The sequence below is a fragment of the Camellia sinensis genome, chromosome 7, assembly GCF_055761805.1.
Source record: "Camellia sinensis isolate YWXY chromosome 7, ASM5576180v1, whole genome shotgun sequence".
NCBI lineage: Eukaryota > Viridiplantae > Streptophyta > Magnoliopsida > Ericales > Theaceae > Camellia > Camellia sinensis.
Genome location: NC_138967.1, coordinates 101,014,381 through 101,086,469, shown reverse-complemented (window position 1 = coordinate 101,086,469; position 72,089 = coordinate 101,014,381). Strand labels below are relative to the sequence as shown.

At 37.1% G+C, this 72,089-nt stretch overlaps 3 protein-coding genes and 1 pseudogene across 5 annotated transcripts in view; all 4 read right to left on the bottom strand.

The window, feature by feature from the left end:
• Positions 1-1,066: 1,066 nt before the first annotated feature.
• LOC145795988 (uncharacterized) lies at positions 1,067-3,868 on the bottom strand. Its single transcript, XM_082880947.1, has 7 exons — positions 3,594-3,868; positions 3,179-3,354; positions 2,473-3,025; positions 2,090-2,386; positions 1,917-2,004; positions 1,550-1,807; positions 1,067-1,363 (listed from the first exon to the last, which is right to left on the bottom strand). Exons 1-7 carry the CDS (start codon positions 3,866-3,868, stop codon positions 1,067-1,069), a joined length of 1,944 nt encoding a protein of 647 aa, XP_082737073.1.
• Positions 3,869-29,820: 25,952 nt separating this feature from the next.
• On the bottom strand, positions 29,821-58,538 carry LOC145795225 (26S proteasome non-ATPase regulatory subunit 2 homolog A-like; annotated as a pseudogene). The gene is made up of 19 exons (XR_014335793.1): positions 58,265-58,538; positions 58,073-58,173; positions 48,106-48,220; positions 47,843-47,917; positions 42,844-43,002; positions 42,589-42,696; positions 42,395-42,499; positions 42,209-42,316; positions 41,265-41,293; positions 41,080-41,184; positions 40,413-40,634; positions 39,950-40,063; positions 39,650-39,865; positions 34,138-34,196; positions 33,926-34,039; positions 33,736-33,821; positions 30,521-30,629; positions 30,308-30,414; positions 29,821-30,215 (listed from the first exon to the last, which is right to left on the bottom strand). The product of XR_014335793.1 is annotated as a 26S proteasome non-ATPase regulatory subunit 2 homolog A-like (transcript).
• On the bottom strand, positions 53,114-56,460 carry LOC114277358 (uncharacterized). Its single transcript, XM_082878882.1, has 2 exons — positions 54,025-56,460; positions 53,114-53,929 (listed from the first exon to the last, which is right to left on the bottom strand). The coding sequence occupies exons 1-2, from the start codon at positions 54,864-54,866 to the stop codon at positions 53,311-53,313; spliced, it is 1,461 nt and encodes a 486-aa protein (XP_082735008.1). The 5' UTR covers positions 54,867-56,460; the 3' UTR covers positions 53,114-53,310.
• A 12,992-nt stretch (positions 58,539-71,530) lies between the features above and the next one.
• The window catches only part of LOC114307315 (transcription activator GLK1), an 8,885-nt gene continuing 8,326 nt past the window's right edge, over positions 71,531-72,089 (bottom strand). For both annotated transcript variants that reach the window (XM_082878884.1, XM_082878883.1), the window contains one exon: positions 71,531-71,996. In XM_082878884.1, the coding sequence (XP_082735010.1) occupies positions 71,847-71,996 (150 nt within the window). In that variant the 3' untranslated portion in view covers positions 71,531-71,846. The remainder of the gene's footprint in view (positions 71,997-72,089) is intronic.

Genomic DNA, 72,089 nt, shown 5'->3' with positions numbered 1-72,089 from the left:
TGGATCATCGGCTCCTTTTCAGCATTGTTCACCTTTTTCCACCTACGAACACTTAGGTCTGGTAACTGTGTTCGAACCTCTATACCAATCTTGGAGGCCAACTTAGAGGCTTGCTCTCCTATTGGCACATGAAACTGTTTAGGTATAGGAACCAACATCTTTCCACCCTTATCGACAATGCGCTGGGCCCGTATGCCGCGTATCGGGCCACGACCGCGTGTCTGTGATGTTGCAAGGACATAATATTAATTGAGTTAGTAAGTAAACAAATGGAAGTTAGACCTTAAAAGCAACTTTGCAAACTTACCAATGCTGTTAGATGCAGTCACCTCGTGCTCAAGTTGCACATTATGAGGTAGTAAGGGTTGGGTATCAATGTCCTAACATAAGGGATCCGTCCCTTCCTCTGGAGTGGGATTTAATGGCCTTGAATGAGACTGCAAACGGAGTCCAGGTGGCATCTCTTGATCCTGAAATAACATAATCAAATAGTAAAAAAGATATTTAACACAGTTAAAATATATTTTAAAAAAGATAATGATGTTTAAGATATGTGAAGAAGATATGTAAATAGTAAAAGCCATGTTCACACACAAATATAAAATAATGTATATAATACCTCGCGGTCAAAGAAACCCAATGACTCATCATCATTGTCATCCTCACTCTCTGATGGTTTATACTTATCATCATAATCTACCTCAACCCTAATTCTATTTTCCTTTGCATTTGCACATTTGGGATGAACCGCACTCACCAAAGAATTTGTAATATTCTTCACTCCAAGTTTGTTCATTACCTCACAGTTCTCCTTGATTCGCTTATTTCTTTGTTTCTCATATTCTATTAGCTTCTTAGTTCTCAAATCACTTGGTTTCAACCATTATTTTTTGCTTTTGACCATTTTCTATAACTATATAACATAATTCAACTTTAATTGGAAAATATAGACAATTTAATCATGCACCATTAAATAAAAGAAGAAAAAGAACGTAAGATAAACATATAAAGAAAACATTACATTAATTAATAACATTTGTTCAAAAAGAAAATATAAAATAAAAAGTTACATATCATAATCCATATCAGGATCCATATCAACATCAGGAATATCATGTTCTTCATCTCCTTCGTCATCTCTATTCTCTTCCATTATCTCATCTAATGACCCTACTGTTGAAATAACATTGAATTCAACATAATCCCTACAATATCGAACAATTGGGTCAATGTCAATTGGAACAACATCAGTCATGTTTTCTTGTTGGACCACATCATTATTTTCTGCAGGATCCAACAATTCTCCATCACTAACTTCTGGAACATCAAAGACACCCCTATGTTGCACCCTTTGTACGACATTCTAAGGTTCACCCAATTTGGTGTCATTTAGATAGAAGACTTGTTTAGCTTGACTAGGTAAGATAAACAGGTCTGATTGGTACCACCGACTGTTCACGTCAATGCCTGTGCAATATGTATCAAATCGTATTATTCTGTTTCTACCAGTGTTACCGGTGTTGTACCATTCACACTAGAACAAAACAACCTTTTTATCACACATGTAGTCAAATTCCAAAACCTTGCACAAGTGACCGTAGAAGTCATGCAATTTTCCTTCGTGATCTCCTTCTGTAAGCACACCATTATTTTGACTCTTACGACGATTGTCTAGATCTCGAGTATGGAATCGTCTGCCATTGATTATGCAACCTGAGTACTCTTTCACTAGCAAATTAGGACCATTTGCTAATGACCACAATTCATCGGTTACCTCTAATGACTCTTCAACTCTCAATCTATTTATCTACAATTACATGTAACAAGCAATAAGTAAATAATTTATAAATGACGAAATTTTATAAAACTTTAATTTTGTTTAAATTGTAAATGTCGAAAAATTATAAATGTTTTACTTTCTCTTTGAACCACTTGAGAAATTCTTGTTGTTGTATATGGTTTATGTCATGTCCAGCTCGAGTTTGTAATAGATTTTTGTGTTCCCTACATATAAAAAATGTGATTACTACGTATCACTAATAAAAAAGATAAGCATAACATAATTCCATGAAACACATACTCCAAATACTTCTCTATCTCTGGGCTATTGTACAACACAAACCAACAAGCAATATCACGAATTTCTTGAGACATTTCAGCATCCCATGTGATTAGACCAATTGGACGTGCAGTTTCTGTGAATACTGTCAACCCTTGTTGATGTTCACCATGATCTTCATTCCGTTCTGGTTGATTATGAACGGTTTCAATCCCATCAACATACATTGAACAAAAAGTAATGCACTCTTTCACAATGTAAGCCTCAGCAATTGAACCTTCCGGTCGAGCCTGGTTGGTCACAAACTTTTTTAATGCTCCAAGAAACCTTAAAGAGAGAACCAATTAAGAGTATAGTTACACATGCAAGACAATTACGCACATCTCATTTACAAATATAAGTGTAAGAAATACCTTTCAATTGGGTACATCCATTGATATGGCATGGGTCCTCCAAGAATAGCCTCACGAGGCAAATGAACAGCCAAGTGGATCATCACATCGAAGAAGGCTGGAGGAAAGATCTTTTCAAGCTTACATAAAATGTGTATTATACGTTCCTCTAATTTCTCTAGTTCACTCCGCCTTAGTGTCCTAGAGCATAGGCCTTGGAAGAAATTGCCTAACTCAAAAAGTGTTATGCTAATTTCTTTATCCACGTAACCACGCATTCCAATGGGAAGAATTCTTTGTATAAGTACATGACAGTCGTGGATTTTTAGGCCTGTTAATCTACCATTTCTTGCATTCACTGATTTGGATATGTTTGCAGCATACCCATCTGGATACTTGACAGTTTTTAAGAATTCAAAGAAACCCTCCCTCTCTGCAGGTGTCAATAAAAAGCTTGCTTGAGGCTTGACATATGACCCATTGGATCGTTGTGTTAACCATAGCTCTTTCCTTATACCCATATCTTCCACGTCTAACCGTGCCTTGTCTGTGTCCTTGTTCTTTCCATCAATGCCTAACATAGTTCCAAAAACATTTTCACTAAAAATTTTCTTCACATGTATGACATCAATGTTGTGTTGAAGTTTTCGCTTCTTCCAATAGGGTAGCTTATGCAAGATGCTTACCTTTGTCCAATTAGGTGCTTAACAGGGCCTTTTCCTATTACTTGGATGCTTTCCATGTATGACAGCTGTCATGTTTTCCAATTGCTCTTGTATCTTTTCCACCAGCAACTCCAAAGATCTCTTCCGTTTCTCAATCTTACCATTGTAAGCCTTACTTTTTCGCCTTTCTGGGTGGTCCTCAGGCAAGTAACATTGATGGTTAGTGTACCCAGTCTTACTTCTCAAAGATTCAAAATATGGTTCATCATTGCAAGTGTAACAAGAATAATGACCATTTGTTCTCTACCCAGATATGTCACCAAAAGCAAGTCAATCGTGTATTGTCCATAACAAAGCTGCATGCATTCGAAAGTCTCATTGGTGGAAGCATTATAAGTTAGTGCACCATTTGTCCATAACTCATTCAACTCATCCACCAAAGGTCGCATGTAGACGTCAATATCAATCCCTAGTTACGATTCTCCAAGAATAAGTAATGACATCAAACAAAATGGATCCTTCATAACCAACCAAGGTGGCAAGTTATATGGAATGAGTATGACAGGCCGCAAACTGTAAGAGTTATTCATGTTCCCAAAAGGGTTAAACCCATCAACGGCCAACCCTAACCTCACATTTCGAGGCTCCAAGGCAAACTCGGGATGTTGTGCATCGAATTCCTTCCACTCATCACTATCAGCGGGATGCCTCAATATCTCGTCGTCCACTCGTTTGTCTTTGTACCATCTCATGTCCTCAGCTCTCTTCCTTGACATGTCTTTTCAACCTTGGTGTCAAAAGAAAGTACCGCAATACTTTATGGGGGATCTTCTTACCCCTTCCACGATTGATCTTGCATCTAGATGTCTTACAAGTCGGACATTTATCTAGTGTTGCATTCTCCTTCCAAAATAATAAACAATCATTTATGCAAGCATCAATGAGCTCATATAACAAGCACAAGTCACGTAGTATTTTCTTAGCTTCATAAGTTAACTTTGGAACCAAATTTTCTTTTAGTAAAAGTCTACTTAAAAACTCTAGCATCATGTCAACTGACTTATTGCTCCAATGATTTGTTACCTTCATATTAAGCACTTCAATCACAAACTTCAACAAAGTATAATTTGTACAATTCGGGAACACCTCACGCTTGGCATCGGTCAACAACTTATCAAAAGTTTTCACTTCCCCTCCTTGGGTTGTATCAGTTGATTCCCCTCTTATTTGATCTTCCACTAAGGCATCAATACTACCTAAAATTTCATCATCATCAAGTCGCATCTCATCATCATGACAAGTCTCGTTTGAAACACAGGGTTCCCCATGCTGGTGCCATATAGTGTAAGTTTGCATAATCTCATATTGGAGCAAATGAATTTCCACATTTTGAAGATTTTGTCTACAAACATTCACACACTTTATACACGGGCACAAAATATTATCATTCTGGTCTAAAACCCCCATTGCAAATTGAAGAAATAACTTGACCCCATCATTATATAGTTTACTCATCCTTCCATCAGCCGTCCTACCTAGGGCAATCCAACTTTTATTCATGTCTGATCACAAATGAAAGATTATGAGCAATATAGTATAACATAGACTTGTGTATTTATGAACTATTTAAATTGAAAAATTCAATAAGAGTTTCACCAAATATATGTACAAATCTTTAATAAAGATTCTTATACAAGTTCTAAGGTTATATGCAAGCAAGAAATAAAAACTAACAAAAATGGTCATTAATAATTATAACACATCTTTAAAAAAAAACAAGACAAAGTAGAAACAAAAATATTAGATGAATCAAAATTAAACACCAACTCTCCTATTGATCACTAACCACTTGACCCATCATTACATTTGTTTTATAACATACTGACAAAATCATAGTTTAGGTTCCCTAACAATGGTCAAATTGACAAGGCATAGCAACATTTTGCCACACCTATCTAATGGGCAATTAATTCAAGCTAGTAGGTGAACAAAAACACACTCTGTGATTGATTGAAATAGCATAATAGGTTTAAATATTAGGTCCTATTTAAAGTGTAATAGATTGATTTAAATAGAAAATCCCAATATTTGAATCAATTACAAAGTATGTTTTGTTCACCACCAAAACACTAGATCCCTATACAATTCCATCTCACCCTCTCACCGTTCACTACTAACATGTACATTCAAAGTTGAACATAAACCAATAAATAAGAAAGCATTAAGTAGTTGAGAAAACAAATGAAAAGAAAAAAAAAATTCAAAATTCATTGCATACTTGAACTTTTTTATTTTTATTTCTAGCAAATAAACAAAACCCAATTCAAATGATTTATATGTATATATATATACATATAATACATATGTCCCCAACAAAGAATCCAAAACACAATTCAATTAATTTTCAAATTTGCTTAACAAATAAATACATATAAATTCATGGAACTTATGGTTTTTATCCTAGTAACAACTAAAATTGTGAGTATCACCATTTCCATCAATCACAACATAGCTGGGACATCATATAATTATATCTCAAGACTACCAAATAATTTATCTACAAATATAGGGAAAAAAATGGAAGAAAACAATTTCATAACATGAGAGCAGTCGGCTTTAAATTGACCAACACCAATTCTCACTTTTCAAAGAAAAAAACACATGGGTGGATATAAAAATTAAACAAGAATTGGACACATAAATTAAATATAAAAAATAATAAGAATAAGATTTTATAACATCTTCCCCACTCTAAAAACTCTTACATTTATTTTCTCAATCTAACTATGTTTCTAGACTTATTTAAGAAGGGGGGGGGGAAAGAAGAACAAGAAAGAGATTCACATTTTAATTTTTTTAAATGAAGAAATATTCAAATAGAATAGAGGAAGAAGATAGAATATTATTAAAAAAGATAGTTGAAAAAAAATAAAAATTCATTTTTGACCAAATTAAAATAAATTAAAATAAATAATTATATAGAAGTTGCTGGGTATGGACTGGGAATAATGCAGGATGATAGCTCTGTTGTTAACATGTCTAAGAATTTACAGAGGCTGAAAGTGAAACATGGTTGCGTTCTTGTTTCCTCCATTGCTTGATTTTATTCAGTAGAATCTTTTCATTTGTCATTTGATTTCAAACTTTTCATTTGCATATCTTCTTCTGCTGTGGGCTACCAATTTTATAATGTTATGAAGATGGTCTGCAAATAGCTCCAATTTGTAAATCATGGTTAAAGATCTCATCTCATAGTCATTAATATGATTTGGGTCCCATTCATCTTCCTTAACCAATATTCTTATGCAACCAAATTGGGAAATACAATCTAAAAAAAATGTGCGAGTTTGAGCCCTAACAGAGACTTAACTTACCTTCTTTTTTTTTCTTTTTTCTTTTTTCTTTTTTTCTTTTTTTTTTAACTTCAGGTTCTGAAGAATTTTTGGAAATGTTTTTCCAATCCTAGGAACATGATTTGACCAAAGTATATATATTGACCATTATAGTTTTACCATAACAATTAACAATATTATCATTCAGTTAATTGAAAACATAACAAGTAGATCATCACAATTCCAAAACCCCACCTAAAACTCAACCCATTTCCACAAAATCCATAACCCTCATTGTCTCTCTCTCTTTTTTTTTTCTCTCTCTCTCTCTCTCTCCCTATCGTTTTGAGTTGCTTTCTAGTTTCATACACAACAAAAAAAGGAAGAGAATGAGGAGAGAAAAAGAATAGTAGCAGAAAAGGAAGAGAATGAGGAGAGAAAAAGAATAGTAACAGAGAGAAACAAAACTGAGATAAACAAACAGAGAAGCAGCAAAGAGAGAGAGTTTGAGGAAATACTCACCGGATTTGTGTCCTCCGCCATTCACCACTACAACTGCTGGATAGAGAGAGTTTGAATGATGCCAAAACCGGTGACACCCAAAAGAGAGAGAGAGAGAGAGGAGAGCCGGAAAAAAACCCTCTGTTCGTAGCCCTAAGATTTGTGAATGAGTGTTATTATATTTGGGTGAAGAGAACGGATTTGGTGAGCTCTCTGAATAATTTTGTATATTGAAATATTTGGTGACAAAAAAATTTTCCTCACTAATAATATTTTTAATGGAGACGCAATGTTTTGTCACTAATTTTGCGGCATAATTCCCTCCAAACTTTTTAATGGCGAGAAAAATGTTTGGCGACCAAACATAAAAAAATTTAATGACGAAAAATAATTTCGTGACCTAATTTTTTATTAAGTATGTACATTAGTGACGAAATATTATTTTCTTTAGTAAAAGATAAGTCTTTCGTGACAAAATTTATTTTCGTCATTAGTTTTCGTCTCCAAAGACTCTTTTTGGGGGTCAAGGAAAAAAAGGGTTTCAACCTTTTTCCAAATTTGAATGTGTGTTGTATTTACTACATTTATGCGCTGTATTTTTTTTTAATATTTTAAAATTACATTTTTTTTATTTTTTATTATATATATAATTTTTATTTTTTTATTTTAAATATTTTATTTTATTTTTAAAAATATTTTAATTTTGTAAATATTTTAAATATTTTATAAAATTTTTTTTGATATTTATTTATTTATTAAAAATATTTAAATTTTTTAATTCTTTTTTTAAAATTTTAAATTTTTTTGTATCACCCATATATATCTAAATCATAATAAATTATTTGGCCAATACTTAAAAAATAACAAAATATAAAAAATAAAAAATATTTTCTTCAAAAATAAAATAAAAAATAATATTTTTTCAAAAAATAAAAAAATAAAAAAATTGTAATTAATAAAATAAAAAATATTATTTTTTGAATTTTTTTATTTTAAAAATAGAGTTTTGAAAAGAGTTTGATTATGAGTTTTAAAAAGAATTTTAAATTGAGTTTTGAGTTGTATATTTGGTTATGAGTTTTGAATTTTTTTAAAAAAAGTTTTGATCCAAATCATGATTTGAGTTTTAAATCAAACGTTAACACTTTTTTTTTTTTTTTTTTTTTTTGGATCGGCAAATGTTGGTTGTTAGTTGTTAGATTAGCACCTATGGGAGAAAATCTCTACATCCTGGACAAAGCACCTAAGTGCTCGTACACCCTTAATTCAATCTCCCTAAGGGGAATTGAACCCATGACCTCCTTGAGATTAAGCCGTAAAGAAGTTATGGTGGTCACACTTTGATCCTCTCCCTTTGTAGGGGAAGAATTTTATTTTATATCTAATAATCATGAAATAAAAATATAAATTTATAATTATTTTAAATTAAATAAAGATTATTATACTTATAGTTTGATTTACAAATATATAATGAAAAGAATCACAATTCAAAAAAGTAATCATGCTCTTGGATAATTATGTGATTATCTCTATAATCAATTATCATGTCCTCATTATTCTATAATCATCAACATAAATTAATATATATATATACTAATTATAATCGATTTGTGACACCATGTCTTCATGGCCGTGTCTCTAGGCTGTGAATAACTTCTCAGGAAAGAGAGGGGGTCTAAATTAACGTCAGTAGGGATGGAATAGGATTATCTGTTGTTATAGTAACCAAAAAAAATAAGAGAGAAAATGATATTGTTATTGAATAGTGATAAGAATACAAGTGCAACTCACACAAGGTGCAGCCAATACTGCAGTCCACACGAGTGTAGCTCAGGAAGTTCAAGACAGTTGTACGGTGCATCAACTTAAAACTTAGGTCTCGTTTGGGAACAGGTTAATTTAGTAACTTTTTAGTTATTTGGCTAAAATATGAGCTAAAAAAATTAGTATGTTTGGGATGACTTTTTGGCTTTTTACGAAAAGATGTGCAAAAAGTAGAGAGAAAAATGAATCTTTGACTTTTTGATATAATTTGTTAGTTTTTTTATTTTTTTAGTGACTTTTTGGCTAAAAAAGTCACTTGCCAAACAAAGCCTTAGTTATAACTGACTTATAATAGTTTTACAGTTAAAGTATGTAACCTCCCTTAGTTAGTTTAGCTAGTGTTAACTCAAGAAGAGTTAACAGTTGTAACAAACTTCTCTATAAAGTGTAATAGTTGAGAAATGAATGATAAGTTGAATTGATTAAAAAACTTCTTAATGGTATCAGAGCCAGAATGCTCTACCGAGCTTGAAGGTCCTTTCATTGCTTCCATGGATTCCTCTTTTCAACTTTCTTCAAATCTAAAACTTTTAATCTCAAATCTTAGTGCTTTCATTACTGTGAAGCTTGTTGCTAGGAACTTGATCGTGTGGCAGAAACAACTGTACAACATTCTTTGTGCTACCAGATTACCTGAATATGTCGATAGATCAATTGTTTTGTCCACCTAAATTGATCACAGATAAAGCAAGTTTGAGTGTTTTCAATCCTGAATTCACTCATTGGCAAGTTGTAGATGCTCATCTATTGAGTTGCATCACTGCAACTCTTTCTTCTTCGATCTTTACTATCGTATTCCATTGCAAAACTGGTTCTGAGGTTTGGAATAGTCTTGAGGAGAGATTCACTTCTCTCTCTAGATCACATGTACATCAACTCAAGAATAAGCTTCATAATATTACCAAAACCTCTTCATCTATGGAGGAATATCTTGTTCCGTATTATGCTAATTGATCTTAATTATGATTGTGATAATTACATGATTATATGTGTTTCTGTAATTCTATTTGTTCACCGTAGGAAAATCTGTTTGATTTTCTACTTTAGAATTTAAATTAAAGGCCTTATCGGCCACAAAAACTAAAATTGATTACGCCATGGTGCTTAGCGTAATTTTTAGAGTCTATGGTGAAATTTAATTGAAAATTGATTTGGACCAAAGTAATTAGATTCAGAACGATTAAATTAAACTCCATTATTTGGCCTAATTAAACTTGATTAGGAAAGCCTATATAAATAGCCTTATTACACTCAATTCCTCCTCTTTAATTCATTTTGGCTGAGATTACTCTAGAGAAAGAGAGAGAAAGAGTCGGTTAGAGTGAGGGAGTGAAGGCAATTGGAGATTTGAGCAAGAAACTTTAAGGATTTGAAGATCAACTTAAGATTTAACTACAATTGTGAGGATTAAAGCTCCTAGGTGAGTAATTGAGCAAAGATTTATGAGTATAAGTTGTAATTTTGTGGATTCAAAGTAAGATGGTGATCTAGAACATAAATTGAGTTGATCTTGATGAATTTGAAGTCAATGAATGCATGCATGTAAGAAATTGCCATGAATTTGTATCTTTGAGCATGAAATACATGATCCATGTTGAATTTTGATTAAAGCTCATGCTTTTGAACATCTCTATATCATTTAAGTTGAGAATGAAAGTTATATCCCACATGCAAGTACAATTCATGGAGGTATGAGTTTTGAATGCATGAATTTGATGTGTTGGAGATAGATTTGGTATAATTTGAGTATGCGTGTGATTGATTCATAGGATTTGAGCTTCATAATGTTGTAATTTCGCATTTGTATCATGTTAGAGGATGTGTTTGTGAAGTATGAGTCATAATATGCAAGTTACATTAGTTTGAATGCAAGTTTGAAGCTCAAACAGCTTGTTGGAAAACCCAGAATTCGCCATGTCCGCTCAAGCGAGGCAACGGCTGCTCAAGCGTGAAATGCTAATTCCTAGAAGTTTTGTAGACATTGATGTCTGCTTAAGTGGGGAGATTCACGCTCGAGCTCCAAGCCACATAGTTTGACTTTCAGCTCGAGCGTTCAAAGTCACGCTCGAGCGGTAAAGTGAGGCAACCAGTACTTTTGCAAACCAAAGGGGTCTGCTCGAGCGGCAGAAGCCACGCTCGAGCAGGGAGCCCTATTTCAGAAACTTTGTAAAGATGTTTTGTGTTTCATTTTCCATTCTCTTTCATTTCTAAGTACTCCTAGGCATACATTAAGCATTGTAAACGAGTTAAAAGAATAAGAAAGAAGCCTAAGGGGGATGTATGAATTAAGAACGGATTGAATCATTTATAACCCATTATGTTCATGAAATGTGTAGGGTCAAGCACGAGAGCAAATCCACCGGTAGATCACTGTGAGTAATATCTTAGTAAAGATATTTTGAAGTATGTTATTTGTCCTATTGCTTATTCCTTTATAAGTCTTATAAGCTTGTTAATTTGAATTGTGGGCAAATATTTGTTTTACTATATGATTGGGCCAAAGGCCGTTAGATATGAATGAAATGGGTCAAAGGCTGTTTGACATGAATGATTGGGCCAAAGACCGCCGGATATGAATGATTGGGTCAAAGGCCGTTGGATATGAATGAAATAGGCCAAAGGTCGTTTGACATGAATGATTGGGCCAAAGGCCGTTGGACATGAATGATTGGGACAAAGGCCGTCGGATACAGACGATTGAGCCAAAGGCCGTTGGACATGAATGAATGGGCCAAAGGTTGTCGGACATGAGTGAATTGGGCTCGAGGCCGTTTGATACATCTAGAACTTTTGTCGTTTGATACATTAGATAGAAACATGAATTGGGCCCAAGGCCGTCTGATGTAACTGTTTCAAAGTTCATTCATGTATCTTCTCTACTTGATATTATTCACTGGGCTTTCGCTCACTCTTATTCATGTGTCTGTAGGTGAGCCAAGAGATGCACAAACCCAGCCTCGGTGAAGTTATGTGAGAAGAGTCAAGTTTTGTGGAGTCAGCCCAAACGTCTCACGTACGAGACTTGTTTTCACCTCTTTTGTTCGTTGTTGTACTTTTGCTAATGTTGGCGAAAACTTTGGATCACCTTTGTACATAAGCTTTTTGGTTTGGCTGATTATGAATGGAATGATCCTGTTGTGCAAAGTTCATATGTTAGCTTTCCTTTTGGTGTGGGTTATTGTAGACACCCCATTTTTGCCGTCCTCAAGACTTGGACGTCACCGTTTGAACACTCGGTGATCATCCATGTTTGTGTTCGTTTGGAGTTCCCGGAGGCCTCGGCTACGCGCCTTGCCTCAGGATCTCCGAACTCGACCGTTTAGTGTCTGGTTTTGCACCAAACACTGACATTTTGCCTTTGAGAGGCAGGGTAGGGCTTGTAGACCATCCCCACCCATCACCGGCAGTGGCTAGAGGCCACCGGCTGGTTTTTGCTCCCATCGGCACTTTTTATTGCCGGCCAGCACCTTTTGTTGCCGGTCAGCACTATTTAGTGCCGGCCGGCACTACTTTTGGCCAAGATGGCATTTTTGGCCGGCCGACTATTGTGCATCTGCTTTTGCAGATATTTTAAGACAGCTGTCTTGCTTTTGTGTATGGAGGGATCCCCCTCTTATGAAGCTTGTCTTGTAAGCTTTACAAGACAAGAAGTGCCATATAGAGAGGGTCTCTCTCTTGTTGGAAGGGGGTAGACACTTGAGATATTTTGAGAGCTTAGATAGCCATTGTTAAGCTCTGGTTTTAGGGTTAGGGTTAGATACACATCGTATCTCTCTTTCCCTCTCTTTTATGCTCTAGGTGTTTTGTGTCTTACTATTGCACATAAACACCTAGTGTTTCACCTTTGTCTAGCTTTTGAGGTTCTAAGGGACTGATTTTAGTACTTTGGTGTTGGATTCAAGCCAAGGAAGGCCATTGGAGCATCATTGTTGAAGAAGGCTTCAAGGGTAAGAATCTCACCCCTTTATTCCCCATTTTTGCACCCTATTTCTACCTGTCTTAAATTCGTTTTTGTGCTTATTGTATAACACAAAAAAGTTCTGTTTTTAGGCCCTCTTGATTGTTTATTAAGAGTGTTTTGTGGTTTGAGGGTGTTTGACCCCTCTTAGGCCTTAAAAGGCCTCATTTTGTGCTATTTTGTGCTAGTTTCGGGACTTTGGTGTTTGGGCCTCTTCACCACTAAAATCTTGAGGGATTTCAGTGGTGGAGATGGTGCCTTGAAGTCTCTAAAGGGAGAGGGCCACCCCCTTTCCTTGTTGTCCTTGAAAAGGGCATGTTTTGGCCTCTTGAGAGAGCATCATGTTTGAGTGTGTGTTGAGCATGTATAGACTATTTTTCATGCTTATATTTCCGTAATATAACATGATTTTAAATTGGTTTTGGTACTCCATGCATGCTTAGCATAGTTGCCATGTAATGCCTTGTGATTCCTTAACATGTCTTAGGTCGTGTGCCTTTGTTTCTAGCATGTTTTAGGCTTACATTTGTGAAGATTTTGTGCTTATCTTGACATGTTTTAGGTCTGTCCATAAGTGTTTGGGTTGATTTTAGCATGCTTGGTATAGCCACTTTGCATTCCGGCTTGTTGGCCTTAAGTATGTGCATGTATAGCATGACATCTTTACATTGATTTGGTGATTTGGGGTCACCCTACATGTTATTTCAGTCCCATTTTCATGCTTGCATGAATGCCTTGCATGCCTCTTTAATGCCTCATAAGCTTGTGTAGCAATGCTCCTTGTTTTGGTGATTATGCATGCCTTTGTTTTTGAGTCATTTGGATGCCATCTAAGTGATCCTTAGGCCTTGTATTAATGTCCTAAAACTCTATTTTTGGTCAATGAGTTCATGCCATGTTTGGTCTTGCTAAGTGTAGTTCAATACTCCATTGGTTTGTTTTGAGCACTTAGGCCATTTGTTGCATGCTTGGCTTGATTTATTGCTTGGTTTGACACCATGTTTTAGCATGATTTTAGAGCTCATGTTGCATGCTAATCGTCCATGAAATCTCTTGTCAAGTGTGCTTGAATGTTGCTTGCTTAATGCTTGAGGTTTGGACCATAACATGTGTATGTGTGCATGTGTGTTTAGCCTCCTTTTTTTTGGGCATTTTGGCTACTGTTTTGGGCCTTATTAGAGCTGCCTAATTCATGTATAAGTCCATCTTTACATCCATTTGCATGGTCCCATGTTTGCTTGTATGCTTGCATAAGCTTGTTGCCATGTCATGTTGCATCCTTAGCTTGCATGCCTAGGTTGCATTACATCTTGCATGCATGCCTTATTCCTTGACTTGATGATAGGAATTGGGCCTTAGTTTGTTTGATTGGTTTGCATTTCATTTGACATGAAAATTGCATACTTGATTCCTTGGGCCATCATGCATGGAAATGCGTGATTGGTGGTCTGAGAATCGAGGCACATGCCCCTTTGAGTCATTACCATGATAAGGGACATGGTTGGTGCATATATGCCTTGAATTGTGTTGCCATGCTTTGCCTTGCCCTCTGTTGCTGTCATTTGCAGATTCTGTAGGAACACTCTGCCGACCGGCAGTGTAAAGTGCCGACCGGCAATCATTTCTCTGCCGACAACTTAACTTTGTGCCGGTGGCCACATCCCACTGCCGGTGGCAATTCCATGCAGCCGGTGATGTCTCCCAGCATCCAAGGAAGCATCCCTGAGGTTTTGGCAACCTCCAGAGGAGTGAAGGAAGGAAAACAGAGGCAGCTCACGCATGGCGGCGCATTTCCCGAGGTGATTTACTGTTTTCTTAGTTTAATTAAATTTGCTTAGTTGATTAGGCAATTTGTAATATTTAATTAGCTTGCGTAGTTAATTAACTTGTAATATTTATTTGGTCCCTTTGAGCGAGGGCAAATCTGTAATAAGTGTGGGTGAGTGGCGTGTATGTCTTCCAATCCCCACTTCTTTCTTCCCTTTTATTTACCTGCTTATGATGGTAGATTAGGGCATGTTTAATTTAGCATACCTCATGCTATGCATGCGTGCATCCATATATTTGTCTCGCATGCACCGGGCTCGGTACATCACGCTAACTGCATTTGTACTTCAAATTCAAAGCTGAATATGTGATAGTTGTGCATTTTCACATGCCATGTTTAGGTTAGCCGAGCCTATTCTAGCAACATTTTGTATGCGATGCATTAGGCACTTAACACGGACTTGGATCATGCATGTTTGCTAACGAGTTCTTTGTTTTGGCACGGAGTACTATGTAAGTATTTTAATGCTTTAGCATATCACATGCGTGCGAATGCTATCATGACAGTATGTTTACCATGTGGCTAGATGCTTATGTGATAAACTGTCTGATTGCCTGTGGGTGAAGGTTGGGTTGTTTGAGTTGGGAAAATTCGTTGAAATCCGTGTTTTAGCCTACTTGCAAGTAGCAAAATCTAAAGCACTTTCCAAAACAAACGGATATGCAATGCTTATTTCCAAATCAGGCAATCTAGTCTATACTTGTTTACTGTGCGCATAACGTAGTAATTCTAGGCTAATAAATGGAATAAGAATACATGACGTTTTCAAAATCGGATATCATGGTTAGTAGAGGCCGGTCTTGGGACCGGGCGAAAGGGGTTGCTCATAGCTGACCTTCCCCGATCGTACCTAAGCTCCCGAGCCGAGACAACTCCGGTGATGACGGACATGTGGCCTTCGGCATCGAGTCAGGGTTTCCTAAATTTCCCCATTTTAAAATATTTAGGTGGCGACTCTGTATCTGGCAAAGCAGTCCATGTTTGGCACTACTTTTTCAAAAATCTGTTTCTCAAAACGATTTGCCAAATTTGGACTCTTTGGTTCAAGATTAAGAACCGCGACAACAAAAATCGCGAGTCCGAACTGTAGTAGCGAAGGGCCCCTCGCGGGGCGCGTCTACAGTTATTAACGGACACATATGTGAAATGTCAGCTCTATGGACAAAGTTTTAAATTTTCTTCCGTTTTGGCCCCTTAACTCTGATGATATACATTTATTTGGTTTGAGGCCGTAGGTGATCTCGTGATTACTGGCTGGTTATGACCTTAATCCATAGGGGCGGGTTCGGGTCATGACAATAATGCTTTCAAAACTATGATTAGGGCTAAAACTGATCCAATTTCCATGGATGTTCTGTCTTCACTTCTTTGCTCTGAAGCTATTCATATTGAGAATACTTCTAAGGTCTCTTTTGATTCACACATGGCTTACTCTTCTTCACAGTCTAAAAATTCTAGATGTCATAATGCTTATCATGGTAGCTTTAATCATAGAAGAGATTGCAATGATCATAGAGGTGGATGACCTTACTTTCAACATGGATGCAAAGGTGGAAGATCTAATTCTTCTGTCAGATGCTAGATGCGTAGCAAGGGAAATCATATTTCCCTAAACTGTTGGTATTGTATAGATTCATCATATCAGCCATTTTCTTTACCTAAATCTCTTCATACTTCATCAGATGGTTCAAATAAAGCCTATGTTGCCACTAGATTCATCTAAGAATTGGTTTTTGGATTCTGCGACTACCAGTCACATTACACATGATCTTCAGAACTTACATCTTTATCAGCCCTATAATGGTTATGAACAGGTAATGGTTGATGATGGAGCTACTGTTCCTATTCAGTACAATGGTAATGGTCTTCTCCCTACTCCTTTTTATTCGTTTAAGTTTCATAACCTTCTTCATGTTCCCCATATTTCTGCAAATTTTATAGCAGCTTGGTTTAAGACCTGACCCCTTTTTATACTATTGATTTCGAATCTGTTATCTACTGTTGTTATTTATACCTCATCTAGTCTTGTTATTGAATGAGAGTGGTTGTTTGGAGTGTTTGGTTATGTTTTGAACATGTTGGGATTTAGTATTTCAAGGAAAATTCTATCAATTTATTCTTGGGTTTGCGCGAGTGGTCTTTTTTTTGCTTGAGCAGTCTTTCGTTTCTCCCAGGATAGGTATTTGCAATCTGAACTTCTGGGAGTAGGGTGTTTTTCACTCGAGTGGTCTTTTATTTGCTTGAGCGGTCTTTTGCAGGTATGAACTTCTGAGAGGGGGTTATTCTTAACTCAAGTGGTGATTAGCTCGCTCGAGCGATCTATTCTGTTGGGAAAAATTTTCTGGGAATTTTCTTTCTTCGCTGGAGCCATGTTTTCGTCACTTGAGTGGTGTGTTATGTCTGACGCTCGAACGGTGTTTTGGTTGCTTGAGTGGTCTGTTAGTATAAAGCTGTGGGAAAAGATCTTTTTTTCACTTTTCTGTTTTTCTCTTCCTATGTCCATATTTTCTGAATGAAATCTCTCTCTCTCTCTCTCTCTCTCTCTCTCTAAAATCTTATATAAACTTTCCGATACACCATCTGCTAATCTCACCGCCTCAGTGCTTTGGGATAAAGGGTAGAGTTCATCATGGTGATCATTGTAATCTGAAAAGTTCAAGCTTTGGTCTCCATCAAATCTTGGGGTTTATCCCTTTTCTTCTTCTTCTTCTATTTTCAGGTAGGGATTTCTTTAACATCTCTATATGATTTTTAGCTTCATTATATGTTCTTAAATAGAGTAGTATTTTGGGTTGATTTTGGGGGTATAAAAGAGGGGTTTTGAAATGGATTCATTGAAAATGGTTGTATTGATGAGTAGAATTGAAATATTGAAAATCTCTCTTTTAAATGGATTTTGAAAGAAATAGTTATTTTGTTGGAAAACTGTGGAAATTATTGTTTTTGAATAAGGATGAGAATGGTGGAGTAATATTTGAACCCTTGTTGAATTAGATAGTGGAGTTGAACATGTATTGTTACTACAAATTCGAAATTATGAATTTATATCTATTGCTTGAAATTTATCTTTTGAATAGAAATATCTGTTTTGGACTATCGGTGGAGGATAACTTTGATTGTTGTAAAAATTGCATGAAAACTAGGTCAATTAAAACCACTAACTCATGCATCTCTCATTTGAACACTGTTTCATACTCATACATTGAAATGTATCATTTTTTAGAAAAAATGGTGAATATGTTGGAGAATCTAGTTAGGGGGTATGGTTGTGGTTTTTTTTATGTTGGCCTGTGTGTCTTCGGTGCAAGTCCAGAAACCCGCGTGGTTAGGTGCCGATCCTTCCGGTTAGTAATGTAAAATGGCTTTGGTAATACTTGTATAGCCTATTGGCAGACACGTAGCTAGAGATTCCAAGTGTGTGTATTCACTGCACTATTTTCTGTTTTGAAAGTAATGGTTTATGAATTAAATTATAAACATGGCATTGCATTGTTTGAAAGAGAAAATGCATCGTTTGGTAAATGGCATTCATGTGCATTCACCGTATGGCATTGTTAAACATTATATAGAATATTAAATTAATTTCTACCGGGCGTTAGCTCACCCTATGTGGAAACCAACTTACAAGAATTAATGATATGCCTCAGCTAAGGAGTTAGTTTGGGAAGATATTTTTGAATAAGCCTAGGGTTTTATCTGTATTGGGCATCAACCTACTTTTGTTGTAACTAAGTGCCGTCTTGGAAAAATGTAGCCATTAGGATATGGAGTTGTCTTTATTTCTTTATGATTTTACGTATATTTGTCACATGCTATAGATTCATGGCTTAGGGTTAATGAATGTACCAATGCATGTGACATTTTCTTTTGTAACACATCAAAGGACTTAAGGAATGGATGGCAGTTCTGACAATGCGTCTTATATTGAATGATTGAATCTTATGAGCTTTCGTATATTTGTTAGGTATTATGAGGGTATCCGTTGTATAAATTTCGAGGCGTTACAACTTGGTATCAGAGTGCAATGAGTTTGAATACTTTGGACTAATGGGGCGTGGTTATTACCACAATGGGTTTGTTTCGCTAGGCAGTAATAGTTGTATACTTGGTACGCTATGTAATAACATACTTATGTGATTAAATGACTATGGGATATAGTTTCTAAGATATTGATTGTGTCTACGAATTTTTAGAAGTTTTGTTAGAAGAGCACTCGATCACTGCTAATTCTAATAGGAACTTTGGCAATGTTGCGGAATGTTTGTTATCTAGAAAGGAGATTCATTTGTGAATACGTGATTGGCTTACGTGGAGTGAATTATCGTGTTGTCCATTGTATTAGAACATGTGTGAATTAGTTATGGCACATTTGTGAATGTGCTAAATTTTTGCATTACCTTTATTAGAATGTTAGGATGCAGACATGGTGGTGGTATGCGTAGTAGGCCTAGACGTCAGGAAGTGTCAATTCATGATGAAATTCTGGCACAAGAGGAAGGAGTTGGCCAGGCAAATGTGGCCGAGCCTGTGGGCCAACAAGCCATGGGAGCTTTGGCTTTAGAAAGGGCAAGAGCGTTGCGGGAATCTATGGACATTTTTAGAATTGAGAATCAAGTCCAGGCACATGCTGCTGAGACATGTCAGTCTTTTCTAAAGAGGGAATTCTTTTGGTCAAATTCAGATGAGTTTGTTGTGGATCCGAAAGAGCCACTTGTAACGCCCTGACAATGAACCTCCTTGATCCCATTCATCCGGGCATTCCCAATATACAATCAACAACGAGAACGAGACAAATAGTAATGAAGTAACATCAATAACATTCCTTCCCTTTTGAACTATTTCCAAGCTTTACAACATTGTCTCATTACATTCATAAACAAAATATAATAGTTCAACAAGTAAGGAATGATACAACAAAATTAGTTACAAGTTAGTTCTCCCTCGAAATTTGTCCTTTGTTACACTGAAATACAAGTCAACAGATAGTCACCAAACCTGCCTTAGGCATACACATAACATGACTTCAAACAAAAGCTTTCACATTCCAATGTTTATTCTTCTCAAAACAGTCATTTAGGAAGGACTTCATTTTCTTTTCCTGAAATTTGGTTAGCTTGGGGTGAGCAAAAGCTCAGTAGGTAATGCACTTAACAGGTTATAACATCAATTGAAAAATACACAATCACGCAATGCAACCGCTTGGTAAATTTCATTATGTATACATATATGCCTTTATGCATGAGTATGCAATGAGTAATGTTAAGGTTAATTTACATTTCTTGATTTTAGACGGGGCGGTAAATATACTATGACTTTCCAAGTAAGAGTCAAAATTCAAAATACATACATAGATATAGATTTCGTATACTGAAAATAGTCCCACATTTTTCGACTCCAGAAACGGCGGGGCGATGAGCACCTAAAAACTATTTTCCTTTCCACATTTGCTGACTCCAAAAATGGCGGGGACGTGGACACCCAAAACCATGTTTTTCCACATTTGCTGACTCCAGAAATGGTGGGCTCGTGGACACCCAAAAACATTTTCTCACATTCGTCCGGTGATATGTGCATACAGGGCAATTGGACACCTTGACTCCCCATGCGGGTACCAAATACAATACACAACTCAAATCAACCCGACTCATACTCGGACTCATAGACTATTTACCCCTCTCCAACTTTTCATTGTTCGCACCATGATTGTACCATAAAGAAATTAAATGATGCATATGATACATGAATTTGTAAGTTCTTGTTTCCCCTAGAATGATTCCAATTCACAATAATTCCCTATTTCACTCTTCAATAATAAGGATTACTCAACCAACCATCATCACCAACACAAGGTGTATATCGAAAAACATTTCAACCTCAAAGTTAAGCAAATACCTTCAATTTCATGTTTTTGAAACCAATTAAGCAAAACCCCTTTTTATTGAACAATTTCCAAAACTAGGGTTTTATATAAAATTTAGGGATTTCCTCACTTTCAAGAAATTGAAGCTAATGGTCATTACAAACAACAATAATGATCAATAATAAACACAATCCTTCCATAATCATGAAACATTACTCACTTTTGTCCAATTGCTTCACTAACACAAAATAATCTCCCCATATATATATATATTCATCTAGATATATATATATATATATATATAAATAGATGTATATGATGAGTATCTAATGAAATTACCACATATGAGTTTCAAATTAAAGATATAATAAGTTAAAGACACCCCTACCTCAAGGGTAGAAGCTAGAGATGAGAATCCACGTGAAACTTCGAAAAACCTCTAAACAATCAGTGAAAGTCTTGATCTAGACTTGCTCCTTCATTTTCTTGAAAGATTTAGGGTGGATTTTGGCTAGAAGTTAGAGAGATTTAGTGTTTCTAGGCTAGGGTTTGAGAGAGAGAGAGAGAGAGAGAGAGAGAGAGAGAGGATATGTAAAAGTGGAAAGAAAATGAGTAAGGATCGACTTTTTAAGTCAGCTGCCTCGGCAGACAGCTCGAATGAACTTTTCTTCGCTCGAGCGATACTTCCACCGTTTGAGCGGTAAACGCGAGTGAAAATACTTGGAGCATGAAATCTATGATTAAAGGACAACTTCATTGCTCGAGCGGTCTCATTTGAAAAATGGCAAACTACTGAGAGCTACGAATCTTCGCTCGAGCGACCAAATGATTGCTCGAGCGGTCCACCAAAAACAACTGTCACAACCTACCCTCCTAAAAGAATTTCGTCCCTGAAATTTTTGTAAGTCCTGCCAAACCAATCCCAGCAATTCTCAAGAAAAAGGAATATTACTCTTACAACAATCCCAAAATAGATATTTCTAAACAGATAAATAAATTTATCAAACAAATAATTTATCAAATTTCCATGGGTGAGTGATTTAACAAATCTAGTTACACCATCCATTCACATAGTCTTCCAATTGCATATTTTTCACATTAATTTCATTATTCACACAACTTAATTTATTCAACCCAACCTAGGGCAAATTTTCCCAAATTCCAAAATGTCAACGTAAGTCTAGAATTTCACCATTTCAAAACTAGAGAACTTCATGTACAAGCCCCATAGTTATTTTGTAAACCCACATGAAAACCCCTCTATTATACATAGAAACCAAACCCTAAGTTCATCCAAACCTTCCCAAATCCCACCATTTATGCACAATGACAAACACCTAGGTTAAAACTCATATTAAAGAGTAGAATATCCCTACCTCAAGTGGAGAAGCTCAAAAAGGAAGAAGGAGGAACTTGAAGATGCCCAAAACTCAAACTTTCTTGGATCAAATGGAAGCCCACAAGTTGCTCTATCTTTTTAATCAAAGGGACTAAGGTTGAGAGACCCCCAAATCAAGGTGTATTTAAAGAGAGAGAGAGTATTTTAGAGAGAGAAAGAGTTGGGCTAGGGTTTTGGGTGAAAGAGATAACAAAAGTGATGCAGAAAAGCTCTGCTATGAACTGATATACGCAATCCTCGCTCGAGCGAAGGAGTCCTCGCTCGAGCGACCAGACATAACAGTGACCTCGGTCGAACGCAAGAAGTGTCGCTCAAGCGTAGAATGCAAAGCTTCAGGTCTGTCATAGACGCAGATGCAAGCTCGAGCGCAAGAAGTCTCACTCGAGCGAAGAAACAATTTCACAAGGCTCGCTCGAGCGCAAGAAGCCTCGCTCGAGCGACGCACTTTCACCTTCCCAGAAACACTGCGTTTGGGAGAAAAACCTGAAGACCCTCAATTCTCGCTCGAGCGAAGAAGCAAACACACAAGGCTCGCTCGAGCGCAAAAAGCCTCGCTCGAGCAAAGAGACCGAAATCTGGGCAACAACCATTTGTATCAACTGACAACCAACCTGTTCCAAATTCGCCCAACAAGTCCCAAAACTCAAATTCATAGAGTTAAAGGAAGAAAACGAGACATAGAAATCAACACACAATCACGGAACTGAGTCCGGAACACAATAAAGGTCGGGGTAAAACGGAGATCCCTATAGAGGAGGAGATGACGGTAACTCTGGTGCCAAGTTTGAAGGCAAAAAGAGCGATTGGTAGGTTTGCGGGGTCATAAGCTGGCAAGTCACTACCTCGGTACTTTCTGCTACGAGTCCTCCTGCAAGAGCGTTGGTAGGCCGGCGACGACGTTGACGTTGAGCTAGAGAGATGTGTTGTGATGGAGCGAGGTGGACAACTGATTTACTGGATCAAAAGTGGAGGCTTGATCTGTGCGTGGGGAAGATGTTGTTGGCACTATTGTTGCAGATGGTGGAGTTCTGCTTCTAGATGAAATGTCGAGCAGAGGAGATCTGTATGTCAACATGTAGTTGATTAGAATAAGGGTCTTGCAATCTTTTATTGGTAACAAGGTCATTCCACTTGACATTTGACTTGCAGAAGGACTTGCTTAACTGGGGTAACTTTACAAAAACAAGAGAGTAAATGTGAGAATTCAACTATATATAAGAAGGTTGTTTATGAACGTGTGTGATCTAGGAAAACTAAGTGTTTACCCTCATCTTCCCTAAAGATCCCTCTACGTAAGGGAAAGAGGCATAGTTTATTATCTGATGCAAACTTCCAGTTGCCTGAGACAATGAGATAGTCTTCTCTAGTACCCTTGTTGGAGTTTGGAAGATCGACTATCAACTTATAGGCAGTTGACCGGAGTTTGAGGTAGTAGAAGATATCGTTAGAAGATTTAAGGCTACACATTATATAGCAGTATTGGATATCGAATAGGGTTAGCCTAGCGTTATGTCGGTGACACAACTCGGCTATGTCGTTGATAATCCTAAAGGTGTTAATTGCTATGGGGTTAAGGCGATAGTAGTGCATCATTTCTCTAAAAAGAATGCTAAAGGGGTTTCTAATTCCACCCTTAATGATTGATGCAACAAGGAAGGGCATGTAATTTTCCTAAGGTATGATGGAATCGTTCTCATCGGCTAGTCTAATCTGGACATCGACTGGGATATCAAACTCCTGGCGGAAATACTCTAGTTCGCTAGGGGAGTCTACCCTCTATTTGTGCATAACCATGATCTTGGCTAGGTGGTTTTGGCACTGTTTTCTTCAAAGAGTGTTCTATGTTAGGGTTTTATGAACCCAAGGTCCGATGTGGCACTACTAAGTATTATTTGGTTCAAATATTTTGGGTTGGGGTTCGGGAGATCCTAAAGAAGGTCTAGATTTCAATTCTCCTATGGCATGTTTGATTGGGTGGATTAAAGCATGGGATTGGGATTATTAATCCGTGGGCCCAATTATCCTATGTTTGTTTTAACATTTTGGTTTAGGATTATTAATCTAATAGATAATTAATCCAACAAATTTGTAGGATTATTAGTAATGGGGTAGGGTTAGGATTATTAATCCAATGGATATTAATCCAATTGTATAGTGAATACCACACGAATTTAATAGGATTATTAATACTTTACTATTAGTCTTGTGAATCAAACATGACCCTAGTGTTCTAGCAAATCCCAATCCTAAATCTAGGTTGGGCAAGAACAATGGAAATGTGCAGGAATTGGATAAAGCAATCTGGAGACAATGAATGACAAAAGGGCAGATTCAGAGTATAATCAAGAACACAGGAATGCAAGAACATGTCCGGAGTATCATCCAAAGTAGTGATGAAAATGCACAATCAAATATGAAAAGTGCAAATAAGGGCAAATTGAACCAAAAAAAAATGATATAGATTCGAGTGCGAGTGCAGTGTGTGCGGTGTTTAGGCCATTGAAGGAAACCAAATCGTATGGAGTATATATATTCAAGGTCATGAGGAGATTTTGAAGAACTAAAGTTGAAATTGAAGGATTAGAGAACTTATAGATTGAGATTGAGGGAAAGAAAACTGAGATTGTACTTGCCAAAGTGAGACGCTTTTATTGATCAGAGCAGAACGGTGGTTTGGCTGTCGTAGATGGTGAACTGGAGCAGTTTCAGAAAGCTTGGTCGTTTGGTAATAGCGGTTTAGGAAAAATTGTAGAGAGAGAGAGAGGCTGAGAGAAGAGAAAGAGTTATGAACGGAGAAGTGAAAAGACGGAGAGAGAGGGAAAGAGTTTTGATCAAAACTAAAAGGGCAACAAAGGGCATTATTTGGAATCCTTGGGCGACATTCCTAATTGACGTCAGCTAATGTCAGGCGGCGTGGTTCACAGGTGAAATGATGCGCCTATCACATGATAAGTATGGACCAGTATGGTGATGACACGTGGAAGAAATGGTTGAGGTAGTTATGACATGACAGCTTATAGATCTTAAACTCTTGATGTTATTGAACTAGCGAATCACGATCTCGGCTAGTAATGCAATCTCGGTTGAGATGTTGATCTTGGATGAGAAAGAACATTTTAGTTCTTGGTTCTTGATGAGTGGACCCTTGAGTACTTATTTCCTGATGCCAACGAGTCATGATCTCGAATGGAGAAGTTTCTCTTAGGGATGGCAATTTGAAACTGACCCGATGGGGATCCCCGACCCCGATCCCGATTTGAGCGGTTTTTCTCTGAAAAATACCCCCGACGGGGAGGGGACGGTATTTGAAAATCAATCCCCGATCTGTTTCAGGCCGAGGATGGTGATCAGTGTTCAAGCCCCGGCCCGGCCCCGTCCCCGTCCCCGGCTCCATCCCCGAATTTCCCCAAAATAAAATTACATTTATACCCTTTATATTTATATTATATGCATATATATATAATATATCTGTGTTGTTTTTTTTTTGTTTTTTTTGAGGAGCTGTGTTGTTTTATATCTCTTACTCTCTAACCTGTTTCTGACTCTCATCTCAACTCTCTCTTTTTTTTTTTGATCGGAATCTCAACTCTCTCTTTCACTCTCACTCTCTTTTTGACTCTCATCTCAACTCTCACTCTTAACTCTCTCGTTCCTCATGGCCACCACCGCCGCCGCCGCAGGTCCGAGCCCACTGCCACAGCCGCAAAGGTGTACTCAGATCTAACAGATCTGTTCTCTCTCTCTCTTTCACTCTCTCTCTCTATGATCTGATCATCGTCGCCGCTGCATGATCATCAATCGTCGCCGTTGCATACCCTGTCATCGTCGCCGGCGAAAAAGTATGGGGTTTCAGCTCCGCTGTAAGACGACTCTCTCTCTCTCTCTCTCTATATATATATATATATTCTCTCTCTTCATTTCAGTTCTGAATCTAAAGCGTTTTTATTTGCCATTTCTCAGATCTGAACCAGATGGTGAAAGAAAATGAACCAGATCTGAGGGCTTGTACATTTTTAATGATTGTTGATGATTGATGAATTATTGTTGATGATTGTTGATGATTGAGCCAGAATTTTTTTATTTTTATTTTTTATAAGTTGTTGATGATGAAAAAAATGGGTCAGGGATATTTCGGGGTCGGGGAAACCCGCTCCCCGTTGAGGGCGGGGATGGAGACGACGGTAGGTTCCCCGTCGGGGATCGGGGCCGGGGCCGGGGAGATATTCACAATCGGGGATCGGGGACGGGGAGGGTGATCCCCGGCCCCGCCCCGCCCCGCCCCGTTGCCATTCCTAGTATCTCTTACATGTTGTTTAGCCGACATGTTGAGAAGACAAATGATGTAGGTTCCATCACCTCAGTTTACCGAGGTAACAAAACCTAGGGGGCAGTTGTGGGGACATATTTTTAGGCTACCCACATGGCTGAGGTGATTATTTGAGGTGCCACGTAGATGAGTCATGTTATCAAAGTTGTTATGGTATTACCGAGATATGGTATGGTAATATCAGAATTCGAGATTGTTTGATAGAGGACAAGAGTCCTAGGTAAGTTGAGGCTCTCTATTTGAATAAAAATGAGGCTCTTAAGTAGGATCATTCTTATCTAGCTGAGAGTTCGAGATAAGTGTTATGCTTGAGTTCCATGAAGTGATACTTCTAAGAGATGAGAGCAACGTTGATTATAAAAGTAAGGCACTCCCGTGGATCTAAGGTATTCTTTTACTTGTGAGTTGTTTAATTGTGTTGATATCTTGTGAGATAAGTTACTAACTTGATCGTCGAAGTGTCCTAGAGTAGACGAGCCACCGTGATATTTCTTATTTTCTTATGTACAGGTGTTTCACTTAATTTATTCTGCCGTGTGCTCTCCAACTGAGTTTCCTAAATCTCGACAAGGAGATCTGTTTAGTTGTGAGATCAAAAATCAACACCCACAAATAGTAAAATTAGACAAGATACGAAAATCGAATAGCTTCATAATTAACACTCAATTATGTGCTCAATGAGTAATACATATTTTGTTATTAATTAGCATTTTTTTTTTTTTTGGGTGGTATTTCTCAATAAGAGTTGAGAATTTTATTAAAAGCTACTTACTACATTGACCCCTAATTGTACCCATAAATTATTTTCAAGACCTTAAAAAGAAACAATATGGAATTTTGGCCTAATTTTAAGGAATAAGTCTATGAACTCCACTTTTGCTATTCCTAATTTATCCCAAGTGAGAATATGCGGTTAAGACTGAATTTATGTAATAGAGTCTATATGTAAAACAAATTTGAACCATAAAATAATAATTCCAAATACTTTTTAAATAATGAAATTTAAATTTATAATACTATTGAATTTTAAGTTGCGACCTTCTAAAGAATAGAGGTTGGTTAAAGTTCAAATCACAAATAGTGGCTATATATGATTTTGCCTATTAAAGATTGGATCATACTCCTATTTGCATCAACATCTTCCCACCTAAATATTTTTTGGGGTTCAATGGTAAAGGGTGTCCGAACTAGTTTACGCGTACCTTGACTGATCTCCTTTCCAGTCAGATCAAAGGAAGGTCATCCACACCGGTACATTAAATTTTAAGAATCAAATTAGTTACTACAATCATATCCCTTGTAATATTAAGGTACCTAATATTTTAAATTTTTCAATAAGAACTCCTATGTGATGTTTTAAAAAAAATAGTAATGTTATATAAACAAAATGTTTGTACAAAAATTCAATACAAAATAAGGTGGCATCTAGTGATTCCTTCATTTGGTCTAAGGGTAGCTGCTTAACAGCCACTGTTGTACGGCTTGTGGAACTTATGTTAGGACTCATTTCGATAATCAAAATCGTTCATGTTTTAAGGTATACTGAATGGAACATACTTACAAAAAAATAAGTTAATTGAATATCGATAACCCTTTCATCAAAGTGCATTTGTATTTAGTTTTATAATTCAAATCACATTTATCATTATTTCTTTTAGATACAAACGCAATTCGATGAAAGTCCTACCAATATTCGATCAATTTGATTTTTTATAGATATATTCTAGTCGATGTATCCTAAAAAATGAATTGTTCTAATCATCAAAATGGGTCCCAAATCATGCAGCATAGTAATGGTTGTTATACCCCCCACATAGCAACCATTCCAATTCCCATTCATTTTTAATCAAAACATTTACTATTATCTTTGTAATTTCACAAATATCATTTACACATCATTCTGATGAATTTTATATTTACAAATCACTAGTAAAACTCTATCTTGAATACATTGGCACTCTCTTTGTATTTCTCGCCATTCTCCCTTCGTACTTTATATTCTTTTCAATTTTCTCTACTTTTTTTTTCAAGTATTGTTTTTTTTATTTTTTATTTTGTATGTTTCTTTTAGGGTTCAATTTATTTTACCACCTTACGGTTTGGGGTTGGAGCACTTTATCCCCCCCTCTATGGTTCAAATATAGTCATAAAGCCTCCATGTCGTTTTGTTCTAAAGTGTTACCATTAATTTTTTTTTTCATCCAAACTAATAGAAAGTGTATTATACACACCATTTTTTAGAGTGGCTTTGAATTTTTTTAAAATTAAAATAAAATTGATACAAAAAGACAATTTTATCCCAATTTTCTCTAAATCTAAAATTAGATTAATATGTTAATTAAAATTAAAAAAAGTTAAATTAAAATGCAATTAAGAATTGATGTAAAATATAAAATATAATTAAGAATTGATTTAAAATATAATTAAATAAAAATATAAAATAAATAATAATTAAGAGTTGAACTCAATTATAATTAAATTAATTAGAATAAAAAGTTAGGAATTATAATAAATAATTAAGAATTTTAGGATTAATTGTGATCTAAAATATAATTAAATTAAAATTAGATTAAAAAGTTAAGAATTACAATAAATAATTTATAATTTAGAATTAATTGTGATCTAAAATACAATTAAATTAAAATTAGAATAAAAAAGTTAAGAATTACAATAAATAATTTATAATTTATAATTAATTGTGATTTAATTGAATTAATGTTAGACATTATAAATTATGTGTATGAGAGCGAAGAAAGAAAAAAAATAACAAAAAAATATAGGTCTGAGAGTATTATAGTTATTTTACATCTATAATTAATGGTATTAATGTTGCACTCTAGTACAAAACCATATAGAGGTTTTCTGGTTACAATTGAACCGTGCCCTGGTCTTAAACCACAAGAAAGAAAATAAAATTTGTCTTTTCTTTTAATTTATTCTGTAATAAACAAAATTTTAGATAATAATCTCTTAAAAAATCATAAGGGTAAATTATAAATATATTCTTTTAAAATTTATTTAAAATATAAATTATTTTTGTAATTTTAAAAATTACATCTTGTCTTTGAAATTTTTAATTTTATAATAAATAATCTCTTCTATTAATAAATTATCAAATCAATTAATATTTTTTAATGATATTATAAATTTATTTTAATTAATAATTCAAATAATTTTATTATTATATAAGAGAGCAATTAAAAATTTTATTTTTTTAATTAATTTTGTACAATAAAAAATTCTAACATTCGAATAAGAGGATACATATAATTTTTCAAACCACATAAGACAATCTATATTTTAAATAAATCTCAAAAAATATATTTGTAATTAACCAAACATAATGAACACTAGTAGCTAACATGTAACGAAAATGACATACATCTAAACATATATGTATAATGAATCTCAGGCCGCGCCCAAATTATATGCCCAGCCCACAAAAATATGTAGAGCCTAAAAATCATGCTCAGACAGGTCCTACTAGCTTATATCTCTCAATCCCAAAACCCTATTTGATTGGAGAATTTAAAAAAGATTTAGAAAGGAAATTAAAAAAAGTAAGTAAAATGCAAATAAAACATATCTACATTTCATCTAATTTCACACATTTTTTCTCTTTCCCTTTTCAAACCCTTCAACCAAACACATCGTAAAATAATTAAACCCAAGAAGAACCAACAAAGAATGTAATTGCTTCCCATTGAACTGGTTGAATCTCACAAGTCATCATAACAAAATTTTGATTACCTTCAAAATTTAAAAGTAGATGAAAAATATAAACCTATTTACATGATTTCATGCATAAAATTCTGGGTACATAGCATGTATAAGCCCAACCAACAGGCCATCATTGGGTGAAATTCCATTAGTGGTGGACTTGAGCCTAGTCCAAATCCAATCATCCCAAAATAAGATTGGACCTAACATACATCTGAACTCAGTTGAATTTTTTAATCGAAACAGCTCTACTTGTATCCTAATTAATACACAGCTAATGACCTTCACAGTACTCTGGATTTTCTTTTAAAATGACAAAGCCTTCAAGAATGGGAGAGAGAGGAATATACCTGCAGAGACATTTAATTATATTAGTAAGCAAATCAACAGGTAAACAGTTAAAATAGTACACTTTCCAAGTTCAGGGGAATGATTGTAGTACTTCTCAGTAGCAAGCTCTGCTCTATCGCTGGCAGCCAGAAGAACTGGTGTTAAGTGGGTCTGGAAACCAGTGATAGTCTTCGGTCGACCTGTCATCAGCATTCTTGGCTGTTGCATTGTAGAAAATATAAAATGAAATCAACATGTAAACTGCCCAACCATCAAGAGAGAGAGAGAGAGAGAGAGAAAAAAGTATTACAAACTGAGACCTAACCTGCATTGCCAAAGCAAGGAAATAAAGAATAAAAGGATATCTCCCCATCATGATGGCTTTCGTATCAAGACATGCGTGAAGCATAGTTAATATTCCAGCCAGTGCCGTCCTGGGGGAAAAGAAGAAATACATGCAAAAATTGAGCTGATTAAAAAAAATTGACAGGTATAATAAATTAAAAAGGCTAAACACTTCACATTCTCTCCCCAAAAAATGTTTTATTCCACATTTTTATTTGTAAGTAAAAAAAAAAATTATCCCAGACTTTTACTTGAAAGTGAAAATGTTTTATTCCCCATGACAACCACTGAATAACTTCGGACAAAGTAACTATATTTATCAATAGGGCCATGCCCTGGAATCTTTTCGCACCAGTAAACGTACTGCGTAGGCAGTGCAGAACTTAAATTCCCTTGCGCTGAATGGTCTACTCCGTCAAAGAAGTGAATCAGCAAAGCAATCTGGCACCCATTCTTAATCAAACAAAACCTTGAATCCAACTTGTTTGGATCAGCTAATTGAATCCTTCTCTTACATAAACAATGCTTCATTTGGCACCATTATAACAAAATAGATTTCTAGACCAATAACTGCATTTCTTTTACGTATCACAAACGTAAGTGTACAATTTTATTATTATTATTTTATTTATTTATTGATTGGCACTAGGGTGTCCGGATCAAAACTCGACTAATCCCCAGAGGTGCACATTCCCTCGGCAAAGAGTTTCCCGCAAGTGCACCACAGTTAATTCAAGGGTTTTCCCCTAGTCCAATGGTCCCAAGAAATTGTTAGTACCTAAGAGGTTTCAATCCTTAAACTTTAGAAAGAGCACACTCCCAAGACCAAGACCAAGACCTTACTAGTCATTGGAAATTCCTTATGAATGATATTGATCCATTTCTAGAATTCCATTAATATAACTTAAAAGTGAATAAACTATGTGGAATGCTTGGTTGAAATACAAAATGGAGTAGTTTAGATGTCAATCATGTAATTAAAGCTTCACAAAAAATCATCCAAAATAAATAAATAACGGGCCACTCACTCCTGACGTGAAAGATACCCCTTTTGGAAGAACCTTTTAACAAACATCCCAATAACTGGTCATCTCCTGCTGATTTGTTTGCAAACCAGTTCTATACCTAAGATTAAAAAGTTCTTATGGGCCCTGAAGTACTCTTAATAGAAGTGTAGTTATATGGGATCAGTCCTCATGGGTACCTCGCTAGCCTTGCACACCAAGTGTCATCTCCAGCCAATGGACCCGAGGACCAATCACCCCCACCTGAGTGAGGTCTCCGTTTTGGAAGACAAATGCCTCAGCTAATGTTCTAAAACCCAGACCGTTTCGAAAAAGTCACCGGGTCAAGAGTCACTAATTCAACTGTCGGGTCAACCAGAATCAAATCGTAATGTCATAATTACTTTTAGGGGTGTGCGTGGTACAATTCGGGTGGTTTGAGAGTAAAATTATAAACTAAACTGTGAATGGCGGATTGGCAAATAACCAAACCGCGGTTTCGGCTGTTTGCGACGTTTCAATTTGCTAGTTGATTATATAACACTAATTTACATAATATTTGTTATATATATAACACAAACTAATTTTACATAATATTTTTCATATATATAACTACTAATTTGTAACAAATTTCACATCTTAAATTTCTCATACTCATTTTTACTTTAATATTTCATTAGAGATTAAAAAATAGGATAAATTACAAGAACACCCCCTGAGGTTTGCTTAAAATACGAATTGTCCCCTGTGGCTTGGAAAATTAAAAATACCTCCCTGTCAGAATTTTTTATTTAACAGAATTAATTGAAAATGTGCAATTTCTAACTGTTCACCAATACAATAATAAAATTATCATAATTATTAATTCAAATAAAATTTTAACATTGTTAAATACCATTAATTAACTTGATGATTTATTAATAAAAGGACCCATTTGTTATGAAATTAGAAATCTTATGGGGCATAATGTAATTTCTAGAACCACAAGGGGTAATTTGTAATTTAAATAAACCTCAGGGGTGTGTTTGTAATTTACGCTAAAAATATATATGAATTAACTATAGCGGAGCATACCAGTTTCGAAAGCGGATTATAAATTTCAAAATTTAATCCATAGTTAGTGGATATATCAATGTGGATTGGTGCGATTTTGGTGGATTGGGTAGCGTTTTACACCGCCCTAATTACCTTATAAATATATTAAAAATTTTATAAAAATAAAGGTATTAAAATAACCAAAAAATTACATAAAGCCTAAGTTCATAATGTATGTATTAATATATTATTGTATATAAATATGTATAATTTTTGGTATATATATAAATGTAATTATGTAAAAAGTCTTTTTTGGCACTAATTTCTTGAAATATGTGAATAAATCTATTATATATAAACCTTTGCAAAAACTAATAGTGGTAGTCAAATGTTTCGCAGCATTTAGTCCAAGAAGGTGGTCACGAGTTCGAAACTCCTTCCCATTACATTTTGTTTAGCCTTAAAGCATGCCTTGCGGGTCATTTGTTTCTAAGGAACTGGCACTAATTCAAGCAGTTTGGCAGTTTAACGGAGGGTTTCTTAGTAAATGTTTTTGGCGGGTTGACTGGACCAAAAAATGGACCGGTCAACAGTTCAATCTGGTGCGGTTTTCAAAACATTGACTCCAACTACCTAGGTTGGGAGCATGACCCAGGCGCCACGCTCAGGACCATTGGACGACTTGAGGATTAGAGAACTCAAAGATCATCCAGTCAAAGAGAGAGGGGCTTTGACCAACGCCTGACACCTCAATGGCTGCATCATACCTACCTTTGAGCTGCCCTAATACACCCAGAAATGGATGCATCATACCTACCCTTTGTCCACATATGATACATGCCTCAAGGCCGGCATCAGAGGTTGCAAAGTTTGACCTTGAATCCCTCCATTTTGCCTGGCCAAGGGGGTCACGCAACGTGTGCTCAGATGAGCTGGCATGCCACCCTATACAAAGGGGACCTCCAAGCAGGCCATATGTCCTCTACATTGCTCGTTGGTACTCCAGCTCTCCACTGCCACCCTCTCCCTCTTAAGGTTGTCCTTGCCTCTCCTCTCACACCTCTAGTTGTCACCAGCCATACCCGTGCCTGTCATCTTCCCAGAGGGAAATCCTCAACCAGCTCACCTGTCATCTCTCACAAGAAGAAACACTTACGAGGATAGCAAGAAGTGCTCAAAATGATATGGAGCAAGAGTCAACAAGCCTTTCCCCAAATGCACAAGACCTTGAGCAATTCGTACCTGCACAATAGACAACACATATCATTAAATCTCTAATAGAACACTTTAAAAAGGGAAGGAAAGCTGAGATGCACTATATGTAAGTAACTCCAAGAGAAGCTTACACAGAAGAGAAGCCTAGGTTCTTTGTAGTAATAACTCGAAAGATTGTGAAGCATGCCAGCTATTCTAGCGTTGTTGGTCCTGGAACCAATCAAACCTAAGGAGATGACGGCAGCCTGTAGAATCCAGACAAACATGACGAACTTTAGGCTGTAACTAACTAGAATTTGATAACAATAAGAATAATCATCATATTATATAAAAGTGAAAATACCATTGCTACTTCTATATCTGTATCGTGACTAATTCTGCTTAATTGTCCATGACATTTACCTGGGTTAGAACATCCAAACATAAATTACTTGGCAATATTACCCATGGAAAGTGTACGGGGAGCAAATATTCCGGCAAGCCCGTACTCCTTTCTTCCAAGCTCCGTTTCTGTCCGATCACCTGCGAGCACAATAGCGGTGAGCTACCCGGCGGTGTGTGGCCGGAAAACCCCTCCGACAATCAAGTTAGAACACACACAGGGGATAGATAGAGAGAAGGGAGAGTGTTGAGTGTTTAGTGTATGTCTCACCAAATGTTCATCTGTCCGCGTATGGGGGGCGCAGACGTGTTTATATACCTTCTGCGCCCCAAATCTACTCCCAGTGTCCTCTCAACACGTGGCACTACTATCCCATCTGTCAGCATAAACCTTGCTGAGCACCACCTAACCCAACTGCCTACCCATTCTCCTAGGAGCTCGGCAGCCGGGCAGTACCATCTCGGCCATCGTCTGCCATGCTGCGCTTCAAGCCCAAGTACTTCAACAGCCAAGCTCAGATGAGGACCGGACTCGGCGGCATCTCGGCAAAGCCGAGCTCGGGACAACTCACGCTTGTCTGCGGTCGACCTTCCTGCCGAGCAAAAAGGTACCTCGGTCCAACCTTGCCTTTCCTAGCGCTGGACCTTTCACCTGACCGGCTTCGTAACCGCGGATCCTTGCAGCTCGGTTAATCCACGCGCTGCTTAACCGAGCAGCTTCCTTCAAGGCTGGGCCACACAACTTGGCCCAACACCTGTTCGGCCCAAATCTGTCTGGCACAACTCTGTCCGGCCCAAATCTGTCCGGCACAACTCTGTCCGGCCCAAATCTGTCCGGCCCAATTCTGTCCGGCCCAAATCTGTCCGGCCCAATTCCACGGCCCAATCCAGATCATAAATCTCCCTCTCAATTGCCCCTTAATTCCGTCCGCTCAAGCGTGACTGGGATTACCTATTTGACCGGGGTAACTCTTCCTCGGTTCTTAGTCTGCAAGACGGTGACCGCACTAAGAAGGCGAGCAAGGTTCGCTCCACGACTTCCTTCTTGGCGAGCAACATCAGCTCGGCAAGGAACTCCAAGGAAGGCGAGCAAGGTCCACTCCGTGACTTCCTTCTTGGCGAGCAACATCAGCTCGGCAAGGAACTCCAAGGAATGTGAGCAAGGTCCGCTCCGCGACTTCCTTCTCGGCGAACTACATCTGCTCGGCAAGGAACTCCAAGGAAGGCGAGCAAGGTCCGCTCCGCGACTTCCTTCTCGGCGAGCAACATCAGCTCGGCAAGGAACTCTAAAGAAAGCGAGCAAGGTCCGCTCCGCGACTTCCTTCTTGGCAGACAAGAACAGCTCGGCCAAGGAACTCCAAAGAAGGCGAGCAACATCCGCTCCGCGACTTCCTTCTTAGCGAGCAACATTAGCTCGGCTGAAACTTCGGAGTTAAACAAATCATCAACTCTTCAGCCGGAGTAAGACATCTCGGCTGGAACCTCGCAGTTGAGCAAATCATCAACTCTTCAGCCGGAGTAAAACATCTCGGCTGGAACCTCGCAGTTGAGCAAATCATCAACTCTTCAGCCGGAGTAAAACATCTCGGCTGGAACCTCGCAGTTGAGCAAATCATCAACTCTTCAGTCGGAGTAAGACATCTCGGCTGGAACCTCGCAGTTGAGCAAATCATCAACTCTTCAGTCGGAGTAAAACATCTCGGCTGGAACCTCGCAGTTGAGCAAATCATCAACTCTTCAGCCGGAGTAAGACATCTCGACTGGAACCTCGCAGTTGAGCAAATCATCAACTCTTCAGTCGGAGTAAGACATCTCGGCTGGAACCTCGCAGTTGAGCAAATCATCAACTCTTCAGTCGGAGTAAAACATCTCGGCTGGAACCTCGCAGTTGAGCAAATCATCAACTCTTCAGCCGGAGTAAGACATCTCGGCTGGAACCTCGCAGTTGAGCAAATCATCAACTCTTCAGCCGGAGTAAAACATCTCGGCTGGAACCTCGCAGTTGAGCAAATCATCAACTCTTCAGCCGGAGTAAAACATCTCGGCTGGAACCTCGCAGTTGAGCAAATCATCAACTCTTCAGCCGGAGTAAAACATCTCGGCTGGAACCTCGCAGTTGAGCAAATCATCAACTCTTCAGCCGGAGTAAAATATCTCGGCTGGAACCTCGCAGTTGAGCAAATCATCAACTCTTCAGCCGGAGTAAAACATCTCGGCTGGAACCTCGCAGTTGAGCAAATCATCAACTCTTCAGTCGGAGTAAGACATCTCGGCTGGAACCTCGCAGTTGAGCAAATCATCAACTCTTCAGCCGGAGTAAAACATCTCGGCTGGAACCTCGCAGTTGAGCAAATCATCAACTCTTCGAACCGGAGTAAACCATCTCGATTGGGAATCCGAAGTTGGACAAAACACCAACTCTTCCAACCGGAGTAAACCATCTCGGTTGGGAATTCGAAGTTGGACAAAACGCCAACTCTTCCAACCGGAGTAAATCATCTCGGTTGGGAATCCGAAGTTGGACAAAACACCAACTCTTCCAACCGGAGTAAACCATCTCGATTGGGAATCCGAAGTTGGACAAAACACCAACTCTTGCAACCGGAGTAAACCATCTCGGTTGGGAATCCGAAGTTGGACAAAACGCCAACTCTTCCAACCGGAGTAAACCATCTCGGTTGGGAATCCGAAGTTGGACAAAACGCCAACTCTTCCAACCGGAGTAAACCATCTCGGTTGGGAATTCGAAGTTGGACAAAACACCAACTCTTCCAACCGGAGTAAACCATCTCGGTTGGGAATTCGAAGTTGGACAAAACGCCAACTCTTCCAACCGGAGTAAATCATCTCGGTTGGGAATCCGAAGTTGGACAAAACGCCAACTCTTCCAACCGGAGTAAAGCATCTCGGTTGGGAATCCGAAGTTGGACAGAACGCCAACTCTTCCAACCGGAGCAAACCATCTCGGCTGGAACAGAAGAGTAGGCCCCTCATCCACTATTATTTCGGACACAACAAAGCTCTTCAGCAAAAGTAATTCACTTCTATTACATTGACAAAAAGAGTATTTGCATTCAGAAGTGTAGGGGAAACAAGTCCCTCAAAAAATTACATAAGGCCGCATTCCATGGCCGGGGTACGCCTTTGCCATCCAAATCCTCTAAGTGGTATGCCCCTTGCCCGGTTATCTTGTAAGGCTCTTCCTAGTTTGCCCCTAGCTTGCCTTCACCCGGCACTAGTGCGTTGCCCATGACCTTCCTTAAAACCCAGTCGCCCACTTGCCCGTTGCCATCGAGGTTGTCTCCGCGGTGGACGTCGCTGCATCATCCTCTACTCGAATGTGCTCATTGATGCGCTGCATTAGGTGCCACATGGATGTCTGCTGGCTCATTGTAAGCGAATCCCTCAGCCTATGTCCGAGCGGGAGACCGCGCTTATATTGGGTGATTGCCAGGTTGACTGGGCAATCTAGGATCTCATTGTAGGTATCCCAGTACCTGGAGTTGTACGCCTTGAGAGTGTCGCTTGGTTCCATCCTGACACTGAGAAGGTGGTCAACTTCCTTTGGCGTTTTGGTGTTGGTTTTGAAACGCGTCACAAAGGCTTCGGCCAACTGATTCCACTGTTGTATACTCCCTTCTGGCAACCTCTCGAACCACTTCAAGCCCAGCTCGCCTAAACTCGACGGGAAGATCAGGCACATAAGAGCGTCATTTCGCCTACGTCCGGCCATGACCTGTCGGAAGTGGCTTACATGCATATACGGATCGGTCTTTCCGTCATAAAGCGTGAACTTTGGCTGGTGGAAGCCCGCGGGAAGCGGTGTTGTTTCTATCTCCAGGGAGAAAGGGGTGGCGCTCAGCCTCGTCAAGTTTGTATCTACAAGGAGTGGCTCCGCTAGGCGGGGTGGGGGCATTCCGGCCTCCTCGCTGGCATGAACCCTGTAGGATAGCCGCTGGAACGTCGGCACCCTTTGAGCCTCCCGCCGGCGAGCCCGTTCCTTCAAGACTGCCCGCAAGTCCTCTGAACGAGCGGAATAGGAATATCTCGACGTCGTCACCGGACGTGAGGGCTGGTAAGTGCTATCTTGCGCGCTGGACTTCTCTGAACGGCGGGATGGGATGCACTCTCTGTGGTCTACCACTCCATCTACACCCTTCCCCTTGACATGCCGCTTCAACTCCTCCATCTCCGCTGCCATTCGCCGGATGACAGCGTCTTGGTCCCTCAACTTGTGTTCCAGACGTCGGGCATGTGATTCTCTCCGCCGCCGATATCCGTCTGGACTTCGTGAATGACCATAACTTCTTCCGCGCTTATCCCGCGCGTCTCCTGACTGTCCTCCAGTGAACGTATCCAAGTTCGCCATTGGCAGGATGGCAGGATGACAGGATGTCCTTCTCTCCGTCGGGTGAACTCCGGGGTGGCTCCGTCGATGGCAGACAACGGAAACTCGTCGTTGTTCGCCATGGACGGCGATCAGACGAGCCTGGAAGACAAGGTTTTGTCTGAATGCTTCCCACAGACGGCGCCAATTGTACGGGGAGCAAATATTCCGGCAAGCCCGTACTCCTTTCTTCCAAGCTCCGTTTCTGTCCGATCACCTGCGAGCACAATAGCGGTGAGCTACCCGGCGGTGTGTGGCCGGAAAACCCCTCCGACGATCAAGTTAGAACACACACAGGGGATAGATAGAGAGAAGGGAGAGTGTTGAGTGTTTAGTGTATGTCTCACCAAATGTTCATCTGTCCGCGTATGGGGGGCGCAGACGTGTTTATATACCTTCTGCGCCCCAAATCTACTCCCAGTGTCCTCTCAACACGTGGCACTACTATCCCATCTGTCAGCATAAACCTTGCTGAGCACCACCTAACCCAACTGCCTACCCATTCTCCTAGGAGCTCGGCAGCCGGGCAGTACCATCTCGGCCATCGTCTGCCATGCTGCGCTTCAAGCCCAAGTACTTCAATAGCCAAGCTCAGATGAGGACCGGACTCGGCGGCATCTCTGCAAAGCCGAGCTCGGGACAACTCACGCTTGTCTGCGGTCGACCTTCCTGCCGAGCAAAAAGGTACCTCGGTCCAACCTTGCCTTTCCTAGCGCTGGACCTTTCACCTGACCGGCTTCGTAACCGCGGATCCTTGCAGCTCGGTCAATCCACGCGCTGCTTAACCGAGCAGCTTCCTTCAAGGCTGGGCCACACAACTTGGCCCAACACCTGTTCGGCCCAAATCTGTCTAGCACAACTCTATCCGGCCCAAATCTGTCCGGCACAACTCTGTCCGGCCCAAATCTGTCCGGCCCAAATCTGTCCGGCCCAATTCCACGGCCCAATCCAGATCATAAATCTCCCTCTCAGAAAGAAAGTATATAATCTTGCTCAACTGCAATTCAAACATTGTCAAGGTGCTCACCTTGGCAAAAGATATCTAAGGAATTTTTTGTTATCGTAAACATATCTAAGGATTGATTACCTTAGGGTTTGATATACAGAGGAGACCAAGGGCCAAAGGAACAGCCTTTCGGATATTCTGCTCTCCATACTGTAAAAGATGCTCTAAAGAGCGAATAGCCATTTCAAGACCCAATTCTTCAGCCATTGCTACCATAGCAATTCCAAGTACAGCCGGTCCCTGGTGGGTTTCTCCCCTCTTAAGATGTTGGGCACACTGACCCAGTAGGTATTGGACCTATTTGAAAGGAGGACGGTCAGCTAATTTCATCAACATAACAGAGCGAACTCCAATTCGAATTGAAAGGCTTTGAGTAAACACCTTGAGCACATCCCCAGTCCCAGCATAAGCATAGGAAAATACGGTCATGTAACAATGTTTCCTAATTTTCATATTTAATGTCTTTGAAATCTGTAAAGTTGCCTCCACCATTTCCTGTTAAAAAACAGGATGGGATTTCAAAACCAAAAAAAAAAAAAAAAATTAAAAAAAAAGAGAGAAAAAAGAACGATAGAAATAGCAATTAAGTCCCAAATCTATAAGGTGCAATCTGTTGTCACTAAATAATAACATTTCAGAGGCAACACCAAAATAAAAAGGGAAAATATCATATAAATGGGAAATGGGGAAACTAATTGCAAATCAATGAAGTGCAAGTGATAGTTGTGTGTGCGTGTTTCTAGCTTGCACTCCATTGATTTAAAAATGAACAAACTATGATACAGTACAAATAAAATTATAGAAAATTAATTAAAAACTTTCATAGCTTGTGATTTTAAGTTACCTGCTTCCCAAGATATAGAAGGCCGAGTCCAAGAGGCAAAAGACGAGTGAGGGGCTGCCCCAATTCAGACACACTTCGGTGTTTTAATGCAGATATAATTGTCTGAGAAACATCTTCATCACAGGAACCAACATACACCAAACCCAATGAAATTGCAGTAAATACAATCACATCCAGAGGCATTTTCTTATCTTCAAGGACACAAGACAATTTGCTACGGATCTGACAAATAATGTATAATTAGTCAGCTTCAATTGAAAATAAACATATCATACAAAGAAAAGGGACAAACAAGTAAAGAAGTGTTTTTGTATTCGAAGGATAGGAGACCATTTACTATGGATATGAGAAACAGTAGATTAAACAACTTTAACCAAATTTAACATACAAAGAAAAGGAAATGAATAGATGCTCATCAAATTTCTCTCTCTCTCTCACACACACACACACACAGAGTTATATATAGTTTCAAACTTCCATAACCTAAGATCATCATTTATGGAAAAATAAATAGAATAATTCTGTTGATGTGCCTCGTGAATCATAAATGGTGGGAAAAGGTGGCTCATGTCTACCACACAGTATTATTTTCATGGGCTTCCAAATAGCGCCAAAAAGAACGAAAGAAAAAAAAAAGAAAAAAGAAAAAATGAGCAAGGAACCTCACTTGCGGACATTGGGCACCAGCATAAGCAAGGCCCAGACCCATTATTGCACCAATTTTGATAGAAGAATCTTCTTTATCTACATAATCAGCAAGAAGTCGGAATGCCTGAAAAAAGAAAACTAAGATTTCAAATTACATAAAACAATTATAGGTCTTTTTTGCAAAAAACGTGACGTGGAACTCACGGGATCACATTCATGCTCGACACCGCAAGCAAGGTTCTGAAAAGCGGTTGCGGTCGCCGTAACGGTGGCGGTGACGCGGTTGCGGTTGCGGGGTGTAAAGGCCGTAGTGTAATGGTTGCGGTAACCGGAACCGTGAATTTTTTTATTTTTTGTACAATTTGAAAAAAACTTACCGATACGCATATTTTTTTTCCATGATCATATTTATTGGGTTAAAAATAAATATTGATCAATTTTTATAAATTTTTAAGTATGATGCAATATATTTCATATTTTTAAATCACTATAAACTGAGTTTTTTACATTTTATTTTAATAATTAATGACTTTATATTATACAAAAAATCAATCACTAACTATTATACATAAGATAAACAATGACAAAAGTAAGAGAATAAATAAGAGGCTAAATATATATATATATATATAATATATACATATTTTAACCAAGCCAAATAGATAATGACCACACTTATTATTATTATTATTATTATTATTATTATTATTATTATTTTCAAACAATATATAGATAGACACACACAAACAAAATGGTTTAATGATAGCAGCTGAATAGAATAGCATAGGTCTTACAGTTTCAACAAATTAATAACATGTTCTTCATCTTCCCTCTTCTCTCTCTCTATCTCTTGCTCCTCCATTTTCTCTCTTTATCTTCTCTCTATCTCTCTTCCCCCATTTTTAGCTCTTTTTTTTGTGTGTTTTTTTGGAAGAAACAGTTTGGAACCGTTACGCAACGGTGCATAACAGGCCGTTACGGCTGTTACAGCACTGTTACGACCGCTACGGCAGCCGCTACGGCCGACACACCTGTGAATCTCAATCACACTGCAAAAGCGGCCGTAACGGGTGGCGGTAACCGCCAAAACCGTTACGTAACGCCGTTACGTAACGGTTGCGGCCGCTTTTTAAAACCTTGACCGCAAGTCAAGATACCAACTGCTAACAATGCACCAGCAATGACATTCTTGTCATCACCGTGGAAATACTTATTTGGGCAAGTCCAGAATCAACATCCCAGAGCAGAATCATACCCTACAATGTGTGAAAACGATAATCCTGCAATAAAAGAATTTGCAACAACAAATCGACTGGTAGTAGAGAACACAATACCAGACTTGCTGCAGCACTGGCTTTTCCATGTGCTTTATTCTTAAAGACCCAGTTTCCTGAAGAACCACCACTTGAAGCTTCAGATGGAACTGTCACTAACTTGTCCTGTGACAATAAAACCAGTAAACGATACATGAACCTGCCCCCAAATATTTGCCTCTAAAATTTTCTATGTAAATGAACCACACTTTTACCTGACCAAAGCCAGCATTCACGAATGCATTAACAAATGTAGCTGCCAAGTTCTGGCTGGCTGAATTAACACTCGCACCAGCACTAGCCCGGCCATGGAGCAAATGTGCCTGGTTAAATAAGACCAGGCTTAATGAAGAAAACAACTTAGGAATAACATGTGCTTAGAAATTCCTTTTAAAGATGCAACAATTACTTCAACTATCAATATCAAAGGTGATATCAAGAGCTAGTATGGATATCTTAGAAATCTCAACCTTATAAATATCCTCGGGAGATTTGGGCTCCATGACCTCTATATCACGAGCAAGCATAAGATAACCTTCACTTAACTTGCCATTGTTCGTAATTCCTTGCAATATCTCCCTGCATTCATCATCTCCAGACATCTCTTCATCGAGAACAAAAGTTATACGCTGTATGAAAGAAATTCAATGAGCAAACAACCATTTACATTCAATCAAAAAGGAAATTAACTAGATGTCTTGCAAAAAGGGTAAATATTGCAATGCCCAACTTCTAATAAGACATCTGTTATCTTTACATATGCCTTTCTACTTGCCGTAATGCCTTTAACTGTGATTTAGGTGAGATGTTAGTGTTAGAATATATTGTATATATGGCATGATTGTGTAAATAGAAATTAGTTAGTATTTCCTTTTTTAGTCATGGATTTAGGGCTATATAAACTGATAAACTCTTTGTAAATTGACACAATTGAATATACAGAGTTATTTGGAATTCTTACATGGTATCAAAGCTGTGTGTGAAACCCTAGCTCTGCCTCTAAACGTTCGAATTCTTCTCTGGTTCGAAGTTTCGAAGTTCTTTCTGGTTCAAAGCTCTTTCTTCTCAATTTGTAGACTTCTCGTTCGTGGTTCTTTGGAGTCACGATTGTACCAGGCTCGCAATTAGCATCTGGTCTCGTCAGAATCGCGATCTACCCAGTGTCGAGATCGTGAACCCATCTTTGTTTTAGTCGTTGTTCCACGCCTCCCAAGATTTCTCTCTCAATCATGAACTATCTGCTTCGAATTACAGCTCGTCATCTTGGATTCGCGATCCATCTGAGATTGGATCTGGTTCGTTTGCTTTGTCTAGTCATCTGCTTCATCTCTGTGGGCTTGATGATTGTGCCTTCTGCCATCAAAGAGGTCATTGGAAGTACCATTGTCCTAAGAAGAGACGTTTGTCTGCCCCGTATTTTCAGCAGTCTCAGAACCAGTTCCATGCTTCTCCTACCTCTTATACTATATCTGCTCTTGCTATTGAACCTGATTTGGCTTCCTTAAGTGCTCAGATTGGTCAGCTTCAGCATATACCATTTGACTCCATTGTTTCCTCTCTTCATTCAGGTTTGCTTGGGTCTTCTTTAGGTATTTCTTCGCCTGTCTGGATTTTTTACTCTGGTGCCTCTCATCACATGACTCTCCATCTCCCCTTACTTCAAAATTGTACTCCTCCATTTCCTATTAATGTCAATGCTGCTAATGGGTCTGGTATGTCTGTTATATCTATTGGGTTTGTCCTATCATCTGCTATGTCTACTATCTCTATTCCATCTGTCTTTTATGTTCTTTAGTTATCTGTCAGTTTATTATCTATCAGTCAGCTTAATGCCTCTGGTTTTGATATTATCTTTTCTTCTTCTATTTGTTCTGTGCAGGATCAGACGTCTAAGCAGCAGATTGGGACTGGCCGTAGAATTAGAGACTTCTATGTGGTGAAAAGCTTGCATCTGCCTATGACTAACTCTCTGACTGCCTTTTCTTCTTTTCAGTTAGATTCTCTGTCCAGTCCTTTCTATTTGTGGCATTCCAGATTAGGGCATTTGTCTGCTGACCACTTACGGTCTTTAGCTCAGTCAGGTATATTGGGTAAAGTTTCTCCTAGTCAACTTACCGAGTATCGAGGGTGTAAACTTGGGGCCCTTCTCCTGTTCTCATCAAAGAGGTTCTACATACTATGTGTCATTTGTTGATGATTGCACCCGTTACACTTGGGTTTATCTTATAACTCATAACCGTACCTTTTAGTCTATAATTACTACTCAGTTTGGGTCTACCATTAAAGTGTTACGGTCTGACTTGGGTGGGGAATATTTTAAAAATGAGTTCTGTGAGTATTTAGCCAAGTTGGGTACCATTCACCAAACTTCCTGTACAGATACACCTGCCCAAAATGGTCGAGCCGAGCATAAACACCGTCATCTCCTTGAGACAACTAGGTCTCTTCTTCTCACTGCCTCAGTTCCGGCTCCATTATGGAGGGAGGCAGTTCTTGCTGCTGCTTTTCTTCTCAACCGCATGCCTACCCCCCTTCTTTCTAGTCGGTCTCCTTATGAGACTTTGTTCTCCCAAATTCCTAACTACTCCCTTCTTCGTGTATTTGGGTCTGCCTGTTTTGTCCGTCTTCCCCGCAAAGATAGGACCAAATTTAGTACCTGGTCTGTCCTCTATGTCTTTTTAGGTTACAGTCTTACTCAGAAAGGCCACTGCTGTTATGATCCTATCTCTCATCGCCTTTATGTCTCCCGTCGTGTTGTCTTTCTCGAACGTCTATCTTACTTTCAGCTTCCTCCTCTCACTGCTCCAGTTTCTAAAGAGGATTTGGCTCACATTGACCCCTTTCCTTCTGAGGTCCCGTCTGATGAGTACATCTCCACTGTTCCTCTTGAGCACATTCCTACTTCTCCATCTGCGTCACCTATGGCTCCTTCTCTTCCTTCGACTTCTTCTTTCCCCCCATTGTTGGTCTCTTCTCGTCACCATGCTCCTCCACCACCAAAATGTCTCTACTCCTGTTGCTTCTCCTTCTGCTTCTGACGACTCTGATCCTGCTGCACACCGATATCCTACTCATGAGCGTCGTCCTCCAAATAGGTTGGGTTGGTCTAATATATATTTTTTTGCTTCCTATCGTACTTTTTTGTCTGTTATTCACTCTTTTTCAGAACCACAGTCTTACACAGAGGCCTGTCAGAATCCTGATTGGGTTCAAGCTATGGAGGATGAGTTGTTTGCCTTACAGAAGATTAACACTTGGGAGTTGGTTCCTTTGCCTGCTGGCAAGAATCTGGTTGGTTGCAAATGGGTCTATCAAGTCAAGACTCATTCTGATAGTTCTCTCGAGCCTTACAAAGCTCGCTTGGTTGCCAAGGGTTTCTCACAAGAGTATGGTATTGATTATGAAGAGACATTTGCCCTTGTTGCCAAGATGACTATTGTCCATACCTTGATTTCTGTTGCTGCTGTTCGACGTTGGCCTCTCTATCAGATGGACGTTAAGAATGCTTTTCTTAACGGTCATCTCACTGAGGAGGTCTAGATGTGTCCTCCCCCTGGTCTTCTCTACTCTTCTGGGCAGGTTTGTCATCTTCAGCGTGCTCTGTATGGTTTGAAGCAGTCTCCTCGTGCTTGGTATAATTGCTTTCAAACTGCCATTACTGAGCTTGGGTTTCATCCTTCTACTTCCGACTCTGCTTTGTTTCTGAGATATACCTTGACTGGTTTTGTTGCTATCATACTCTATGTGGATGATATGATCATCACTGGCTTTAACTCTTCTACTATCTCTGAGGTCAAGCAACATCTCTTCCGCACCTTCGAAATGAAGGATTTAGATCCATTGCGGTATTTTCTTGATATTGAGGTTGCCTCTTCTCCAAAGGGCTATTTTCTGTCTGAGGCCAAAAATGCTAATGAGGTTATTCACCGTGCTAGTCTTACTGATACTAAGGTTTCTGATACACCTATTGAGCAAAATGTGAAGCTCAACTCTACTGATAGTGTCCCTCCGGATGATCCCACGTTATATCGAGAGCTCATGGGTTGCTTCATCTATCTGGCGGTTACTCGTCCTGATCTTGCCTATGCTGTTCATGTGGTTACCCAGTTTGTCTCTGCTCCTCGCTCTACCCAATGGGCTACTTTGGTTCATATTCTTCGCTATCTCCGAGGCACTATATTTCAGGGTTTACAGTTGTCTTCTACTTCCTCTTTGGAGTTGGTGGCTTATACTAATTCGGATTGGGCTAGTGATGTCACTGATCGCAAGTTCACTTCTGGCTTCTGCATGTTTCTTAGTGATTCTTTGATCTCTTGGAAGGCAAATAAACAGACTGTTGTTGCGCGTTCCACTGCCGAGGTTGAGTACCATGCTATGGTTCATGCCACTGCTGAGATTGTTTGGCTTCATTGTCTCTTGACTGAGTTGGGTGTACCTCAATTTTCTCCGACCTCTCTCTATTGTGACAACCGCAGTGCTATTTAGATTGCCCACAATACTGTCTTCCATGAACGGACGAAACACATTGAGATTGATTGTCACTTTGTCCAACAACATTTGCAATCTAGCTCTATCTCGCTTCCTTTCGTCTCCTCGACTTTGCAACTTGCGGACTTCTTCACCAAGACTCACACTACCGCTCGGTTTCAGTTTCTTCTTAGCAAACTCTCAGTATTTTGTACTATAACACCTTGAGTTTGAGCGGGGGTGTGAAAATATATTGTATATATGGCATGTTGTGTATATATGGCATGATTATGTAAATAGGAATTAGTTAGTATTTCCCTTTTCAGTCATAGATTTAGGGCTATATAAACTGATGAACTCTTTATAAATTGACACAATTGAATATACAGAGTTATTTGGAATTCTTACAGTTAGCTCCTAACCAAGCACCTAACTTTACAGATTTTGCGTGTATCATGCAACCTATCTTTTTTTCTTTTCTTTTTTTTTTCTTTTTTTTTTTTTTTTTTTTTAGGCATGTATTACACACCCTATCTATACAATAACTTTACAATCAATATCCCACCCAAAAAGAAAAAAAAAAAGATGGCATGCCAGATTATTTCAAAGCAAGGGACAAGACTCCATATTGAAATATCATGTCTAACGGAGAGGTCATGAAGCACATTATTACATGACTAGAGTCTACAACATCTCATACTGCAACAATCAAGCTGAAATTTAAGAACAGGGAAAGATACCATGTCCATGAATAAACTAGTAGCTTATAGTATTTTCCTGGGAGAGGCAATCTTGAGAGTTACAGCCAAGAAGAAATCAAAATGGATACACGATTTCATTAAGGAAATATATGAGTTCTACAAATCTTGAACCCACCACTATTATAATATTGGGAAATGAAACAACAAAAGAAAGATTAAAATGGGTAACAAGATTCCAAAGAAAGAGAGAGAAAGAGAGAGAGAGAGAGGGAATAGCACAAGTTAGAAAAACAAGACTTACATGTTGAGCAAGAATGTAACAAAATTGCTTCTTTAATAGCAGATCATCACAAGCTGTAAAAATCTGATACACATACTGCCAATAAATAAACAGTGTTAAATAAACAACAGAAAAGTGGGCAGCAAGAAGACCATCTGACCATAATGTGAAGGTATAATAGTTATCCAGTCATTATCAACAAAACTTAAAATCTCAAACATAAAATTTGTATCAGTGTCATAGAGGGAGAATAAAATATTTGATGTGCCTAATTAAGTGCAAACCTGCAAGTTGTCAAGGAATAGAGCAATCTGAAGTGCACTTGGGTACTCTTCAAATTTTAGATAAATCGCAAACACAAGTAGTAGAACTGGCAAATCATCTGGATCAGGAATGTATCTGCAAGATGTTGAAATGCTAAATGCCAGAATACATGTGTTTTTGTCATGCGACAGAAAGCTGCAAGGCTACGGCGCTTAGCAAAACCACAATACCATGAGGCACATAAATGAATAGCAATTTGGCCTCCTAAAGAATTTCCGTTATTTGAATGTCATCTTCCAATCAAAGAGCAGAAAACTAAAGGCTACATTTCTGTTCTCTAAATTTCATCACGTAGAAAAATAAAAAATGTCATGTTACATGTAAGAGTAGCATGCATCAAATACACACACATATATGAAGCACCTTTTCCAATAATCTGCACAGAAAGAGAGAGTAGACAAAGTCAATATAGTTATGTGCTTGGCAGGGCTCCCTCTTATTAGCCATCAATAGAGATGCAACTACATCAACCTGCCACTCCCCAAGTGATACATTAACTTTTCCGAATATGGGACCCAAACATAAGTTTTCCATCCCACCCCGTCCCCCAGCTTTCAATCTTTCCCCAAACAACTCAAAAACTCCCAAGACAATGCTTAAATTGTTGCTCCAAAAGAAAAAATACAAGTATGTTGCATGTTAAAATTAATGTATTATTGATTGATATGTTTATTGATATCTATTACAATGATTCATGATTCCTATATATAGAAGAGGGTGAGTGTGTAGTATATAGGAATCATGAATCATTGTAATAGATATCAATAAACATATCAATCAATAATACATTAATTTTAACAAGGTATCAGAGCAAGGTTGAGAACCTAGTAATTCCGCTTCACCGGCGGGTGGCAGCCTCACTTTGGCCGCCCGCCGGACCTCAACCTATTCCGCTTATTTTCTACACATACCTTCCCATCATTGCCCAAATCCTCTCTCTCTGGTTTCTGACCAACAATGACAAAGCCATATTTTCATCTCTCTCTCTCCTCCATCTGTTGAATTCGAAGCACTAGCGGAGAGAGACACAGAGATCAACACGTCGCCGTCGATGTCAGAGGCTCCGATGCCCTCCCCCTCTGTTCTCCTCTGCGGCTATCGTAGATGTTGGCATCGCCGCTTATCGTTCATCAGCAACGACGATGCCGTCGCTCCCGTTTCCGCTGCTCCTCGCTTTACCGCAACAAAAGGAGGCAGAGGCAAGCCCAAGTCCTCCAAATCGATCTCCAGATCTCAGAAAGCCGGCCTCCAGTCCCCACTTCTCTTAATTATTTTAATCTGAGTTGTGGGTGGTTTCGTAGTAAACCGTGGGCTGGTTTTGAGGTTTGGTTGAGTGTACCATTCAAGTCTTTGTAGAGCTGGCTACTGCAGGAGGGGTTGTTTGGTACTTGTGCAGTTTTTTTTTTGGTTCGGCACATGCTAGTAGCATGGAGGGAAACTCAAAATTTGGGTTAAGTTTTGATATGATTGACAGCGTGGTTCAAAGTTTATGCACATGGGCTGGTTTGTTATATATATATATATATGAGTTTCTTATATTTATATATTATGTATGTATTTTCAAACACATGGGCCCACAGTTGCTAGTGCCTCCAAGAGGTTATTTATTGTTTTGGTTTTAAACTTGAGCCGATTAGCACGTGGGGTAGATCAATATGGTGGCTGGTTTTCTAAATTGGTGGACTGAATTTCAGTTTTGTCTCTAAAAAAAAAAAGAAGGACTGCCATACACACACAGCTGTATGATTCTTTTCTTTATTCTCCACCCACATAACCCAACACTCTCTTTCCACACTTTGCATCCACCGCCCAAACTTTTTTTTTATTATAAAGCTTATTGGTGCACTCCTTGTTCCCCACTTTCGTTATTTTATATATATATATATATATATATATATATATATCTCTTTTTATTATATTATATTAAAAAAAAAAAAAACAAAACATCATCATCTCTCCTCCGTTTGATTTCCAACTCCATTATTTTTATTTATTTTCTCCAAACCACTTTCCTTATTTTTCCCATCTTTCTTTTTTGCTTTCAAATATATTTTTATTATTTCTTTCTTTATTTTTCTTTCACATTATTTTTCATCTTTTTCCAATTCCATTCATACCCATATAGCTTTGCACACTAAACCATCTTTTATTCATCTCAACGATCAACCCCGATCACAATTTTACATCATAAATAAATAAAAAAACAAAAAACAAAAAACAAAAAAAAAACAAAAAAACCCACACCCACAGTGGGATTTTTCTCTACTCTGCCGCCGGTCTTTTCTTCTTGCCTCCGTCCTGGGCGGCCCTTGCCGGTTTTGCCTCCGTGTTTCCCGCTCCACTGGGCACGATCACTACTCCCTGCTCCTCCACTACAGCATATGGCGGCCCTCCAAATCGGAACATCACGGTGGCCTTCCGCTTCAGCTCCTTATTTTCCGCCTTTAGCACACTTATCTCTGCTCGCGCATCCTTATACATGCGTTGGAGCAGAGCCAGTTGGGCGTTTAACTGCTGCACCTCATTTGTCCTACTCTGCAGCCGGTGCGACAGGTTTGTGACCGCCGTCATGGTCTCCACACATGACTTCAAAGTATACTGATTGGCCTCAATATCAGTTTGCACTGCCATTTTTTGCTTCACCGACCGCATCGGAAAGTTCAACGGAGCAAAACCAGAGGCGCTTGGTTGAGGTTCACTGGCCACCGCACCAGTTATCTCTCTTGTTGACTCGTTGAGGTCGGGAAAGAAAGTGAGCAGACCACGGGACGAAGAGGCCATATTCTGGGTAGCTGAACGGGAAGACGAGGCCATGTTATGGGTTGCTAAGTGTTTCAGAGAACGGTTGGTTACAGAATGGCAACAGAGTGTTCCAGAATCTCTTTCTCAGAAACGGAAGAGTTTTTTCAAAGGATTTTCGGCGGTTTCAGACTGGTTTGCACAGCCTCCGCCTCAACCTTGGTTAAATAGCCGAGGCAGACACGCGCATCATGCGCCTCTCGGCGCTCGCCGACAACATGGGCGCTCCTTTTGATAGGCACGCCTTTTGATGGCACGCCTTTTTATGGATTGGGCACGCTTTTTGATGGCACGCCTTTTGATAGATTGGGCACACCTTTTGAGGGTGCGACTTTTTAAGGGTCCGACAAGACTCTGTAAACTGTCCCGACATTGATTCCGGTTAGCTCCTTCATGGGTCCGACAAGACTCTGTAAACTGTCCCGACATTGATTCCGGTTAGCTCCTTTATGGGTCCGACAAGACTCTGTAAACTGTCCCGACATTGATTCCGGTTAGTTTCTACAAGGGTCCAGCAAGACTCCATAAACTGTCACAACAACTGTCACAATACCTTTTGAGGGTGCGACTTTTTAGGGGTCCGACAAGACTCTGTAAACTGTCCCGACATTTGATTCCGGTTAGCTTTTCCAAGGGTCCGACAAGACTCTGTAAACTGTCCCGACATTGATTCCGGTTAGTTTCTACAAGGGTCCAGCAAGACTCCGTAAACTGTCACAACAACTGTCACAACATTGTCTGCTACAACGGTCCGACATGACCCCATAAACTGTCTTCTACATCGGTCTGCCATAACCATACAGTCTTCTACAACGGTCTGACACGACCATACAGTGTCTCCTATCCTCTTTTATTTTTATGTATTTTCTTGTTTTGTTACTCTCTCCAAACTCAAGTTGGTTAGTTCCTATCCCCCTTGAGTTTGCGGGAGGCTGTTAAAAATCCACCTACTACACACCTACCACTACCACCTACTACACACTCACCTACTTCACCTACTCCTCACCTACTCCTCACCTACTACACACTCACCCTCTTCTATATATAGGAATTATGAATCATTGTAATAGATATCAATAAACATATCAATCAATAATACATTAATTTTAACATTGCTTTATCTGTCACTGTAATATATGTACATGAGCATGTATGATTATAAGATACTCAAACTCACTTAAATTCATCGCCTACATTTGCAGTAAAATCATTTATTAAATCATAAAATTAATTTAGAATTAGAAATTTAAGTTATTTAGATAATCTAAACCTTCTTGAACTTGTAGCAAACTACAATGCAAAACTTTGATAATCAGTTAAAACAAAATGTTAATCAACTGCTCATTGCTCAAACCACACAGCTATCAGGAAATAGACTGCCAATTAAATTTAGGGTTATTTACACGAAGACCCCCCAAACTATTGAGAGAAGTATCACTTTGACCCATTAAACTATAAAAACGTACAATGGACGCCTTAAACTATTGAGAAGTATCACTTTGCCCCCTAAACTATAAAAGCGTACATATGGACCCCTAAACTATAAAAGCGTATAAATTGGATTCCCTAACGGAAGGGGTCAAAATCAAATACACCAATAGTTTAAGGCGTGCATTTGTACGCTTTTATAGTTTGGGGGCAAAGTGATACTTCTCTATAGTTTAGAGAGTCTATTTGTACGCTTTTAAAATTCAGGAGGTCAAAGTAACACTTTTTAATCGTTTGAGGGGTATCCGTGTAAATAACCCTTAAAATTTATTTTGTGCATCACAATGGTCTACGATTTTAATAGGATTCAAATTTCGAATTCTAATCTAAAAAGAAAAAATCCTTATAGCAACTCAATACATAATTTAGATACCAAAACAAAAGGCATACAAAAGACAAATAAACGTTCAGTCCTGCAAACTCAAAAGTTAATTTAAGATTCTCAGGATTCACTAACCTAGCTGCACTGATGAGGTACAGGCTATGAAGCACGGACATGGACACGCGACACGACACGAACACGACACGGACACGCAAAAACGCAAATTTTCAAAAAATAGGGGACACGACACGCCGGGGACACGTTCAATATATATAATTAATTTTATTTATTATGTGTCATAAAATTATTAAAAAAAATCAAATAAAGGTAATAAAATATACAAAATAACACTATTAAAATTATAAAAAATAAATATTTAATTGATTTAACATCATATATATCGTTCACAATTAATATAAAATAGCATTCCATCAATACATAACATGTCATTCGAAGCTACCAACCATCATTTGTTACAAAATGCATGAAAATCAAACCACAAAATATAAAATTATCCAATGTACCAACAACTATTACAAAATCCATAAATATCAACCTAAGTAGAGGAAACTATTACAACATCTTCACCACCGCCTCCATCTTCTCCTTCATCTGTAAATAGGACCGCCTCCATAGCCGGTTCATCAAGTGAGAGGTTAGCTATCCCAAGCATTCCAATATCATCAAGTGAGTCAAAGTTATCTCCGGCAATATCCCACATTTTTGTCTCTCCTTGCAAGTATTGGGAGCTCCTCCTTGATAAAAGACGAAGATTGCTATGAATGAACACCAAATCCTCCGCGCGTTGAGGGACCATCTTGTTCCTTCTCACTGAGTGAATAAAGGAGTAAGTACTCCAATTTCTCTCACAACAAGATGAAGAGGCAGGTTGCACAAGCAATCTCAAAGCTAGTTTTTGAAGAGATGGTGCATATGCACCATATGCACACCACCAAGTATAAGGATCCATGTGCCACCTATTATGAATGGAATCATACTCTGAGAATGCTTCAACATAACCCGAAAATTTTCCAAACTCAGTTATCACCTTGGTTCGCTCCGTGATATCTTCAAAATACCTCTTAAAACACTTGTTCCTCTCACGTGTCACCTCTTCATCCCTATGTGGAGGAACTCTATTTTGATCCTCATGGAGCCACTCATCACTATAATACCTACAATCCAAAATAGGAAAAATAATTATTTCAAGAAAGGCTAGATAAGTCCATTAAAATGAAATATGTAAAACAAATTTAAATGTGGTACTTACTTTGGATTCAATGAATGTGCCATACAATGGAGAGGAGTATTGTTTTTATTCCAACGATCCACGAGAATTTGATGCACCACATTGTAAAATGTAGATTCCTCATCTATTCTTTTCCCTTCATGCCTATAAATTGACATCTTCACTTTCTCTATCATTGAGTCCCACATATCATATACTAAGTGAAGGCAAGGTTTGTCCGTATCACAAGCCCTAAGCATGTCATATATAGGACCCGTGAAGGAAAGAATATAATCAATGTAATCCCACCACACATCATCCAAAATCTTTTCTTTCACAAATTTTGCCTTCCCAACATCATCCTCTCTATAGCAATTCCACTTGTCACTAATTACCATTGCTTGAAGACCACGTTTTATAAGCTTTAACCTCTTGAGCATAACAATTGTGGAGGCAAATCGTGTTTCGGCAACCGAAAGCAACTTCAATGACACAAATTCATTGTACATAGCCAATCGCATTGAGTGATTAGAGATAAAATTCTTAATCATCAAACCATCTCCGGCAATATCACTAATCCAACTACATTCTTCATATGTGACTTCATTCCTCTCAATATTCTTTGCGGCACAAATATTTTTCAAAGCTAGATTTAATGTGTGCACCACACAAGGAGTCCATAGAATATGAGGGAATTGAGCTTCAATGAGTTGTCCGGCTGCCTTACAATTAGGAGCATTATCCGTGATGACTTGAACCACATTACTTGGCCCAACCTCATTAATCACTTCTTTCATCAAATTTGCAATGAAATATTTGTCTTTAGTTTCTCCAGAACAATCAACTGCTTTAATGAACATAGGCCCACTTTCACTCACTGCCATAAAATTAATCAAAGGCCTCCTTTGAGAATCACTCCAACCATCACTAACAATGCTCACCCCTTTTTCCTTCCATGTGCCCCTAATTGGTTGCAACAATTTATCAATGTTTGCCCTCTCTTTTTGAAGTAATGTGGTTCGTCACAAATTATAACCGGGAGGCAAATATCCAGGAATATTATGATTTGCAGCAAATGTGTAAGAGCTAACATAGTAAGGATTTCTTGCAAGATTAAAAGGTACCCCCCCCCCCCCGAGTAGAACATCCTAGCAATTTCAAAATGCAATTGCTCTCTATCCTTCAAGTTGAATGCTTTCTCAATAGCACTTCCACTCCCACTCCCAGGCGCACTCCCACTCCCACTCTCACATGTTCTCCTCTTCTTTGATTCATAAGCATAACTACTACCCACTGATACAGTGGAAGGAGGCAATGGTACATTTTTGGGAAGAGCATTTTTAATTCTCAGCTCAGCAGCATCATTCTCATTTTGTAATTGTGAAAGTTTTTGACTTGTCACTTTCTTACAAGCACCAATTCCCTTTCCTGGGAGTTTTAACAAATGTGCCCTTACTCTTGTATATGAACCTTTGAAAGTATTATTACAAAATTTACATTGTAATTGGCAATTTCCTCCTCCTTCCCCAGGTTTTGCTAATTTAGTTATATACTTCCACAATGGTTTATTCTCATCAAAATCATCATCAGGTATATCATTAGAACTACCACCCATAGCCATTGTTTCAGAATTAATAATTGGTCCCTATAATAAAATTAATAAACATACATTATTAAAATTATATCCTCAAATAATAGAAAAGAAAAAATAAAATCAAAATATAAAAAAAATAAAAGAAAAAAAATAAAATAAAACAAAATCAGAATCAGAATTAAAGAAAAAGAAAAGAAAAAATTAAATTAACAAAAGAAAAAAAATAAAAATCAGAATCAAATCAAAATAAAAGGAAAAGGAAAAAAAAATGAAATAAAAGAAAGAAAGAAGAGAAGAGGCTGAGACAAAGAGGGAGAGAGAGCTATCAAAGAGAGAAATAAAAGAAAGAAGAGGCTGATACAGAGAGAGAGAGGGCTATCGAAGAGAGAGGGAGCGATCGAAGAAGATCGAAAAGTCGTACTTGCAAATCGACTGAAGATCGCACGAAGAAATCGCCGAGTGACGACAGACGGCCGACGACAGACGACAGACGACCGACGACAGACGACCGACGTGGAGCAACGATCGACGAGAGACGACATACGACGAAGTCAGGTCTTCTTTCTTTCTCTCTTTCTCAGCTGTTTATCTTCTATTCCATAGTCGATTCGAAGAGATTAGGGCTAAACAGATTAGGGCAAATTTGATCTGCTTTTGGTTATTTTCAAATTGACCCCAAAAGTTTTTATTAAACTGTGAAATTGCCCCCGCGCGTGTCCCAAACGTGTCTATAACGTGTCCAAAACGTGTTCGGATGTAAAAAAATTAAAAAAAAAATGGGACACTCTCCCATGCGTGTCGGACACGTGTCCACTGCGTGTCCGTGTCCGACACGTGTCTGACACTGGTACGGAGCCCTCGGAGAGGTGTCCGTGCTTCATAGAATAAAAGCTAGCTTTGCTACCCCACAAATTGAATTAGGGAAACCTCACAAATGGTAGTCCTGAATTCCAATGGCTCAATTTGTTGAGTGAGAAGATATAATAAGTTCCAATACTCAGTACCATAGATCATAACTATTCTTACAGCAAAAGGTATTCAGCTTTGCAGAACAAATTAGGGTAAATTACAAATACACGTCCTGAGGTTTGCTTAAAATACAAATTGTCCCTTGTGGTTCTGAAAATTACAAATACCCTTTGTTAGAATTTGTCAATTAACAAAGTTGACTAAAAAATGAAATTCGTAATTATCCTTATAATACAACAATGAAAGTATCAAAATTGTTAATTGAAATATATATTGCGGACATTATTAAAAATTGTTAATTGACTTAGCAGTTAATTAGTGAAAGGAGTTATTTATTATGTGATCAGAAATTTTAAGGGTAGAATGTAATTTCTAGAATCACAAGAACAATTAACTATGTTTGGTTCCAACAAATTGACTCTACTTTTCAAAAAATTGAATTTTTTGTTTTCGTGTTTTTTTATTTTTAGTGAATTTTTTTAATATTTTATGCAATTTTTTTATTTTTGGATTCACCTAATCGAAAAACGCTGAAAATATGCTTAAAAAGTATAATATTTGTGAAAATTATTTTCAAAAAATTCACCAAATACAAAAAATACAAAAAAAAATTACGAAAATTCAATGCATTTTTTGTATTTTGTTATATTCAGTAAATTTTTTAAAGATTTTGGTACAATTTATTTATTTTTTTAAGTATATTAAGATTGAAATTTTTAAAAAATTCATTAAAATATTTTCAAAAAACTTAAAAATATAAAAATACGACTCAGAAAATTGTTTTTGAAAACTATAAATCAAATTTTCAGGGGTTATTTGTAATTTACCCAACAAATTAATACCAAAGTTCCCTCGCTAAGTTTTCAATTTGTCAGTCTCTCTAAACTACAAAATTGAACCAAATATTGTTTCTAGCATGAGCATCATTATCAAGCTCATTAGAGTCTTCTCTTGGCTATTTTATAGCAGACAACCATAGAAACACACTCCATCAAACTCAATTATTGACTAACCAGTTTAGTTTAATATCAAACCACTAGCTGCATATAGGTAGAGAAAGAGGACTACACAAATGAAATAAAGAATAGAGAGTTTGTTGGAGAATGTATTAGAAAATATTAAAATAGAAAATAGACTTTCAGTTCAAATTTAACTAAAAATTTGACTATTTTGATGGAGATGCTAATAGCCACACAGTTAATAGCATATAGTATGACAAATAAGGCAACGTTGCATTACTTTTGGAAAACACATTAAACACATTAAATTTAGGGCAAATTACATATACCCTCGAGGTGTAGCAAAATTACAGATACCTGAGGTTTGAGAAATTACAGATACGTGAAGGTACTATTTGCATAACAAATTAGGGGGCAAATTGTTATGAAAATATAACGGCAATTTGTTATGAAAATACAAACCTCAGGTATCTGTAATTTCCAAAACCTCAGGTTATCAGTAATTTAGCTAAACCTCGAGGGAGGTATATGTAATTTGCCCTTAAATTTACAAATACTGTGACTCTACCTCATACTCTGAAGGGCAGCCTCCTGTAAAGCCGTATCGGAGTCCTGAGTCCTCTCCACATACAATTCCAATTGCTTCTTCAAAGCCAAATCGTCCTCCGACTGCACATTCACAGAGCCAAATGAGATTAAAATTTTGAAAAACTAAACAAAATTGTTTCCTATCAGCAACCAAACATTGCATTGAACTTACAAGATCTTCGTCCTTCATCTCATTCGTCTTCTTCGGGACTTTCACCGCATTGTTTGGATCACGAGCCATGATGACTGAGAGATTCGAAATTCTAGAATGCACGTAGTTTTATCGCAGATTTTGCGAGACCTCAATGGAATTTTCTTCGATATCTAGAGATTATCGAAGCTAAACCCTACGCACAGAGGTTTTCGTTTTATGCGAGTTCGCTCTTGCGTTCTTTCGGTGCTGGAAAATGATACTATGCAAAATGACTTGTATAAGAGCGTTTCCACCAAACCTTCCAAATTTGGCGTGGGAAATGTTTTTAAATAGGTGGCAAATTGATATATATGTCAATTTGATATAGAAATTTCTTCTTCTTTTTTTTTTTTTTTTTTTTTTTTTGTATATGTTAAATTTATTATTTAAAAAAAATGGTGATAATATCAATTTTTTATTGGATATGTTAAATTTATTATTTTATCATTTTTAAAAAAATTAGTGATAAATCCAATCTAAGGAAGGTGTAAGGCATTAGATTCAATGAATATTTTTTGTTAGTGAGAAATTTACGCTTTGTGAAATAGTTTGGTAAGAAGTGGTAAAAAAATTTTGTTTCTAATTTTACTCCTTAACTTTTTTTATTTGTTTGACTTTTTGTTGACTATTTGTTCAAATTTTTCGTCTATTGGTTTAAATTTATATTTATCTGTTCAAATTTTTTGACTATTTGTTCAATTTTTTCCCCTATTTGTTCAATTTTTCTTCTAAATTTAATCTATCTATTCAATTTTTTCCGTAAAATTCTATTTATTTGTTCAATTTTCTATATTTTTGTTCAATATTTTCCCTAAATTCTACGTATTTGTTCAAATTTTTTTATATCAATTGAAAATTTACTTTAAGTTTATTATCTGTTCAATTATTTTTTCCTATCTGTTGAAATTCAAACTTAGTATTCCCTATCTGTTGAATTTCACAAGCCTATTTTTTTCTTGTCCGTTTATTTTTTTATCTGTTCAAATTGTGATATATATATATATATATATATATATATGTATATATAGTCTCTCCCTTCTCTTGTTCTTTTTCCCTATCTGTTGAAATTTTCTACCACTATCACTCAAATATATCTAGTACATATACACACATATTTGTTTAAATTTTTATTTTTTATCTATTCATTCACCAAAATGGATAGATTCTCCTCTTCATCTTCTATCTCTCTTACTTGTCCAAAAAAGAAAAAAATTATAATTTGTTTCATTACCATCAATAACAACAACTACAAAACATATACACACAAAATAGTTTCTTTGCTAGATAGACCATATTGCTAAATTTGTGAAAGTGGTTTATAATAATCAGATATGGTAGAGACTTGATGAAACTAGGACCTTTAACTACAAACAAAAACAAAACAAGAGTTCCATCCATGTTGACTATTCTCTCCCACACCCCCAACCAATACAGAGAATATAAAACAAATACAAAAAGCAAACAACAAAAAAATCAAAACAAAAACAACTTCAACCACAAACGAACACACAAAAAGAAAAAAAGAAAAAAAAGAACTTCTTCTATGAGAAGATGAGATTAGAGAAGAGGAAAGGATAAGTATTTAAAATCTTAGGGAATTACTTAGCATCTTATTGGCAGCATCCATGTTTTAGGATATTGGATCCATTTTGTTTCAAATTCTTAACAAAGAACTAAGAACCAAATAAAGTGGTAAGAACCAAACAATGGGTGTTAACAAAGAGCTATGAGACCCATTTTCCCTTAACCCATTGTTAACATGAAACCCATTTAACCTTGATTGTAATAATACTTGGGGTTGTTTGAAATTTGTTTATTTAATGTACGTCTTTATTTTTTATAAAAAGTTATATAAGAATAATAAAAAAATCATATGACGCAAATAAGAAATACTAATTTAATGCATTCTCAAATAATCCCGTAGATATTATTTAGCAAGAACATATCACTATAAATTTTAAATGATTTTTTGACTTGAGTGTTTTTAAAATTTTACATTTAATTTTTTTTGACAAATTGATGAAGGTTAAAATTGGTGTAAATTTAAAAATTGTTAGTAATCATATATATATAAGCAGTGTTTTTCCTTAAAAAAGTCACATAAGCATGCATTTTTGTTTCGAAAGTGAAATTGGCTTTGGCATGGTTTGGGAAGATGGTTTGGAGGCTTTTTTGGATATCCGTAACAAGGAATCCCGTTGCAGTTATTGGGATTCTATTGATGCATTTACTTATGCATTTTATTACCAGAATCCCCCTCGGAGCCATTCCTGGTTTCTCCGCATTGTTCCCAACAACCTCAAAAACAATCTACCTAACTGGTTTCTCGTTTGGTGAGATAAGTTCGGGCTCCAGTTAGAAATTTTTCTAGAACCTATTCGATAGGCTTTTAATGAATGGCAAATTGCCTACAGTCATCTTCTAGTATACAAGGACATTTCAATGTCTAAATATGTTGTCCATTTTGTCATTCACTTTGGAATTCCAAGGATATGGAAGTGGGACTTCCAATGTAACTATCAGAATAAAATCCCACGACTCAAAAGAGTTTTCTTTGTAAAGTGGTGGACAAAGGGGCTTGATACCCTTAAGCAATAGCAAGAGACTTTATAGAAAATCCATGCTCATACCAAGGCATGCAGGGATGCTGTTCCTAAATTACTCCCAGCAACTTCAGTAATGAAGAATCCATTTTTACATATTCAAACAGAAGTACGACAAAAGTATACCGATTTGTTCGAACAGGAATTAATTATTAAAAATATAGATTATATGAAGGAACAGTTCCTTCAGTCCCTATCCAGTTATGATACCAATATGAAATCTGTCTCCAACAGTCAAGAACCTGATCCAGAAAAAGACCCAGATCAGGATGAAAATGAGTTCACAATCCTTGCTAGTGAATCTCAAGACCTTGCCGACAATGAACCTAATCTTGGTGATTTTTGGGACTCTTTGACTAGTCTCATTTCAAAAAAAATTGAAACGAAGAAGACATGAAAGGAAAGGAAAGGCTGCATGACCTTGTCCTCCACCATCACTATGTTGGCACAAAAATGACAAATTACCAGGATAACAACTTTCGGCAAAAGCAGATTCCTTGTCTGTTATCCAGTCTTACCACCTAGCTGTCCAGACAGCTGTCCAATACAGAACAATAAAGATAAGGTGTTGCGTCAGCTGAGGATAAGGATGATTGACTCCACCCATCTAGGACATGCTATCTGTCATCACCCTTATCTTATCTTATCTTTTATGTGTCTATATAAGGGATAGCCTCACTCTTGTTGAGGACAAGTTTTTTTTTCAGAGTGTTTTAAGTCTTAACATAAGTGTGCTCTCTCTCTGTGCATCTTTCCTATTTAATAAAGTTTGCAATTCTGCTTGTAAGTATTTCTTTTTAATCTTTTAATATTTTAATGTATGCCTATAGATAGACTTGTTGAATTACAAAGATTTATTAACATATTACAATTTGCGTCGTAATTTCTGGCTTACTATTGATAATTGCCATTTACAGATTGTAAAGACACAACAATTACAGAATATTAATAATCAAATACAGTTAATTGAGTAACAGATCCAGGAGCAGATCTGCTTGTTGGTAGCGGTTGTCCGACCACATCTTCCTCTACAGTAATTTCATGAGACCATATATGGCATAATTTAAATTTAATATAATAATAATATAAATAGTAGTATTCTTGGGTTTGTGCTAATTGGGGGTAGAATTGTGTTAGGTTAAGTAGGACGTCATTCAAGTCGCATTGAGGCAGACCGGTTAGCAGTGATTGCAATTAGGTTACATCCTTGTAAGTCGTTGACAGACGTACTTAGCTTTACCCTGTGTAAGCACCTCTCTTGGTATTAGAGCCAAGTTTAGTACAATTTGTATTACAATTATATTTTATTAAAATTATACATATATGGTCCCCATACAATGTTATGAGTACTGCACCTACAGATAATACAGTCACTACAGTAGCCAATACAATAACTTCTACATTAGAAGCAGCTGAGTTAGTCGCCTAGGATGTAAGGGAAGCCTTAGATAAATGGACTATCCTATAAGATAAGAACCTTTGACTTTACCAGTAGAAAAATAATTAAAACCTTTGAACATGTTGTTCCTATACAGAATGATGATGTGATTATGTATCTCTTTCACATACAGGACTTATACTCATTTTTACAAGAGTATAAGTATGTCCACATAGGACTTGATCAAATTGCATTTAAACCCTTGACATTACTTGGGCAAAATACCAGTATCCAAAGCACCATTCGAGACGAAAAATGACTTGATTGGAGAGCATCCCTTATGGGAGCTATTGAAACTAGCCTTTCTCATAGTCCAGTATATTTCATCATTTATCCAAACCTAAGTATCGCACTTATTGACCCTAATCTGTCAAAAGTCCTCGAGCTTAGGATTCTTTCTAATGGATATCAGTATTTTCCAGGATCACCTTCGTTTACAGTTATTTCTAGGATTCATTTAAAAGTCTTAACTACTCTGAATCCTTATATCAAAAAATACAGTGAATTATGACAAACAGCTCTAATTGATACCAACCTTTTCAGTAGCCAAGTTGCTGTTCCAAGATTGATACCTTGGCAAAATATAATTTTTCCAGAAAGATGGAAAATTCCTAATGCCGTTCCAGTTAGACCCATCATTCGCCAATCTTTAGATGATGTTATACAGACACAAGGAGGGAATGTATACCTCACTTTCAATAGGCCACATAGGTCATTATCCATAAGCATGTCTAGTGACAGTTTTAGAACTGCTCCATCTTACAAGGTCGATCTACTTGACTCCTCTAGACAATCCACTTTAGAACCTATCGAGTCTATATTACAAGAAATGTCATCTAGACCTCCAAGTAATACAAATCCTGATAACGCTACAGATCCTGTTGTACAAGGAATTCAGTTTTCAAAAAACCAAATATCACACGGGGTATATGAATCCAGAAGGCCTTACAGTCCAATGGCCAGTGACATGAATTTTGAAGGGTAATGGATTTGACGAAACAATAGTATTATTTCCATTTAGAGGACTATCAGAAACTTCAATCTTTTCCTTTATGGTACAAGGAAACTTTTCCTATTCCAGAAGCTCAAATAAATGTTCTTGAAAATATTCAGAAAACTTGGGTTACAACAGATGGCCAAAGTATAACATCTGTTCATCCACCCCCATAGTCATTAGAACTCAAACCTAGTGACACAACATCCAGTAAACCTTTAATTATTACCGCTTTTGTGGAAACTCTAGAAAGAATATCCCAAAGAGAATCTATATTAGTCAAAGATATTATTCCTTTGATCAAACAGAATAATTATACAAATCTCTACTGCTAAACAGTAGGAAAACAGCTAATCAGAATTGAAGAAACTGCCGTTCACATCAAAGACAATTATAAGGGTCCAACCTAAGCCTGAGTCCTTAATACCAGTAACTATTAAACCAGCTTTAGAAGTGACTAAGTTTAATCTTAAGTCACAGAAGCAAAATAATGAATTTATGGAAACCCTAGTTAAAAGAATTAAGGATATTAACATACAAATTAATATGATATCCAGCCAGCACCAACAAGATAATGAAGAGAATTATCAACATCCTACACTTCTCACAAATTACCGAAATTCAAAACAATTTTCAACAAATGCCAACCTCTGTCAACCGAATAAATTATGGTAAAGGCACAAACAGAATGGCCTTAGTAGGACCAAGTAAGTACTATTATCCCAGACCTACTTCCATGGATGTCCTTTATGAAGAAGATTTCCTCCAGACACAAAGATCTTATCATGGAAAAATCATTTATGAATGGAATATTGATGGGCAATCTGAATATCAAGTTTTTGAAACTATGCATCAGATGATAGTGTATTCTACTATATGCTAACAAAATGACAATACAAACCATCAAATAGCTCGTTTCATTGTAAACGGTTTTACAGGAATTCTCAAAGGATGGTGGGATAATTATCTCACTGAAACTCAGCAGAATGAAATTTTAAATTCATTTAAAATTATAACCGATCCTATAACTGGTCATGCTCATCAAGAGCAAGATGCTGTTTACACTCTTATTCATACTATTGTATACCATTTCCTTGGTAACATGACTTCCGGCCTTGAAGACAAGAGTCGTGAATTATTACAAAATCTTCGATGACCATCTTTATCTCATTTTCCATGGTATAAAGATGTTTTCCTTATGCGGATAGTGCATTGATTTGATGCAAACCATGAACATTGGAAAGCCAAATTCATTGATGGCCTTCCTACTTTCTTTGCTGAGAGATTTCAAAAGAAATTACATGACTGACATGATAGAATGACTATACCTTACAATGAATATACTTATGGACAACTCATAAGTCTTATTACTGAAGAAGGTCTTGCTTTATGCAATGAACTCAAACTCCAGCATCAAATGAAAAAACAACATCTTACCGTGAAAAAAAAGATAGGTAAATTTTGTGAACAATTCACCCATGATAGTAAAATCCAGTATCCTTCTAAACATAAGAAACACAAGTTTGGAAAACCTTCCAATTACTACTCTAGAAACACCAAACAGTATAAATCTCCTAAGCATAGTTACCAACAAAATCAGCCTCAAAGATCTAAAGGCAAACAGAAAACCTCTTACAAAAGAAAAGACAAATCAACAATAAAATGTTACAAGTGTGGACAAACAGGACATTATGCCAATCACTGTAAATCCAAAATCCAATAGAAACTTAATGAAATGGCAATAGATAATCATATCCAGCAATAAATCCTCCAAGCTATATCTGAAGAAGACACAGATACTAGCCCGAGTTCTGATGATGGTTTAGCCTAGCTTTACTCACCCTTAAAGTCTGATTCAGAATCTAACTTTGGTTCAGAAAATTTTCCTTGCAACCAAAATAATATTAACCAAATTTCAGAAGCAAACTATTGGAAAGCAATAGTCGAAATGAATGGACTTGACATAGGAGGACCTAGTCTCAATGTCCTTACTGATAATGAACAACAAATGTTAAACATTGCTGACCAGATCACCAATCTAGAAATGAAATTAAAATTTTTAGAAATATGTTATCAACAGCATAAAAAAGAGGAAATTGGCCTTCCTCCTAATCATTACAGTATGAGAGAAGTTTATCATCGTTTACAAACACCTTCTCCACAGGAAAAACCTACAACAATCCAGGACCTCAAGATGGAAGTTAATGTTTTAAAAGTTGAAATTAAACATCTACAAACTGCCAATTTAGCAATCACTGCTGATATTAAGAATATTAATACACAGCTTAACCAATAGAAAGACTCAATCAAAAATAAAGATATTACTAAAATTGAATCCAGTAGTAGTAAGACTGACCCTTTTGATAATCAGTATTTAATGCTGATGAATTAGGTTACTTCCAGAAATGGTATATAAGAATAACATTTACTATAAAACCAGATTTTATAATCAAAGATGCTGTCGCTCTTGTGGATAGCAGTGCGGATATGAATTGCATTCAAGAAGGATAAATTCCTACTCAATATTTCCAGAAAACTACCTAGTCACTAACTAGTGCTAGTGGTAATTCCATGTATATTCGTTACAAACTTTCAGAAGTTCTTATTTGTAATCAGGGCATTTGTCCCAACTTCATTTGTTCTTATCAGAAATATGTCCCAAACTATTATTTTGGGGACACCATTCCTGTGTTTATTAATGCTTATAACCAAAGTGGATTCCATTGGTATCTATACAACCATTAGTAATCAACCGATTATTTTCGAGTTTATTACAGAACCTTATACAAAAGAATTAGATCAAATCAAAGATCTAGTTAATTTTAAGGAAAAACAAATTAATTTCCTTCAAACAGAAATTCATTTCCTTACTACAGAACAAAGATTATAACAGTCTTCTTTACAGAATAAAATCAAACTAATTGAAAAAGAATTTTATACAGAAATCTGTAGTAATGTTCCTAATGCTTTCTGGGAACGAAAGAAACATATAGTTTCTCTTCCATATGAACCAGGATTTGATGAGCGCACAATTCCTACCAGGTCTCATCCTATCAAATAAAAAAAGAGTATTTAGAACTTTGTAAAATAGAAATAAATACTCTTTTACAGAAAAAATTTATTCGGCCTAGTTATTCTCCTTGGAGTTGTACAGCCTTTTATGTTAACAAAAATGCAAAGATTGAAAGAGGTGTACCAAGATTGGTGTTTCACACAAATCATGATTATGAAGCCTCTACCTTGTAAACCTTTGGGTAATTAGATGGAATTTTTAAATTGTATATATTTATTGGATAAGCTTTGTGAAGGAGATGATGTTTGAATTGTTAGAATTATTATATCCACTCTGGGAAGTTTTCTTTTAAATATGGAGAATCTTTTGTTAGTTGTAGCAAGTGTATAGATAAAGCTTTTTGGAAGCTTGTGAGTACTGGATTAATGTGGAGGTTATTTCCTTTTATTTATTTATTTTTTATGCCATTTAATCTGTTGGTCATACATCTATTACTATTGGAATTTTTCTAAGTGTGGTGCATTGATATTGATAGAGTTGTAATGTTGATTGGATATATACGTATGAATGTTGTTGTTTTATTTACAAAATGGTATACCTTTATTTTTTATGGACCTTTTTTTATTTTTTGTCCAATTTTACAATCATTTGATGTGCTTATAACTTTGATTAAAAAAAATTCCCTGACATTATTTTCCTTTTTCTTTTGTGTAGATGGATGAACTCGTACACGAAGCTAAATTGTACAGGACTAGTTGGCACTTGTTACATTTTTTGAAGAAATATATATTTTTGAATAGATGTGTATGGAAAATATTTTGGGTAGATTACTAGTTATATTTTTTGATAGATGTGCATGGATAAAAATTTAATACATAATAACAAGTACTTGTTATGTTTTAAATTTATATGCTAGATGGATGTGAATTGAATGATTATATAGATTACATCATATTTTCAATTGGACGATTATGTAGTATAGAATTACTTGTGGATGAAAACTTATAATAACTGATGATTTTAATTAAACAGATTAAGGATTGGATGATTTATATATTTTGTTGGATGTTCATGATTCAGTTGATCTTGTTGGTTTAAATGATTCTTGGAAATTACAAGTTATATTGAATGGATTTGATGGGTTATTATGTTTTGATAAACAAAAAGAATTGAATTGGCGACCAAAAATTGGTTTTGCTTTTCCTCTTTTGGCGACCAAGTGATTAGTCGGGAAAGATAAGTAATACTTTTGCCAACTAAAGTTGTTGGTTGGTGTATCACCACTCACATTTGGCGACCAAAATGTTGGTAGGTAAAAAGGTACATTTGGCGACTAAATAATTAGTGGGTAAAATTATTAATTTTGGCAACCAAAGAGTTTGGTCGCGAATAGATCTATTGCCGACTAACGTTTTAGTTCGGTAAACATTACTTTTGGCAACTAATAGGTTTGGTCGGGGAATATTACTTTTGGCGACTAACATGTTTGGTCGTGGAATGTGATAATTGGCGACTAACATGATTGGTTGAGAAAATATGACTTTTCGTGACTAAAGTGTGTTAGCTACTAAATGGGTTAGTCACAGTAATTATATATTTAGCGACAAAAAATTGAGTCGGCAAATAGAATTTCTTCCTGACTAAAAAACTTTTTAGTTACTAATTACTTTTTGCGACCCTCAATTGGCGACCAAAGTGGCGACCAAAAAAATTAGCCGCGGATAACTTTTGCCAATGATAACTTTTGCCGACTAAATTTTTAGTTAGCAAAAGTGCGAATTCCTGCAGTGCCACCACCGACATACTTGCACCTCCCATGTAATTGTAATTTTTTTTTTCTCCAATTCCCACCCGTATATAGCACTTCCAAAATTTTATGGTTTAGTGGTTTGTTTTTTTAATTATTACCTGTTTGAAGGTATAAATAATGAAGTTGTTAGCACCATAAATCTGTAATTTTTATTATTATTTATTATTTATATAATTGCAGGACACGTGGCATCCTCTTATTCATTTGGAAGTTAAAAGAAGTTATAGAGATAATGGAGAATATGAAGGACAAAGTGGATGAGTGGGAGGACAAAGTGGATGAGTGGAAGGACACATGGCAAGACAAGAATGAAGATGGAAGAAATGGGTAGTTACTAAGTAGTTATTGCTGTATTTTTTCTTCTATAAATAGCCATTAATGGCTACATTGTAAAAGGATCCAGAATTTAAATCAAAGACACTTGATTTCAATATTTCTTGTCATTTTCCTTATCTTAGGAGTAGTTTAACATAGATTTATATTTCGAAGCATTTATTTTCAGCACTTTCATTTCGAAGCATTTCATGCACTTCCTTTTCGAAGCATAGGAGTAGAGGTAAGTAATTATTACTTTGATTGTTCACTCAATCGTCTTTCTCTATCTCCCTTTCTTCTTTTAATTTTTCTTTTCTCTACACTTTGACAATTTTGAAGTCCTCTTCGTTGAGGCAAAAGAACCGTCAACACAATCGCTTGGTAATTGGCTTGAATTTAATCTGTAAGGATTTTTCAATCCTTGCTGGCACGCTCGCATTTATGATATTTTCCTTCGTAGGAAAAATAAGCCAACATTTTTTGGCACGCCCGGTGGGACTGCCAAGTGTAAGAAATGACAAACGATTTGGATTTCGCCATTCAAACTTGTCAATTTGAAATATATTGGCGTGAAAGAAAAATTTTGGATCTTCAAGAAGAGATCCATTTTCTTGATGAAATAAACTTTCATCCATTACAATATTATTTGGTGGAAGAAAAAAGACACCATTTAATTAGAGAAATTCATCAACTTGATATGGAAATTCGCCAATGGAATGATGAGTTATCAACTCTCACTACCAAGTCTTTAACTGAGGCTTTAATGGCCGGAATTGGTGAATTTTTTCAGAATTTTTCCATGGTTGAAAATAGCAAAAGCAAAGAATTGATTTCATCAATGGCTCGGGGGGTTCAAGAGTTCGTTTTAAAAGAGCCAAATTATGAAATTAACACAACGAAAGAGCATGTTCTTGAGCCAAATTTGGCTAAGAATGATGTTCCATGTATGACTCGAGAGGTCCAAAAACCAAATTTTAGAGAGTCAAGTCATGAAAATAATATATCTATGGGTGATTTTCATAAGCCATTAATGGCTAACATGGAAAAACAACCCACTTTGCCAAATAATTATGAAAACCTATTCGGCAAAAGTCATGTTTTTAAAACAAACATGGTCAAGAATAATGAACAAGCCACTGTTCATGAATTCAAAATTTTTGATATTTTTCAAAATGTCAAAAAGTATAAATTTTCATAGTCACACTATACCATGACTTTTGGTGTTCAAAATCCTTTTTGGATTTGTGGTTCACATCAAAATATAATTATGATGATGTGGCTAATAAAATTAACAAATTGTTCTTATGAGTTCGAAGCACTAAGAACAAGGGATGACCATTTAAAATGCATGAACTTGGCTAGAAAAAGCCTGTGCATTTAAATAAATGGTTGAGAATGGCTTATCTTTTCAAATTGATGGCCAGTTGTTTGTATGTACACAATCAAAGCATCGAAGATACATTTGAAGCATCAAGAGTTGTTTCGAAGGTTGATTACTTCACATTCGAAGCTGTATAAAGCTTTGAAGATACATTCGAAACATTAAGAGTTGTTTCGAAGGTTGATTACTTCACCTTCGAAACTGTATAAAACTTTGAAAACTTTCGAAATGTGTACATCTCTTCAAATATATGTAAAAGGACAATTAATTAGTTGTCGAATAATGCCTGTTTTTGGCATCATAAGTTGGCTCGAAGAACAACAGTTTTGGTGTCTTCGAAGAATTAATAATTGGTTCGAAACACAAAATTAATATTTTCATTAATTATGTGTGAACCAGAACATATAAGTTTTGAATAAACCACAATGGTTGGCCAAAAACAGCTTCGAAAGCCGTTTTGCCATAAGTTGCTTCGAAAGCCGTTTTGCCATAATTTTGTAAGCTTCGAAGCACTCTATCTTGCATCAACAACAGCTTCGAAGAAATAATAATGGTGGTTGTGAACCTTCGAAGCTTTGTCGAGTATTTTTGAGGATGTAATTCGTCTTTTGTCGGTTCCATCGACCTTCGAAGAATGATTTTGGTCCTTTATATCACTTTCGAAGCTTGTTACTAGTAATAATTCGAGTCATCTAGTCATAATTTCATACTCATTCGAAGCACTTTATTGGTGTTGTTACATCATTCGAAGCACTTTGCTGCTTAGGTTAGTCATGTGCTTGGTTCGGCCCTTCAAAAATTCAAATAAACATCATTTTTTAGGGCCGCGGGGGGTAATGTTAGCACCATAAATCTGCAATTTTTATTATTATTTATTATTTATATAATTGCAGGACACGTGGCATCCTCTTATTCATTTGGAAGTTAAAAGAAGTTATAGAGATAATGGAGAATATGAAGGACAAAGTGGATGAGTGGGAGGACAAAGTGGATGAATGGAAGGACACATGGCAAGACAAGAATGAAGATGGAAGAAATGGGTAGTTACTAAGTAGTTATTGCTGTATTTTTTCTTCTATAAATAGCCATTAATGGCTACATTGTAAAAGGATCCAGAACTTAAATCAAAGACACTTGATTTCAATATTTCTTGTCATTTTCCTTATCTTAGGAGTAGTTTAACATAGATTTATATTTCGAAGCATTTATTTTCAGCACTTTCATTTCGAAGCATTTCATGCACTTCCTTTTCGAAGCATAGGAGTAGAGGTAAGTAATTATTACTTTGATTGTTCACTCAATCGTCTTTCTCTATCTCCCTTTCTTCTTTTAATTTTTCTTTTCTCTACACTTTGACAATTTTGAAGTCCTCTTCGTTGAGGCAAAAGAACCGTCAACACAATCGCTTGGTAATTGGCTTGAATTTAATCTGTAAGGATTTTTCAATCCTTGCTGGCACGCTCGCATTTATGATATTTTCCTTCGTAGGAAAAATAAGCCAACAGAAGTTATCCATTTTTCTATAATAGCAAAAGCTTTTAAATAAATTGGTAGCTAGTGACACATGTTTAGCCTGCTTATGAAAGAGTTTTCTGAGGATTGATAGTTAACAATTTAACATTATTATTCAAAGGAAAAATTACTAAGTTATCAAACAGGACTTCAATGAAGCAGAGAAAGAGAGAGAGAGAGGTCCTCATGATTATTACTGTCTTATATTGATAACAACTATTACAAAAATTATTAGCTTCATACATCAAGCTCTTCTAGCCCAGTCTTGAAAAAGAAAATAGAGGTAATCTGATTTTGACTTCAAAAAAAAAAAAAAAAAAAAAAAAAAGAAAAAAGAAGGAAAACAGAAAGAAGGAAAAGCCGGTTTTTATTTATTTATTTATTTTTTGGAAAAGGTGAAAATTTTGCAAACTTAGACGGATATCTAAATGCAGGAAATGTCGTCAAATTTAGGGTTATTTTATGATTTGAGATCACCAAATTGTTTTTAGGATTTCAAGCGCAACTGAGTGGTATCTTGGGAATTCCATGAAGTTGTAGTTCCCCCAATACACTATCAAGAGATGGAGGTTTTAGTCCAAGAGGAAGTGGCAGCCATGGCTTTGATAAAGCATCTCCAATAGCTGCATCGATGCTCTCTTTCGACTGTAAAACAACATTGACAAATAGTCAAGACAATAAATCAATTATTGTTTCTAATTTATGGAAGACACATCTCTCACCATATTAATAAATTTT

What these genes read in the sequence shown, in the direction of transcription:
- LOC145795988 (XM_082880947.1), bottom strand. Translation starts at nt 3,868, where the DNA reads ATGAGATGGTACAAAGACAAACGAGTGGACGACGAGATATTGAGGCAT. An exon ending in CATACATGGAAAGCATCCAA is followed by an intron (nt 3,026 to 3,178) that starts GTAATAGGAAAA and finishes GAACTATGTTAG; the next exon opens with GCATTGATGGAAAGAACAAG. An exon ending in AATAGCCCAGAGATAGAGAA is followed by an intron (nt 2,005 to 2,089) that starts GTATTTGGAGTA and finishes TTTTATATGTAG; the next exon opens with GGAACACAAAAATCTATTAC.
- LOC114277358 (XM_082878882.1), bottom strand. Translation starts at nt 54,866, where the DNA reads ATGGCAGTGAGTGAAAGTGGGCCTATGTTCATTAAAGCAGTTGATTGT. An exon ending in GCACATTCATTGAATCCAAA is followed by an intron (nt 53,930 to 54,024) that starts GTAAGTACCACA and finishes TTTGGATTGTAG; the next exon opens with GTATTATAGTGATGAGTGGC.